The 71,563-nt window shown below is 41.9% G+C and overlaps 2 protein-coding genes and 1 long non-coding RNA gene across 5 annotated transcripts; 1 reads left to right on the top strand and 2 right to left on the bottom strand.

The window, feature by feature from the left end:
- Positions 1-8,004: 8,004 nt before the first annotated feature.
- On the bottom strand, positions 8,005-9,988 carry LOC119807321. Its single transcript, XR_005284305.1, has 3 exons — positions 9,078-9,988; positions 8,767-8,895; positions 8,005-8,640 (listed from the first exon to the last, which is right to left on the bottom strand). It is a non-coding gene; the product is annotated as an uncharacterized LOC119807321 (long non-coding RNA).
- Positions 9,989-23,017: 13,029 nt separating this feature from the next.
- Positions 23,018-37,673, bottom strand: LOC119807267 (zinc finger protein 431-like). Of its 2 annotated transcripts, XM_038319329.1 has the most exons (4): positions 37,549-37,673; positions 26,470-26,596; positions 26,216-26,276; positions 23,018-25,111 (listed from the first exon to the last, which is right to left on the bottom strand). In XM_038319329.1, the coding sequence occupies exons 1-4, from the start codon at positions 37,549-37,551 to the stop codon at positions 23,548-23,550; spliced, it is 1,755 nt and encodes a 584-aa protein (XP_038175257.1). In that variant the 5' UTR covers positions 37,552-37,673; the 3' UTR covers positions 23,018-23,547. The 2 variants fall into 2 exon arrangements, with proteins under 2 accessions (XP_038175257.1, XP_038175263.1); XM_038319335.1 differs by lacking the exons at positions 26,216-26,276; positions 26,470-26,596; positions 37,549-37,673 and adding an exon at positions 26,073-26,206.
- A 6,186-nt stretch (positions 37,674-43,859) lies between these two features.
- On the top strand, positions 43,860-68,054 carry LOC119807292 (zinc finger protein 431-like). Of its 2 annotated transcripts, XM_038319349.1 has the most exons (4): positions 43,860-43,990; positions 65,682-65,808; positions 66,011-66,071; positions 66,611-68,054. In XM_038319349.1, exons 1-4 carry the CDS (start codon positions 43,988-43,990, stop codon positions 67,992-67,994), a joined length of 1,575 nt encoding a protein of 524 aa, XP_038175277.1. In that variant the 5' UTR covers positions 43,860-43,987; the 3' UTR covers positions 67,995-68,054. The 2 variants fall into 2 exon arrangements, with proteins under 2 accessions (XP_038175277.1, XP_038175282.1); XM_038319354.1 differs by lacking the exon at positions 66,611-68,054 and having other exon boundaries at positions 66,011-66,075.
- The last annotated feature ends 3,509 nt before the right edge of the window (positions 68,055-71,563 follow it).

Here is a 71,563-nt window from a genome sequence, read left to right as displayed (position 1 = left end):
TCTGTTCACAGCAACAGAAGCCCATAATAAGACAGGTCCCTAACTGCAACACTATGTCCAGAAATATGTCCTTATAGTGCAGAAGATGAAGGTGCCCCATTACTCCTTATACCTTCTATCATTTGGAAGTAAAGAAAGTCCCTGCTGCTTTGTCACTGATGCATTAAATGGATTTCTAGCGCTCTGTGAACGGCCTTAGCGTATTGCTTCTTATTGTTAACACAGTCCTTTTGATGTGAGTGGATACAGTGAAAGTTTTAGTTGAGTAGAGATGAGTCCAGATGATATTAGAAAATTTTCCATAATGTGCTTTGCTGTTTTTTGAATTTTCGAGACAGGATCTGTCTACATAGCCATGGCTGTTTTGGAACTCACTATGTGGACCAGACAGGTGTCAAGCTCACAGAGATTTGCCTTCCTCTGTCTCCAAAATGCTGGGATTACAACCATGCACCATTACACTCAGCTGAGATGTTTCTTTTCTTTTCTTTCTTTTTTTGGAAATCTATTTATTATGTATACAGTATTCTCAGTATTCTGTCTGCATGTATGCCCGCAGGCCAGAAGAGGGCACCAGATCTCATTACAGATAGTTGTGAGCCACCATATGGTTGCTGGGAACTGAACCTTTGGAAGGGCAGGCTCTTAACCACTGAGCAATCTCTCCAGCCCTAGCTGAGATTTTTTTTTTAAAGTGAACTATATTCGAATCATAGAATCAAAGGATAATGAAAATTTTAAATAGGAACCATCACTGTTTGGCTGAATAGTGATATTTCTTGAAATTCTACAATGTATTAATTTCAGCTACTAACTCTTCTATGTTCTAAATATTTTGGTAAATTCATTTTGTTAACCTCTACTTTTTAAAGTTTTTTTTTTTTCAAGACAGGGTTTCTCCGTAGCTTTGGAGCCTGTCCTGGAGCTAGCTCTTGTAGACCAGGCTGGCCTTGAACACATAGAGATCTGTCCTGAGTGCTGGGATTAAAGGTGTGTGCCACCACCAGCAGCCTGGCAATAGATGGTTGTGAGCCACAATGTGGCTGGTAGGAACTGAACTCGGAACCACTGGAAGAACAGCCAGGGCTCTTAATCTCTGAGCCATCTCTCCAACCCTTTTTTAAAGTTTTGACTGTAGTGTGGAGCAGTGGGCAGGCCTGCTTTTCATCCTGCCCGGCTCCCGGCCACCAGCTAGCTTATGCCCCGAAATAACAACACACAAATTGTATTCTTTTAAACACTGCCTGGCCCATTATTTTCAGCCTCTTACTCACATCTTGACTAACCCATATCTAATAATCTGTGTAACACCACGAGCGGTGTCTTACCGGGAAAGGATTCAGCATGTCTGACCTGTCGGTTGGCTTCATGGCATCTCTCTCCTTGAGGAGAGGCATGACAGTCTGCTCCAGAGAGCAGAGGCATGGCGATTTATTAACTTAGGAGAGGTGTGGCATCTAACTGAGCCATCTACCTCACTTCCTTCTTCCTGTTCTGTCTACTCCACCCACCTAAGGGCTGGCCAAGGCAGTTTATTAGCCAATGAGAATCCTCCATCATTTGACTGTGTGTATGCACCTGCGTCATGGTGATCATTTACCAGCCAGAGGACAGTTTACAGGTGTCTATTCTCTCATTCCTCTATGTGAGTTCTAGAGAACTCACTGATGCAGTCAACTTTGACAGCAAGAGCTCAAAAGGCTTGTACCCAGAGTGGCAGAAAATATACTTATTAAAGGAAGAATAATAAATAAAAGGTTTCAACATTGCATTCACAAAGTTTAAATTTTCATTCCTCATGCATATGTGGTAGTGGGATTAAGGTCTACACCACAACAACCATCTTGACTCTTATAAACTGTCCCTATTACTAAGCTTTGGTAAGTCACAACAAGTATATGAGTACCAGTAGCTTCACTGTGGACGGCATGTTTATAAAAGGTCTTGGACATACAATAAGCATGGCTTTTATGACATTCGAATGATACGAAACTAAGTGGAGGGACAGTTGTACAACATGGCTCACATTGGGCTATGATTAAAATTGTGACCACTGTTAAGGTGTTGTTGTCTTCTCTTGTTCCTAGAGGAATGCCTTGCAAACATGGATCAGCTCCTAACACCGAGGAACATGGTGTTGTAAGAATTTAATAATTACCATAGAGCTGTGCTTATTAACACTGACATTTTCCCTTAAAAGTAAAGGGTGCATTAAAATTTCCACATTTATGTCAGCTAGTTCATAAAAATTACCTTGTATGTCTTTAGAACATTTGCCATGTCCTTTGATTTTGTGGTCTTCCCATTTGGAGTACCAGAAAATGTATGATAGATTATTAGAAATTATGCAAATTCTCAGACTGAGGGCCATTGATCAGTATTCTGTAACTGTGGAAAGTCACTTTTTCTCTTGTTCATGGAGACCCCACTCAATGCATTGAAACAATGCCCAATCTAAAAAGAGGAATCTTACTTGAGGCTTCAAAGGATGTCACAACTGGTCAAGCAAGGCCTTTGACTGAACCTCACATTGATGGAGAACTGGCAAAAGATGGGTGTAGGAGCCTGAGGTCCTTTCAAGCCCACATGACACCTGAGGGTCAGTTGCACAACTGGACTTGACAGTAAAGAAGGAAAATTACTTTTGGTCACCTGCATAGTCTTCAGCACTCAGTAGGAAAGATTAAACACAGACTAAGGGGATTGGTAACAACCCAAGGGACCACACTCCACAGACAGTAAGTGTAAGTCTACAGGAGATGTTACTTAGACAAATACATCTCACCAATATTTACTTCTTCATAAAAAGATGTTTCCTAGATGTAAGACAACATACTTAGGATCACTGAAGCATCTGCCTACAGCTAAGGGAGACTAGCCATTATTGTTTTAACATAAACATGAAATGGTGGTAAATATCTCTTCTCTCCCTATTTAGAAGTCACATGGGAAGGGCATCATGCTGACTTTTAGCTCATGCAAGAACTTTCAAAGGGTGTGAAAGCTGTTGGTGGGTTCATTGCTCTGGAGAATAACCCTAGTAGCTAAAGGAAAACCAGGAGTTTAAGGGAAGGGGCTCTTAGGAGCCTATCAATATAGTCTAATATACTTTGGACATTTTAATCCTTCAAGATACCAGCCAAAGACCTCCTTTCTCTACATCTGACAGATGGGATCTTGTTAAAAATGACCTCTGGTAGCCGGGCGGTGTTGGCGCACGCCTTTAATTCCAGCACTCGGGAGGCAGAGGCAGATGGATCTCTCTGAGTTCGTGGCTAGCCTGGTCTACAAGAGCTAGTTCCAGGACAGGCTCCAAAGCCACAGAGAAACCCTGTCTCGAAAATCTCCCCCCCCCCCCAAGAAAAAGGACCTCTGGTGTAGTGCGCCAATACTGCCACCTGACACGCCAAATACAGATGGGAGAAGCCAGATCAGTTGTTGTTCCAATCCCGGTATGGGTACTTCTAAAGTCTGACCATTGCTAAATGATAAAAGAGATAAGTTCACCACCTTGCCTAGAATAAAAACCAAGTGCAGTTTCTCTCTAGAGGAGGAGAATAAGTTCTAGAACAAAAGTAAAGTGTGCATTGTTCAGGAACTCCAAGTGGAATGGTGGTCTTTTTCTTTGCCACCTTGAACTTATTTCTAACATGCTCAGACACAAAACAATTTTCAAGGATGACCTAACACCTGAATCCTGCCACATAGCCTACTGCACATGAGTTGCAATCTGACTGATCACATGTATTCTGGGAAAAGCTATGTGGCTCAGATACTCAAGATTAGCAGCACAGCAGACAAACCAGACTAGAAGAGAATCCTGGAAAGAACCATGGTGCTGCTCACTGGTGCTCAAAGCACACGGCCTGCTCAGAGACCCTTTTTGGCAAGGGCCACTCAAAAGAAGTAAAAGGGAAGCCATGGCTGCTCCTAGGTCTGTTGGAAAAGGTTTATTGTAGATAAAAGGGATAGCATAGCTAGAGGCAGAGGCCTCTGGGAGAGTCCAGAGTGGGCATGAGACATGCGAGGAGGCGTGGAGAGGAGAGCCAGGAGAGTAGAGGATTGATGAGAAACCAGGTAACCAACATGGCTGAATTACATAGGGAAGGGTAGTTGGGCCAGGGGATGTCAGTCACACTCTGTAACAGGTAGCGACTGAGGGCGCTGGGAGAACCTGGCAGCCAGCTGTACTTTGATATGTTTAATAGGCACCTCAGCCTTTTGTCCTGGGTTTAATACCTAACTTCCCAGCATTTCTGTTGATAATAAATGGTAAGAGTGGTGCGGTCTTTTCTATGACTACTTTCTGCTGGCATTGGGGCATTGTTCTTCTTTCTGCTGGCATTGGGGCATTGTTCTTCTTTCTGCTGGCATTGGGGCATTGTTCTTCTTTCTGCTGGCATTGGGGCATTGTTCTTCTTTCTGCTGGCATTGGGGCATTGTTCTTCTTTCTGCTGGCATTGGGGCATTGTTCTTCTTTCTGCTGGCATTGGGGCATTGTTCTTCGGGACCTACAAAAGCTGGAATGCTGGCCATGTCCAGTAAGAACAGGCTGTTTTACTTACTGTCCAGGTTCTGAGACCATCTGGGGCTAGGCAAGTGCAGTCCCCATTGAAGAAGTCTGTGAGGCTGGACCACCTGGGGCTAGCCACTCTTCAACTATCTGGGATGCTGATTCTGAGGGAACACCTGGGGCTGGCAAGTTGCTGGTGCTGTTTGCAGTTTATTTTAAATATGCTGGGAGAAAAAAAAACAAAAAAAATATGCTGGGAGAGACAGACTAGGGACAGAAGGTAAAGTTAAGGAATTTAGGGGAAAGTTTTCATCCAGAGTATATATTTGAAACTTCCAGGCTCATGGTGCTGGTATTTGGGGGAGGGGAGTCCCAACACTAGGGAAGAGGCAAAGGGAGAGATTCTACCCTCAGGAATAGGGAGGTGATGGAACTAATCTTATCTGGAGTTCATTTGACCTGCCAGAGGTGGATCCAAGTCAACACCCTGAAATTTACAAGAATTTTTTCAGTTTACAAAAAAGATAGAAAAATTTTAGATGTTAGCACTACCACTGTTTGTAATCTGTAACTCAAATCCACATTGTAGAAAAGGCAGCAGACTCATGCCTTTGAGACATAACAAAAGCTTGGGGACCTAAAAATGATTCTAGATTAAAAGCATTAACACTCTGCCCAGAGGGATGGATATATGTATTTGACAGATTTCTTTTAATACAAGTGAAAAGCACTTTTAAGTCTACACACAGGAGACAACCAAAGCAAATTTAACACCTTGAGCTTATGACTGATGAGAGTGCTCTGTGCTTTCCCAGCTTGTCAGAACTCCATTGATGGATGTTGAAATTTTAAACAGTACAAGTTTTAGTATAAGCATAGCATAGAGGGGGAAAGAAATCTGAAACAGTTTGTTGCCTTTGTAACTTGTACACTTGGGCTTTCATAGCCTCAGATCTGTGCATACTGTGGTGATTTGAAAATATAAAGGCTCCAACAGGCTCACAGGGAGTGGCACTATTGGGAAATGTGGCTGTGCTGGAGGAAGTGTGTTACTGAGGGTGGGTTCTGAGGTCTCAGATGGTCACTACTGGCCAGTGTGTCACTATGTCTTCCTGCTGCCTGCTGATCTGGATTTAGAACTCTTAGGTGCCTCTCTGGCACCATGTCTGCCCACATGCCAACCTCCATGATGATAATGGACTAAACCTCTGGACTATAAACTGGCCCCAACTAAATGTTTCCTTTATAAGAGTTGACATGGTCATAGTGCCTCTTCACAGCAATAGGAACCTTAATTAACTAAGACAGAAGTTGGTACTAAGGACTGGGGTATTCCTATAATAAATAGGACAGACCTTGCTTTTGTTTGGATGAGCATAAACATTGGGACTTTGGGTTAAAAAGCAGTTGAATGCTTTAAGTGCTGATTCTAGCAGGAACATGGAAGACAGTGCTGAGGGTGATTTGGACTATGGGTTGCTGGCTCGAGAGGTTTCAGAGGAGACTATTAATATATGACCTAGAGATCATTCTAGAGAACAGCTTGAATGAGACCCATATGATTAGCAGTTCTGCTACCTTATAAGCTTATATGTGTTTTTAATAGGACTACTAATGTAATGATGCCTTATGCAAATGGGAAGAGATTTGAATCCAAAGAATTAAATACAATCCCTTCTTCAGATGGATGAATGAGTCTATTATGGACCCAAGGTTGAATCATAAACACTTTAGTAAAGATAACAGGAGCTGGATCCATTCAACCTACAAGTTGAAGTAGAGGAACGTAAATCCAATACACCTGTTCAGAGGCACTTACCACAGATGCACAGGTCAAAGCAGGTCATATCACCAGGAAAAATTCAGGTGACATAGGGTTCTGTGTATTTCATGGGATAACTACTCCATTTGTGTATAGGGCCTTAACTTGGTCTCTGGTGGGTAGACATGAATACTGATGGTATGCTCAGTGTCTGCTTTGCCCTTTAGATGGAGGTTGGCTATCTTTCTGATGACTTCCACGATCTTCTTACCCTCTACCATTGTCCTTGATGGCTAGGAGCCAGAGAAGCTGAAGAGGAATCTGTAATGATTCAGTGCATAAATTGCTAATGACAGATGCATCCACTTCCCAATTTTCTTCAGCCAACCGAGATTCCACATCTCAAATTGTTTTAACCACACAGGGCAATTTAAAGGCAGTTCAGAATGCTCTGTAGAGAAATGAGCTTTAAGTCTCAAACATATATCACCTGGAGGTGAATTTTAAAAATCAAGAGAGTCAGGTAGTGGTGGCACACTCCTTTAATCCCAGCACTTGGGAGGCAGAGGCAGGTGGGTCTCTGAGTTCAAGGCCAGCCATGCCTACATAGGCTCCAAAGCTACACAGTGAAACCCTGTCTTGAACCCCCCCCGCCCTCTCCCCCCAAAAGAAGAGTAAATAAGTGCAGGAATACCTTTTGGTGCTCCTTTTTACTTTTTACATTTTTTTCAGTTTTTTGAGGTAGGGTTTTTCTATGTAATTCTGTGTGGGAGCCCACAGCCACTCTATTTCCATCTTGATTTAAGGTCAGAGAGTTCAAGTTTGTCAAGGCCAAATAACAGGTTTGACCAAAGGTGTGGCTCATAAATGTCTTGATCCTCAAGACCAAATAGGATGTTTGACTAAGGGTGTGGTTATTAGATGTTTTGAGTATTAAGGAGGTAACTACACTTTTTTCCTTGGATCATGGGAAGCAAGTGTTTTGTCCTCCCCTTTTGCTTTGAGTATAAAAGAATGATGAGAAATAAACTCGAGGCTGCTACAGTATTCACTGAGAGTTCTCCTGACTCTGTCTTCTACTTTCCTTCTCCTATCTCTTTCTTTTCTCAATCCTCACCCCCGTTTTCAGACACATTCAACAGGTCAGCTGGTTCTGACAACTCTGGCTATTTTGGAACATTCTCTGTAGATCAGGCTGGCCTTTGCCTCCCAACTACTAAAAGCCTGCACCATCACTGCCCAGATGTTTTATTTTTCAATAATTGTTTTAATGTTCAAAGCACTCCTTGAGGATTATAAGGAATGCCTGTAATATGATTAACATTCCATTCCTTACTGTATATAGGCTGATCCAATGTTAGATTTTATAAAAGCAGTCACTCCCTCATCAGCAAATGTTTGTATAAGAGAAAAGCAATGCAGAAGCATTCTCTGAGGACTGAGGAACTGCCCAAAGAATTTTGGAATATGTATCACTGTATGCAGGTATGGCATCTGAGGGACAAAAACAAGGTGGATGACATTCATTTGCCTTAATTCATTAGTACTTTTAACTCTGGGAATACCTTCAGCTACATGCAACCACGACAGTGTAGGAAGGCACAAATAGGGCATTCCTGTACAAACCGTCTCACTTGTTTAAGTAGGATGTGGCACTCACTGTACATGAAGTCAATAGTATTAGTATGCAGTGTTGATGCTTGTTATAGAGAAGTGAAAATTGGGCAGGTTCATGTGTAAGCTTGCTTCTTTATTTCTGCAATGAAAACAGGGAGGTTCAAATGTGCATGAGTATGAATAATAAACAAGAGATGTGTGAAGACTTTTAACCTGATGTAGTTCCTGTAGTGATGAGAACGTAGGAGGATGTGAAGACAAAGCTGAAGCAGGTTCTATTGCTGGGAACAACCCAACTACATAAGCAGAATCCGAAATGATATTTAAGGGTTAATAAATTAACCCTAACAGATGAATTGAAACACCAGTTGCACCTGCTGAACTAGGAAAAGGAAGTATTAGGAAACGGATGACCATCTGGACTGTGATCCCTCCAGTATCATTAGATGAGATGTCAATAAAATAAGCATCTGCCTGTGGAATGGGAGGTTGGACAATTTTTATAATCACAAATTCAGTTTGTAGGAGAAAATCTAATTTCTTGTCAGCTGGATAATGATTTCCCACCCTTCCATGGTATTCTACAAATAAAATCTGAAAATCCATAGGAATGTATCATAGTCTTAAACACCGATTGTTAGGGGTAAATATTAAAAAGCAAGAATATTAAGGAAAGCACTTAGCATTTTCTGGCCATTATGGTGTAAATATTTTCATTCCACAGGTTTATCTTCCGGTGCTGTAATACCTGTAGAAGACAAAGTGGTGGGGAAAATAAGTTTAAAGGCAGTGTCTTGGTTAGGGTTTCTATTGCTGCAACTGAAATACCATGACCAAAAAGCAAGTTAGGGAGGAAAGGGTTTATTAGGCTTACATTTCAGTTCATGACAAAAGGAAGTCAGGACATAAACTCAAACAAGGCAGGATCCCAGAAAAAGGAGCTGATGCAGAGAACATGGTGGGTACTGATCCTGGCTTGCTTCCAATGGCTTGCTCAACCCACCTTCTTTTTTTTTTTTTTTTTTTTTTGGTTTTTTGAGACAGGGTTTCTCTGCGGCTTTGGAGCCTGTCCTGGATCTAGCTCTTGTAGACCAGGCTGGTCTCGAACTCACAGAGATCCGCCTGCCTCTGCCTCCCGAGTGCTGGGATTAAAGGCGTGCGCCACCACCGCCCGGCTCAACCCACCTTCTTATAGAAGCCAGGACGACCTGCCCAGAGATGGAAATACAATGGGTTGGGCCATCCCTCAATGATCAGTAAATGAGAAAATACCTTATAGTTGGATCTCACCTAGGAATTTCTTCAACTGAGGCTCCTTCCTCTCTGACTTTTGCTCATGTCAAGTTGGCAGAAAAACAGCCAGTTAGTCAGCAAATGATCCTCACAATACACAAATGCTGCTTCTAGTCTGGACACATACATACACACATACATACATATACACATATATGTAATAATGTCTCACCTTCTAGAGTTTTAAATAGTTTCCTAAAGTAGGATGTATCGAATTAAATACCCCCTATCAATTTCTGAACGTTAACTATTTTAAATTGTCTTGTTTATGGAATTTTTTTTTGGTGTGGTCTAAAATTTGTTCTAGTAACCAGTTGTCCCAAACATTGCACAATATCTAATCTATGTACCTTTCTGGTGTAACGATGAGCCTACTTTTACATAGCATGTCCTGAGTCATGGACTGTAGCTCTTCCTTTTTGGAGGTGACTAACAAGATATCATCCATATTGAATAACAGAAGCCTGAAAGAAGGCCTTTCACCTAGTTCATGTTCTGTTCAATATTATTTTAGACTGTGTCCCATACTTTATCTAAGTTTCTTCTTCTGGAAACCAGGGATTATAATTATAAGTAACTTGCAGGCGGTTGAATAGTTGTGGTTGTAATGTTTGTGCTTTAAATGCTTGAGATGGCTCAGCAGTTAAGAGTACTGATTGCTCTTCCAGAGGACCCAACTTTGATTCCCAACATGGTAGTTCACTACTGTCTGTAACTTAAGTTCTAGGGGACCCAACACCCATGGCAAAACACCAACACACTTTAAAAAAAGTGATTCACATTGCTGGGTAGTGGTGGTGCATGCCTTTAATCCCAGCACTCAGGAGGCAGAGGCAGGTGGGTCTCTGTGAGTTCGAGGCCACCCTGGTTTACAAGAGCTAGTTCCAAGACAGGTCCTAAAAACTAGAGAAATCTTGTCTTGAAAAACCAAAAAAAAAAAAAAAAAGCGATTCACAAGTTAGAGAAAATCAAAGTCTTTCCTGTTTTTTTTTTTTGCCCCATTATTGTCATCTCCTTCTGTGAGGATCCCACTTTCTTCTTTTTTAGCCAACCTAGACGGGATCTGGAAGAATGGAGCCAATAAATGATGCAGACTAAAGTCTCTCACAACAACTTCATTTAGGGACCAATAAACTACACTATGAAACTATCCTACAAAAAAAGACACTAAGGGTTAAGAAAGGCAGTGGTGGCGCACGCCTTTAATCCCAGCACTTAAGAGGCAGAGGCAGCCAGATCACTGTGAGTTTGAGGCCAGCCTGGTCTACAGAGCTAGTTCAGGACAGTTATGGGTTGTTACACAGAGAAACCCTGTCTCAAAAAGCCAAAACAACAAGAACAAAAGCAGTCAATGTATAACTTTCTCATAACTTCAAACTGTATACAATGACAAGAACAAGCCAGATATGGAAACACATTTTTTTCATACAGGCATAGAAAAGATAGTTGAAACATTTAGTTGAATAACAACATCAAGCAATAATGAGTAATCTGAGGTAAACTCACTCTTATTTTCTATACCTGAGAGAAGCATGCACACAAGCAAAAAAAAAAATTTCAAGATTTTGTGTCTTGAAGAAACTGAGGTCACAAGACTCTTGTATTCTTGGGTGTGTTCTTCCAAGCATTTAGAAATCTTACGTTTCCATTCTAGGGACCATGTTCTGACAATATACCTAAATCACATTATTTTTATTTAAATTTATAAAAAACATACACAAAGAAAGCCCTTTCTATAATATGTAGTCTTTCCCTCACACATTTAAACCATATCTATCTGACTCCATATTTTCAAAAGGGGTTTCTTTGAGTTCTTATTTTTATAATTGAGAAATTTATAATATATAAAAATATTTAAAATTTTATCTTTATACCATTTGCATATCTGGTACTCAAGGAAGCCACAAGGATGCATCAGATTTCCTGGAGCTGGAATATAGGTAGTTCTGAGCCACTTGATGACGATGGTAGGAACCAAAAGTGGGTACCCAATAGCAGAAGTGCTGAGCCAACTGATCCATTATCCAAATATGTCATTACATTCTGAAGATGACTCATGACTCCTATCTTCTCTCACTTGGAGGTGACGAAAATCCCTGCTACATGGTCTTTGAATGATTCAATGGATTTCTTTACCTCTGTGAATGGACTTTGCACGTATCTTTTTCAAGACAGGGTTTCTCTTTGTAGCTTTGGAGTCTGTCCTGGAACTTGCTTTGTAGACCAGGCTGGCCTCAAACTCAGAGATCTGCCTGTCTCCTAAGTGCTGGAATTAAAGATGTGAGCCACCACCACTTGGCGCTTATTGCCATTCTTAACATACACATCTTGATGTGAATGAAGATAATGGTTTAGTTGACTCCAGATTAAGTTAGAAAAAAATTCCATAATGTGATATATGCTATAGCTTTTTTAAAAATTTCATTTTACATTTCAACCATAGTTCTCCCTCCCAATCTTCCTCCTGTCCCCCTTGCCTCTTCACCAGCCTAACCATCTACTTCTCCCAAAGGGAGTCAACAAAGCCTGGACCATTAAGTTGAGGCAGGACCAAGCCCCTCTGCCCTGCATTAAGGCTGAGCATGAAATCCCATCATAGGGAATGAGCTCTGCCAGGGGCCCCTCAGATACACCAAGCTACACAACTGTCTCCTATATGCAGAGGGTCTAGTTTGGCCCCTTGGAGGGTGCACAGCTGTTGGTCTAGAGCTCATGAGTTCCCAGCTATCTCTGTAGATTTCGTCTTCATGAACTTGACCTCCCTTCTTGGCTGAGACAGGATCTCTCTACATGACCATTAGTATCCTGGAACTCACTATGTGGACCATGATAGTCTCAAACACAGCAAGATCCATTTGCTTGTCTCCAAACTGCACCACTATGCCCACTTGATATGTTTATAAAATGACCTATCCTTGAATCAGGCAAAAAATAATAAAGGATTTAAACAGAAACTGTCATTATGTTGTTGAACAGTGACATGTCATGGAATGCAACAACGTATCAATTTCAACTGGAAAATCATTTCCTATGTTCTCAATATTTTAATATTTTGGTTGTTAATTTCATTTCTTTAGAAATTTTTAACAGTATGTAAACACCTGTACTATGTTGTGCATGTGACAGGCAGAGGTCAACTTACAGGTGTGCATTCTCTACTTCTTCTATGTCAGTACTAGAGAACAAACTGAGGTAGTTAAGTTTGGGAGCAAGTGCCTTAAACAGGTGAGTGACCTGACTGGCCATTATTTCAGTTACAAAAATATTCATGTATATGAGTGTGTGACGTACATATGCCACAGCCCAACAGTAGTAATTATAGGGCAAAAGGGACAACTGGAGCAGGAAACCAACCAATCACTGAGCACCCTGATTCTGAACCCAGAGCTGGTGAAAGAAACACACCCTGGATCTGAGAACTGGGCCAGGGAAAGAAACATCTTCATCCTTGAACCCAGGACACGTGTCCTGAATCTGAAACTAGTGTCAAAAAACACTTTGTCCCTAGAATCAGAGCCAGTTAAAGAAATATGCCCTGGTCCTAAGATTAGGGTCAAAAAGCTAAAAAGGACCATGAAGTCAGAGCCATTTCTGCCCCTGACCAACAAAACCAACCAATCCCTCTTCTGCCTGGGAAAACTCCACCCTTAATAAGCCGTATATAAGCCTCTTTGCCCTGCCTGTTCAGTTAAAGGCCCTGCAGATGCTGCCACTCTCCTGGACTCCTTCCCAAATAAATCTGTTTCTCAAGAGTCTTGGGTGACGACCTTCATTTGCCAAGTAGAAGAACCTGGCTGGGAAGTCCCTTAGGGGACTGAGCAAGGTGGGTAGAACAGAAGAACCTTACTAGTATGCTCCTTAAGGGGCCTGAGTAAGGCTGAGGAGAAACAACTTTTCACAGGAGCCCGAGTGTGGCGGCCACATCTACACTTCGCCATTACAAGATGGCGCCGAGTGCTGAAGTAAACAAGTATGTGGCGCGAACTTCTCGCGCCACATCTGCCTAGCAACAGGTTTCCACCAATCCTTTTCTGCCTCGTCACCTAATCAGTAGGCACGACCCGTCCTCCTGTATATAAGCCGCCACCCAGCCCGGCTCGGGGCCCCCTGCTTCCAGCTCTCCCTCAACCAAGCAGCGCTTCAATAAAGTGTGATCAGAGAAGAATCCTGTGTCAGTGGTGATCTTTCCCTGCTGGTCAGGGCTCGCTCGCCGCAGCTGGTGCCGAAACCCGGGAACTTCGGCGGACACACACGGGGGGGCCGAAGAGGATTCAGAACTCTACACACGAAGCGGTCGGCGCCGGTAAGTATCCTCAGGTATGCTTCTTGGAGGAATTAGTCCTTTGTGGTTTGCATTAGCAGTGGTTGTTTTTGCTGTAGTGGTTTATGCCTTTTGCATTTTTATCCGTTGTCATAGACCAGGAGAGGAGTGTCGCTGCTGCAACATCTAAAGCGAAAGTAAGTCCGTGGCAGATAATGCGATTTTTCTGCCCTTTTGTAAGCCTCTTGTAGAAAAGTAAGCAAAGATGGGCAACGATCAGTCTGTCTCCGGTGCATGCGATTTTGTAGATCCTATACAGCGGTTACTACAGGAGAGAGGATTGAAAATCTCGAAATCCACCATAAAGGTGATTGTCGGGGATATTGATCGCACGGTGCCGCCGTGGTTTGCGGTGTCTGGGGATCTAAATCTGCATTGCTGGAGAAAGCTAGGCAAAGATTTGGAGGCAGCAAAGGAACAGGGGCAATTAAAGAAGGGAACTTATCCTTTTTGGAGATTAGTACACTCCTGCTTGAAAGACGGAAAAAACGTAGAGGAGTTAAGAGAAGGAAGGAAAATGCTGGCAAGACACCAGGACAGCCTTTCAGAAGCAGGTTCAAAGACAGAGGAGGATACTGAAGAAAAGTGCACGGTAATAAGGAACAAAAAAGGGGAAAAGAAAGATATAAAAGAAAAAGAGGATCCTAAGATAAATAAACCTTCAGCACCTCCCCTGTATCCGGTGCTGGATGAATTCGCAGCCTTGCGGCTGGCTGAAGAGGAGCTGGTAGAGGCAGAGGAGGAGAGCTTAGAGGAGGAAGATGCACATTATGAGGAGGAGAGATATGGGCCAGCTCTAAAAGTGCCCACTAGAGAGCTTCCCCCTCCTTACGTGCGGCCCAGGAGTAGCTGCCATTTCATCGACAGGGGCACTCTTGCGCAGTTAGCTGTGCATTATCCACCTTCAGTGGTGGTATTTCCTGTTTTTGAGGATCAAAATCAACAAAGATATCATGAGCCAGTCCCTTATAAAGAGTTAAAAGATTTAGTGGAAGCGGCAAAGACTTATGGAGCTAATGCGCAGTATACCCGCACATTACTGACTCGGTTGACCACCAGAGCTATGACACCAACAGATTGGTGGGAAATTGCTATAGCATGCCTTTCTACAGGTCAATATCTAGATTATAGATCTATAGTGGTAGAAGCTGCTCACACTCAGGCTCGAGTAAATGCGCAAACGCCAAATCGAGCTCCCTGGAATGCAGACATGTTATTAGGGCAAGGGCAATGGACGGCTAATCAAACAGCCTATCCAGTGGAGGTTTATCAACAAATTAATGAAATTCATACAAGAGCATGGAAAATGATACCAAAAAGAGGTGAAGTAACGGGCAATCTTACGAAGATTATTCAAGGCCCTACTGAACCATTTTCGGAGTTCGTAGCTCGCATGATGGAAGCCGCAGGGAAGGTGTTTGGTGAAGCCGAAGAAGCCATGCCTTTGGTTCAGCAGTTAGTGTTTGAACAGGCTACTAAAGAATGTAAGAGAGCCATCATGCCGTGGAAAAATAAAGGACTGGATGCTTGGCTTAAGGCCTGCCGAGAGATAGGCGGCCCTCTAACTAATGCTGGTCTAGCGGCTGCTATGCTAGCAGTCTCCAGGGGGCAGGGAAGATCAGGTACCTGCTTTAATTGCGGGAAGCCGGGGCATGTACGAAAAAATTGCCCCCAAGGCACACATAAAAAGAGCCAAGGTCAGAGACAGCCGGGCACATGCCTGCGGTGCAAAAAGGGAAAACACTGGGCGAATGAGTGTCGATCCGTAAAGGATATCAATGGACAGCCCATACCCAATGCCACATCAGCCATGTCAAAAAACGGGCAGAAGGGCCCACTACCCCAGGGCCCGAGAATTTATGGGGCAATTCAGGAGCCAAACATGAGACCACCCCAGTCATCAGAAGGGCCACCACAGGCTCTGCAGGGTTGGACCTCCGTGCCACCACCGGATTGGTACTGACTCAGAGTATGGGTGTTCAAGCTATAGACACAGATATGTCAGGACCTCTGGAGGAAGGAACAGTGGGACTAGTCTTAGGAAGATCCTCCAGTACTCTTAGAGGGTTATTAGTGCTACCTGGAGTGATCAACCCTGACTACAAAGGCATTATTAAGGTAATGTGTCATTCTCCGTTTGGCATCATTTCGATTGCACCCGGAGATCGTATCTCACAATTGTTAATTCTTCGATCAGACCATGAAAAATTTCCCGCTTGTGAGAAAGAGAGGGGCGAGCGAGGGTTCGGCTCCTCTGGGGTTGAGCTAGCATGCTTGTCTATAGGACTTGATGATCGCCCCATGTGTACCCTAGAAGTAGAAGGAAAGCTCTTTACGGGCCTGTTGGATACCGGAGTGGATAGAAGTGTGATGCGTAAACAGGATTGGCCGAAGAGGTGGCCGTTATAGACGGCTGCACAAACCTTACAGGGTCTAGGATACCAAAATACTCCAGATATGAGTGCTAAGCACTTGCATTGGAGGATGGAACACAGTCAAGGCATTTTTCAGCCTTTTGTCATAGACCTTCCTTTAAATTTATGGGGAAGGGATGTACAACAACAATTAAAATTGATAATTACCAATGATTATTCTCAAGTGAGTAAAGATGTCATGAAGGCACAAGGCTTTGTACCAGGAAAAGGGCTGGGGGCTCGCCTTCAAGGACGAAGTGACCCCGTGTTGCCCACTCCCAAATCTGATCGGAAGGGCTTGGGTTTTTCCTAGGGGCCACTGATGATGCGTTATGCATCCCCTGGGGCACAGATACACCCGTTTGGGTGCCTCAGTGGCCCCTGTCTATGGAAAAGCTCCAGGCCACACACATATTAGTTAAAGAACAACTTCAGCTTGGTCATATTGAACCTTCTGTGTCTCCTTGGAATTCCCCTATTTTCATCATAAAAAAGAAGTCAGGAAAATGGAGGCTGCTGCATGACCTTAGAGCAGTTAATGCACAGATGCAACTCATGGGATCTGTCCAAAGAGGGTTGCCTCTTTTAAGTGCTTTACCAAGAGATTGGCCTGTTTTTGCCATAGATGTTAAGGATTGCTTCTTTTCTATACCCTTGCATGTTTTAGATAAACATCGTTTTGCATTTACTGTTCCTTCTATAAATCATGAACAGCCTGATGAACGCTATCAATGGAAGGTCTTACCACAGGGTATGGCCAACAGTCCCACCATGTGCCAGCTATACGTGGATCAGGCGTTACAACCAGTGAGACGTAGTTTTCCCAAAGTTAGGCTGATCCATTACATGGATGATATCCTATTGGCAGCAAAACAAGAGCATATGCTAGAACGGGCATTAGTTGCCCTGGAGGCATCCTTAAAACAAAAGGGGCTGATTATTGCCGCCGATAAGATTCAAAAGACAAGTATTATAGAGTTTTTAGGAGCCCGTGTTACCCCAAAACAGATTTTTCCACAGAAAATTTGCATTCGTACATCACATTTACGCACTTTAAATGATTTTCAAAAGTTGCTCGGAGATATAAATTGGCTGAGAGGATATCTCCCCATTACCCGTGAAGCTTTGCAGCCGTTGTTTTCAATATTAGAAGGAAATCCTGATGTTACATCACCTAGAGAACTTACACCCAAGGGCAAAGAGGCATTAAAGATAGTAGAAAAGGCCATAGAACAAGCGCAGGTTCTTCGGTTTGATCCAGAACAACCATTATTGCTTTGCATTCTGCGCACTGTTGGTCATCCTACTGGAGTATTGTGGCAGACAGGCCCGATTTGGTGGATACATGGTCATACACTTGGTTCGCGCACGTTAAGCTATTATCCTGATTTAGTGGCACAACAGGCATTATTGGGAGTGAGGTTCAGCTTGACCTCCTTTGGAAAAATGCCAGAGAAGTTAATATTGCCCTATACCAAAGATCAAATTGAGGTTTTGACAGGGACTACTGATGATTGGGCCGTATTGATTTCCTCATATTCAGGCGTTATTGATAATCATTATCCGTCTGATAAATTGCTGTCCTTTATGGCACAGAATGTTGTATATTTTCCAAAGATTACCAGTGCTTCTCCTTTGAATAATGGCTTGACTATTTTTACTGATGGGTCCAAAACTGGAATTGGAGCCTATATGGTATATGGCTCCCCGCCTGTTACTCTGAAATTTCGCTCTGGAGCACCCCAAGTCGTGGAGTGTCAAGTAGTGTTGGAGGTCTTTAAGGCCTTTCCCCATCAGCCTTTTAATTTGTATTCTGATTCATGCTATGTAGTTAATGCTGTAAAACATCTGGAAGTGGCTGCATATGTTAAACCTAGTAGCATGGTTGCATCTTTGTTATTACAAATTCAGAGTTGTATAGTTCAACGTGCTAAACCATTTTTTATCGGTCATATTAGAGCTCATTCCGGTCTTCCTGGACCTATGACTGAAGCTAATGATATGGTTGATAGGGCTACCAGGGAAATGGCTTTAGTTGCCCTGGATCCTATGCAATCGGCTGAACAATTTCATAGAAAGTTTCATGTGCCTGCAAATACCCTTCGCCTTAAGTTTAATATTACTCGCGACCAAGCGCGTGAGATAGTTAAACAATGTTCCTCCTGTGTGATTTTTCATCATCCGCCTCATATTGGGGTTAATCCACGTGGGTTAAAGCCACTTACCCTTTGGCAGATGGATGTTACTCATGTTTCAGAATTTGGCAAACAAAAATATTTGCATGTTTCTGTGGACACTTGTTCAGGTGTTATACATGCCACCCCGTTATGTGGTGAAAAGGTCCTTAACGTAAAGACCCATTGCCTAGAAGCCTGGGCTGCTTGGGGCAAGCCTTATTCTTTAAAAACTGATAATGGCCCGGCATATGCCTCTAAAAGTTTTCAACAGTTCTGCTCTATTTTTGAAATTAATCATATTACTGGTTTGCCCTATAATCCACAAGGACAAGGCATCGTGGAAAGGGCTAACCGCACCATTAAGGAATTGCTTCAAAAACAAAAAGGGGGAATAGCCGAGGGCGCATCCCCGCGAGATAGAATATCTCTCGCTCTCTTTACATTTAATTTTCAGAATCGGCCAGATCCGGTGTGGATTCCTACCAGACTGACAAGGATCGTGACAACACTGGAACAGCCTGACGAAGAGCAAGGAGATGTTGCTGCTCCTGATCCTGTTGGTGAACCTACCAGTTCCAGTTGAATCTGAAGAATCTTATTTCTGGGCTGTGGCCCGTACATGGCCCATTCCAATTCCTGTTCACAATGAGTCCACAATATTGCCACAATTTTTTGTTGATAGTTGCCAATTGAACTTAGTTTGCAAAAAGGTGGATGCACAGGAACAAAAATTTAATCAAACTGTAGTGCCCCTAGCAGGAACTTCATGTTTTACCACAAATCAGAGCACTTCTATCTCAGACTGCATCTTGCTAGATGCCATGAATCTTACTGTAGCTAGAGATCCATTTTTAGAAGATACCCCCAATTTTTTGAGAAAGGCCATTAGCGTAGCCCTGCCTCAGGTTAGATCTGGAGCTAAATCTGGATCTGGCTCCTATTCCGGTTCCAATGATACTGTTAATGTTACCACTTATGGGATCAGTTGCAACCTTACAACGCCCAATTGGGTACAGGTTAGCAAGGTTAATAATAGTGATTCACAGGTTGGCAATAGTAATCATACTAGTAATAATATTTTTTCTTGGTCTGTCCCTAGATGCTCTGGTAATGATTTGAGCTATCCCCCTGAATTTGTGGATTGCAGAGGACGATATGATAAATTTTACAATAATTCTGGATGGGTTCTTAGGAATCTTAACCATTTTAAGGTTAAAAGAAAACTTATGATAAAGGTTGGATCACCCTTTACTCCGTGGATACTTATGAATTCCAGAGGAGCTATAACTGAGTTGTCTCCATTTGCTACATTTGTTCGCTCTGGAATAATTATGTTAAATAATTATACAGGGATTATGAATCACACTTCTAAAGAAATTAATATAACTAATGTAGAGAAAAAACATAATACTACTCTACGGCAAACCAGAGTTTGCCTGGATCCTCCCTTTGTCTGGCTTTTGTTTAATACTACAGGGAGTTCAAATAATACTGCAGTTGATTGCAAGAAGGATAATTGCTCTCTGTCACAATGTTGGAATTTCTGCCATTCAGGTGCGATTGTTATGCGCATCCCTACCTTTGTGTTTTTGCCTGTAAAAGCCAATCCTAAGAACTTCCCATTAGCCACCCTGGTTCGCCGGAAAAGGGATTTTGGCATTACAGCAACTATTGTGATGGCTATTGCAGTGTCTGCTGCGGCGGCTGTTACTGCAGGAGTAGCTATGGCCAATCAAGTTCAGACAGTTACTATTATCAATTCTGTGGTTCAAAAAACCTCGGACGCTATGTATATACAAGAAAAGATTAACCATCAATTAATGTCAGGTATTTTATTGTTAAATAAGAGAGTTGATTTGGTGGAAAGAAATATGTTAGAAATGTTTGATATAGTTACCTTTGGTTGTGTGGATCGTACTAAGCACTTGTGTGTTACCCCCTATACTGCTACCCTTAATGAATCCCGAGCGATTTCTCAATATCTAAATGGCAATTGGACAAGGGAATTGGAACAATTGCAAGCAAATTTTAGTTTGAAGATTTTGGCTTTGAATCAAACCCAGGCGACTATGGTTTTGCTGGGGGAATTTACAGATTGGCTGGTAGATACCTTTTCATATATTAAGGAATGGGCAGGGGTTGGCGTGCTAGGATTAATATTAACTTCGGGAGTGATATTGGCGTTGTTTCTGATTCTAAGGCTGATTCGGGTAAGGAAACGGGAAAAGGTGGCCATTGCACGTGCCCTCGCAGCCTTGGAGGCCGGCAACTCCCCCCAAGCTTGGATCAGCATCTTACAGGACTCCTGACCCTAATCCCTGCTTTTGCACCCGAAGGCCATTGAGCCATTGCACTCGGAAAGAGGGATCGATGAGGTTCCCCTGAATCTGGGGATGTGTTGTCCTGGACAGGAGGTTTTGCACCTAAGAGTGCACTGAGTAGATCCACTCAGGAGATCATGACCTTATGCATATGGGTAGTCCCGCTTATTTTTCCCATCCCTGAGAAAAACGGGACATGTCTACATTTTCAGGGTAAGGTCCTCTGACCTCAGCCTTGACTGTCTTTTAAATGTCATAAAATTAAAAGGGGGGAACTGTGGCGGCCACATCTACACTTCGCCATTACAAGATGGCGCCAAGTGCTGAAGTAAACAAGTATGTGGCGCGAACTTCTCGCGCCACATCTGCCTAGCAACAGGTTTCCACCAATCCTTTTCTGCCTCGTCACCTAATCAGTAGACACGCCCCGTCCTCCTGTATATAAGCCGCCACCCAGCCCGGCTCGGGGGGCCCCCTACTTCCAGCTCTCCCTCAAAGCAGCGCTTCAATAAAGTGTGATCAGAGAAGGATCCTGTGTCAGTGGTGATCTTTCCCCGCTGGTCGGGGCTCGCTCGCCGCACCCGAGGAGATTGCTGCTACATTTCCCCAGGGGCTTCCACTACAGAAAAAAAAAAAAAAAAAAAAATCTTGGACTGGAGAAGAAGCAGATACCTCTGCTAGGATGTTCCCTTCAGGAAACAAAGAGCAGAGCTCAGCTGTAGTGGTTCTCCAGAAGAGCAGGACTGCTATATCCTGTGGGGAGACCATCCCCCACGGCACCCCAGCCTCAGCTGTCCTACTGAGGCTCTACCTCCTCAGAGCTGTCCTATTGCGGCTCTACCCCTCCAGAGCTGTCCTACTGAGGCTCTACCCCTCCAGAGCTGTCCTACTGAGGCTCTACCCCTCCAGAGCTGTCCTATTGCGGCTCTACCCTCCAGAGCTGTCCTACTGAGGCTCTATCCCCCTCCAGAGTTGTATTGCGGCTTTACCCTCCAGAGCTGAGCTGTCCTATTGCAGTTCCAGGCTCCAGACCTGTACTATTGTGGCTCTAAGCATAGCCTGGCTTCCCAATAAGTCAGGATATCTTCTGCATCTCTACAGCTGTAACACATTCCCTTAGATTAATCAGAAACACTGGCATGAGTGAAGTATATATCCCAGAGACTGAACTCAGGTCATCAGGTTTAGCTGCAACGACTTTACCCACTGAGACAATTTTCTGCTTCATTTACTCACTGAGACAATTCTCTGCCATTTGTGTTTCTGAGAAACTATTAGGAACAAGCCTTTAGTTGAAGATGGACACTAAAAAGAAATCCCACACTAGCTCAGAATTGAGTTAACAAAGGGTTATTTATTTAGGGATAGAGTCACAGATCACAGTCCTCTGCATGAACAGGGAACAGGAACTGAATTCAGCAGCAGGAAGAGCGGGAGAAGGCACACTTTCCATAGGCATTTATGAGAGACCATGCCCAACTGGGCGGGTAACTTAAAGGCTGTAGGATTTCCTACAGCACCTCCCCTTTAGTTTAAATAGGAGAGTTCTAATCCTAATACAAAAAGAACAAATATCAGGTATAAAAATTAGAATTACAATCACTATAAACAATATCAAGCAAGAAACATGGGATGTTTCAATAATTATCCTGTCCTAAGGAATGTCTTATGTTATAAATAACTTGGCCAAGTCATGAGAGGAAAGTAACTACAACTATCTAGTCTTCAACCTCATCCAAGATCCAAGAAGGGAAATAATATTACTTGAGTAAGCAGGAAGTGCAATCAAGCAAATCCCAAAATGTGCAACAAATGACAGAGACAACTGACTACCTGGGCAATCACCCAAAGTCTCATTTGCAACAATGGAGCAACCAATTTTGGCTAAGTCCTAGAGTAACTGACAGACCATTTTCAGAGGCAGGAATTTTTTCAAAACCGTCTTACCCTGTCTTGTCAAGGTTTGACAGTCTTTTTTTTCTTGTATCCTGCTTGTCCTGTTTGGACATTGTGCATGTTGTCAGAGGTCGATGCATGAACAGTTCCTTGCACAAAGGCCAGTTTTGCCAAGAAGAAAACAAGTTCCATGTGGAGTGTCTTTGGTGCTCAACATTCTCTCGGGCAATTATCCAAGGAGTGAGATGTCTTTGTCAATTCTAGAGTTTTGGAAGATGCTTACAATGTATTTCCTATTTACTTAGGTAATATTATATCCTTCTGGAGTCTTTGATGGAGTTGAAAAATATATAATTATAGCTTTCCTTAGTTATGATAAAAGATAAAATAGATATAAACAACTGTAATCCTTGCTTGATAGCTACTTTGTTATACGTCATTTTTCTATGTTAAAGTTAAAACCTTCCTTTTTATTTAAACAGAAAAGAGGAGGTGATGTGGGATTCCCCTCTGTATGCTGTGAATGCCATTGGTTAATAAAGAAGCTGTTTTGGGCCTGTGATAGGGTAGAGCAGAGCTAGACGGGGAAAACTAAACTGAATGCTGGGAGAAAGGAGGTGGAGTCAGAGAGAAGTCATGTAACTCCCGTCTGGCAGAACTTTGCTGGTAAGCACAAATGAATAGAAATGGGTTAAATTAGTATGTAAGAGCTAGCTAATAAGAAGCTGGAGCTAATGGGCCAAGCAGTGATTTAATTAGTACAGTTTCTCTGAGATTATTTTAGGAGTCTGAGTTGCCAGGAAACGAACAAGCAGCCTCCTACATTTAGTGTTTAGAATAAATTAACAGAATTCAAAAGAATGGATGGCAGGATAAATACCATCTTCACTTGCAAATAGGTCTTATTATGCAAATTATTCTGTGCTCCTTTATTCATAGATGACAATTTATTTATAATTTGAAAAAAAACAGTATCTGACTGATGGAATGGTTCTACTAATTTTATCTGAGCACCAGTGAGACTGCTCAGAGGAAACAATGTATGTGGTATGCAAAGCTTTACTGAATTTACTAGATTCATGGTGTTTTTCTTCAGGAGTAATTCTTAATACTGTGAAGAACACTGTAACATATAGAGGCATTATCACATTGACATTTGTAGGATTTCTTTTTACTATTACTTCTTTGATGCGTTTGAAGATTACATTGACCTTCAAAGTTTCAGTGCAGCAATTATATACAGTGTTTTTCTTCAGTATGCCTCCTTTCATGATTTTGAAGATTTTTGTGTCTTGTAAAGGCTTTACCACATTGATTACATTTGTAAGGTTTTACTGCTGCATGAGTTCTTCGGTGTATCTGAAGACTACGGTGACTTATAAAGGCTTCACCACACTGATTACATTCATGGTGCTTCTCTCCAGTATGACTTTTTACATGAATTCGAAGACTATTGGAATGTGCAAAGGCTTTACCACACTGATCACATATATAGGGCTTTTCTCCACTATGAATTCTTTCATGTATTTTAAGATAATTGCGACTTGCAAAGGGCTTATCACATTGACTGCATTTATAGGGTTTCTCTCCAGTGTGGATTTTATAATGATTTTGAAGACGACTGAAATGTGGAAAGGCTTTCCCACATTGATTACATTTATAGGGTTGGTCTCCAGTATGAATCCTTTCATGTGTTTTAAGAGAACCGCAATTTGCAAAGGCTTTACCACACTGACTGCATTCATAGGGTTTCTCTCCAGTATGGTGTCTGAAATGGTTTTGAAGATGAATGAATTGTGCAAAGGCTTTATCACACAGATTACATTCATAAGGTTTCACTCCTGTATGAGTACTTTCATGTATTTGAAGCTTACGGCGACTTATAAAGGCTTTACCACATTGATTACATACATAGGGTTTTTCTCCAGTATGAATTTTTTCATGTGTTTTAAGATCACTGCGACATACAAAGCCTTTACCACATTGATTACATACATGGGGTTTCTCCCCAGTATGAGATTTTTCATGATTTCGGTGACTATTTAAAAACATAAAAGCTTTACCACACAGATTACATACATAGGGTTTCTCTCCAGTATGAATTCTTCCATGTACTTTAAGATATTGGCGACTTCCAAAGGCCTTACCACATTGATGGCATTTATAGGGTTTCTCTCCAGTGTGGTTTCTGAAATGGATCTGAAGAGGACTGAAATGTATAAAGGCTTTACCACATTGATTACATACATAGGGTTTCTCTCCAGTATGAATTTTTTCATGTGTTTTAAGATCACTGCGACATGCAAAGGCTTTACCACATTGATTACATACATGGGGTTTCTCCCCAGTATGAGATTTTTCATGATTTCGGTGACTGCTTAAATATATAAAAGCTTTACCACACAGATTACATACATAGGGTTTCTCTCCAGTATGAATTCTTCCATGTATTTTAAGATAATTGCGACTTCCAAAGGCTTTACCACATTGATGGCATTTATAGGGTTTCTCTCCAGTATGCATTTTGTAATGGTTTTGAAAATGACTGAAATGTAAAAAGGCTTTACCACATTGATTACATTCATGGGGTTTCTCTCCAGTATGAATGTTTTCAAGATATTGAAGACTAGTGAAATATGCAAAGTCTTTTCTACCTTGATTAAGTTTATAGGGTTCTATTTTCACATGAGTTCTTTGGTCTAACTGTAAAGAGGAATCAGATCTAAAGTCTTTATCATGTTGATTATATTCACACAGATCTTCTTCATTATGGGTTCCTTTGTATGTTTGAAGATACCTGTGAAGGTTAAAGACTTTAGTAGATAGTTCATATTTATCACTTCCTTTTACCATATGAGCTTTTTCAGAACAGAACTGGAAGAACAAAGAATTTTACCACACTGGCTGCATGCACAACATTTATCTATACCGTGAGTCATACTACATGTGTGAAGTGAAAGAATTCTCACATTCCTTGTACTCATAAGGTTTTTTTTTTTTTTAACAGTGTGAGTTTGTTGATGTACTCCCAGTGTAGTTGGAAAACGAATGAATTGTAAATTTGTATCATATTCACCAAATCTACTCATAGTGGGGACTACTACATATCTAACTGTTGGTTACACTGCTTTTCATATCTCTTATTTTTAGGTATCTATAGAACAACAAACAAAAGGCTTTCACATTGCATTTACACAATCTAAGTTTTTGTTCCTCATAGAGAGATGTGGTATAGGGATTAAGGTTTTTCCACCATGACAGCCTTCTTGATGCTCATCAACTATTCCTCTCAATAAACTATGGTAAGTAAACTCTGTAATTATATGGGCAACACTAGCTTTACTATGGACTATATGCATATAAAAGGTCTTGGACAGGCTGGAGAGATGGCTCAGAGGTTAAGAGCACTGGCTGCTCTTCCAGAGGTACTGAGTTCAATTCCCAGCAACCACATGTTAGCTCAAACCATCTGTAATGAGATCTGGTGCCTTCTTTTGGCCTGCAGGGAACATTCAGGCAGAACACTGTATACATAGTAAATAAATAAATCTTAATTAAAAAAAGGTCTTGGATAGATACTGATCCCCCTAATTAAGGGATTCCTATATGATATACATGGTATGAAACAAAAAGGATAAACAGTTCTACAAAATGGATCTCACGGGGCTATAATTAATATAATTAAAAGTGTTATGTGTTAACACATTTTTTTCATTGTCTTCTTTCTTAGAGGAATGCCTTGGAAATAGATCACCTACCTGACACTGAGGTACATTGGTTTGTGAGAATTTCATAATCATCACAAAACTGTGCTTATTTAGCGTTGTCTTTTCTTAAAGTTTCAGGGAAAACTGAGATTTCTTCAGAGGTACATATATATCAGTTTGCATATGAAGATTACCTTTCATGTCTTCTAGAACTTTGACAATGTTCTTCAAAATTCTGGTTTTCCCATTTGTAGCCTAAAATACAGTAGCGGAAAATGTATGATATATTATAGCAAACTGCAAAATTTAAGTCACTATTTTTGTTGAACCTGAGAATCATGCCTAATTTATTCATCACATACTTCCTTCAATCCCAGGAAAGCATCAACAATCAAGAAATGCTTGTCCACTTATTGGTAAAAAGTAACAAAAAACCCAACAGTCTTACCTACAGAAGAGAGGTACCAGTAGGTTTCCAGCATCACATCTTTATAGAGACTCTTCTGGGAAGGATCCAGCAAAGCCCACTCTTCATGTGTGAAATTCACATGAACATCCTCATAGGTCAGTGCATCCTAAAGCACCCCAAATATATACATAATAGAAATGGTGAGACTAACTGCATTGAAAATTGAGAATATATTTACACGATTCTGTATGATCCATACACTTATTCCATGTCACAGAATTTCAAATGCAGTCACGAAGATTTTTTAATTAATTAATTAATTAATTAATTAATTTATTATGTATACAATATTCTGTTTGTGTGTCTGCCTGCAGGCCAGAAGAGGGCACCGGACATCATTACCGATGGTTGTGACCCACCATGTGGTTGCTGGGAATTGAACTCAGGACCTTTGGAAGAGCAGGCAATGCTCTTAACCTCTGAGCCATCTCTCCAGCCCCACGAAGATGTTTTAGAAGGAAATATAAAAGGAAGATCATGCCTCTCATTTCTATGCCTGCCGAATAGGTTATAGCATTGCAAGAGAAATGACTATTAATTAGCAGATATACAGAGAGACATGCAAACAGCATGATGAGGAGGAAACAATAGCAAAATTGTATCAAAAATCCTAACTTAAAAAAGAATGAACAAGGTACACATGGTGGTGCAAACCTTTAATTCCAAAACGAAGGAGGCAGAGATAGGTGACTCTCTGAGATTTGAGGCCAGCCTGGTCTATGTAGAGATTTCCAAGACAGACAGAGGTACATAGTGAGACGCTGTCACAAACAAACAAACAAACAAACAAACAAACAAACAAACAAACAAGAATAGAAAGCACTTAGGGGATCAAACAGAATTCCTCCAAAGACTTAAACATTCATTCCAGTTCTATACTTGTCTTCCAGAAAACTGGAGTGGCCCAGTTTAAACTTTAAGACTAATATATTTCTGAATGAAATTTTAATAAGTTACTGACTAGCAGATCAAAAAGTTCTCAAAAGCATTAGCAAAGGAAATGTTGAATAAAAAAATTAGAGTATACATATATGGCTCAACAGTTGAAGAGATAATGTGTTGTTTTTGCAGAGGACCTCAATCAATTCCCAGTACTCACTTAGAGGTTTACAACCATTTGTAACTTCAAATCAAGATAAGACAATATATTTTTCCTGACTTCAGTAACACCAGGCTCACATGTGGCGCGCGCGCACACACACACGCACATACACGCACATACACACACAGGCAAAAGACATAGCATATTTTCAAAAATCTTGCCAGGGGCTCATGGTGCTTGTCTTTAAATCTCAGCTCTCAGGAGACAGAGCCAGGCATATCTTTGTGAGTTTGAGTCCAGCCTGGTCTACAGAGCAAGTTCCAGGACAGTCAAAGCTGTTATATAGTGAGATTCTGTCTAAAAAAAAAAAAACAAAAAACAAAAAAACCAAAAAACAAAAAACAAATCAACAACAGCAAAAATTTAAAAAAGCAATCTAATGTGTGTTGGCTAGTTTTATGCCAACTTGATACAAGTCAAAGTTATCTGAGAGGAGGAAATCAACTGAGGAAATGCCTCAATATGACAGAGCTTTAGGTAAGCCTGTAGGGCATTTTCTACTTTTTTAATGTTTTTTTTATTAGAAATTTTTTTAAAAAAATATCAATCCAAATTCCCACTCCCTCCCCTCCTCCCATTCCCTCCACACACCCTCCCACCCCACCACCCTCTAATCCTAAGAGAGGGCGAGTCATTTTGCTTTGTGGAAAGTTCAAGGCCCTCCCTATTACATCTAGTCTGAGCAAGGTATACATACAAAGAGAATAGGATCCCAAAAAGGCAGTACATGCAGTAGAGATAAATCCTGGTGCCACTGACAGTGGTCCCTCAGTCTGTCCCAGCCATACAACTGTCAGCCACATTCAGAGGGACTAATTTGGTCCTATGCTTGTTTGTTCCCAGTCCAGTGGAGCTGGAGAGTTTCAATTAGCTAAGGTAGACTATTTCAGCTGGTGAACCCTTCATGATCTCGACCTCTTTGCTCATATTCTCATTCCTTCTACTCTTCAACTGGACTTTGGGAGCTCAGTCCAGTGTTCTGATGTGGGTCTCTACCTTTGTTTCCATCTGTTGTTGGACGAAGGTTCTACGGTGATATTTAAGATATTCATCAGTCTGACTGCAAGTCAAGGCCAGTTCGGGCACCCTCTCCTCTATTGCTTAGGGTCTTAGCTGGGGTCATCAGTGTGGATTCCTGGGACTTTTTCTAGAGCCAGGTTTCTTGTTAACCCCATAATGGCTCCCTCAATCAAAGCTATCTCTTTCCTTGCTCTCATATTGTCCTTCTTCCATCTTGACTATCCAATTCCCCCAAGTTCTCCTCAAACCTTCCCTTCTCCCCTCCTCTTTCTCTTCTACTCTTCCTTCTACCCCCTCACACCCATGCTCCCACTTTTGGACACTGACAAGATCTCCTGACAAAAGTGGGAGCATGGGTGTGATGGGTCTATATATGTTTTTCTTCGGGTTCACCTTATTACTTAGCTTCTCTAGGATCATGAACTATAGGCTCAGTGTCCTTTGTATATAAGTGGAAACACTTATGAGTGAGTACATACCGTATTGATTTTTTTGGGTCTAGGTTACCTCACTCAGGATAGTGTTTTCTAATTCCATCCATTTGCATGCAAAATTCAAGATGTCATTGTTTTTTTACCGCTGAGTAGTATTATAATGTGTAAATGTACCATACTTTATTCATTCTTCATTTGAGGGGCATCTAGGTTGTTTTCAGGTTCTGGCTATTACAAATAATGCTGCTATGAACATAGTTTAATAAATGCTTTTGTAGTATAATTGAGCATCTTTTGGGTATATTCCCAAGAGTGGTATTGCTGGATCCTGAGGTAGGTTGATTCCCAATTTTCTGAGAAACTGCCATAATGATTTCCATAATAGCCACAAATAACATAAAATATCTTGGGGTAACACTAACCAAGGAAGTGAAAGACCTATTTGACAAGAACTTTAAGTCTTTGAAGAAAGAAATTAAAAGAGACACCAGAAAATGGAAAGGTCTCCCATGCTCTTGGATAGAAGAACCAACATAGTAAAAATGGCAATCCTACCAAAAGCAAATCTATGTAATCCCCATCAAAATCCCAACACAATTCTTCACAGACCTTGAAAGAACAATAATCAACTTCATATGGAAAAACAAAACAATCCTGTACAATAAAGGAACTGCCAGAGGCATTACCATCCCTGACATCAAGTTCTATTACAGAGCTACAGTAATGAAAACAGCTTGGTATTGGCATAAAAACAGAGACGTTGACCAATGGAATCGAATTGAAGACCCAGATATTAATCCATATACACATAAACACCTGATTTTTGACAAAGAAGCTAAAATTATACAATGGAAGAAAGAAAGCATCTTTAATAAAGGGTGCTGGCATAACTAGATGTCAACCTGTAGAAGAATGAAAATAGGTCCATATGTATCATGCACAAAACTCAAGTCTAAATGGATTAAAGAACTCAATATAACTCAGACCACACTGAACCTGATAGAGGAGAAAGTAGGAAGTAGCCTTCAATGCATGGGCACAGGAGACTACTTCCTAAATATAAACCCCAGTAGCACAGACACTAAAAGCAACAATAAATAAATGGGACCTCCTGAAACTGAGCAGCTTCTGTAAAAAGCAAAGGACACAGTCAATAAGACAAAAAAGCAGCCTACTGAATGGGAAAAGATCTTCACCAACCCCACATCAGACAAATGTCTGACCTCCAAATATATGAAGAACTCAAGAAATTAGACATTAAAATTCTAAATAACTCAATTCAAAAATGGAGTACTGAACTAAACAGAGAATTCTCAACAGAAGAATTTCAAATGGCCTAAAGATACTTCAGGAAAATGCTATCAGGGAAATGCAAATCAAAACAACTATGAGATACCATTTTACACCTGTCAGAATGGCTAAAATCAAAAACACTAATGATAGCTTGTGCTGGAGAGGATGTGGAGTAAGGGGAACACTCATTCATTGCTGGTGGGAATGCAAACTTGTGCAACCACTTTGGAAATCAGTAGGGCATTTTCTTAATTACTGGTTGTCAGAGGGCCCAGTCCACTGTGAATAGTTCCATCCATGGGCTGGTGGTCCTGGGTTCTATAGAAAGCAGGCTGAGCAAGCCATGGGAAGCAAGTCAGTAGCAGTGCCCGTCCATGGGCTCTGCATCAGTTCCTGCCTCCAGGTTCCTGACCTGGTTTCCTTTGATGTACACTGATAATAAAGTGTAAGCCAAATAAACCCCTTCCTCTGCAACTTCCTTTTTAGACATGGTGCTTTATCACAACAATAGAAAACCTAAGTAAGACAAGTTGGTACCAGTATCGTGGGGTATTGCTTACAAATCTGGCAATGTTGTTTCGGGAGGATTGTGAAAGGACTTTGGAACTTTTGGCTAAAAGAGCCATTGAGCGTTGAGAGCTCAAGTGAACAGTTCTGCAGGAGCTTGGAAGATAGAATACTGAGAGCAGTCCAGAAGATGGAGGTCTGGCTTGTGACGTTTCAGAAGAAGTAAAGATTCTACCAGCCCCTTTGTGTGAAGAATCTGTCTCTCCCTCTCTAATCTTTCTCACACCCCTTCTCTCTTTTCCCTCCATAGCTCACTAAATAAACTCTCTACCCAGGCTCTCTCTGCATGGTGTATCTGTCTTTCACTCACTGCGGTCTCCCAAGGGCCAAGGGGACCTGCTGTTGCCTCTCATGGGGCCGGCCTCGGGTTATCCCATTTTATAAATGTTAACACTGTCCGTCTCTCACCTGCCGAGATCTCTCACCTGCCAAGAGACCAGCAGAGGCCTCGAGTCACCTGCGTTTATGAATGATAAGTTTGTGTATCACACTGAGCGAGGCCTGAGTATATATCACAACTCAAAGCCTGCCTCCACAGTGACATACTTACTTCATACCTACACCAACACCGCCACAGCTCCCAATATAGTGCTACTGTCTTTCACACCACCACAGTGGCCAAGGTTGAACTGGCAGGTGAACTTAGGAGTGTAAGAGTCACCCAGGTGGTACTGGTTTTGAAGGCATAAAGGAGTTGTGAAGGGCACCTGAGGCTTGGCACAGTGAGAGGCCATTGGTGAAGATGCAGTCTTAGTAGCAGCTGAAGGCTCAGGATTGAACAGAATTATGCAGGGAAGTTGAGGTTTAGCACCAGGAAGTAAGCCAGGAGAGCCTATTGGTGAAAGTAGAATTGCAGCAAGGAGCCTGAGCACAGTGGAGATACCAGTACCGTGAGATGACACCAAGAACAGCAGCGGTGGAGCAGAGGCAGTCGGAGCCTAGAAGACAGGCTGTGTGCGCTGCAGAGGGCAGAGCCCAGAAGATGTGAATCCCAGATGAATGGACAGTGAGCTATTTACACTGCTGGCATTTGTTTTTGCTTTGTTCAGACTGTAACAATGACCTAGTTCTTCCTGACAAGGGGGCTGACGGTGGCTCCACACCTCTCCTGTTCTCCAGATCCAATTTCCCCAGACCCATGCCCAACTGTGTAGCAGAACACCTGCCTCTGTCTCCCTTTCCTCCCTGACCCCATCCCCAATGGATCACAAAGCTCTCCAACCTTCCTTCCCCCCAATGCATCCCAACACCAGCAGGCATTCACTGTAATACACCTGGGGAAACAGGTGAATTAACCGAAGACCTTCATCTTCCTTCCTATCTTCCTTCCTCTTCTCCAAACCCAATACCCCAGTCTCGTCTCTACCTCTGCAACAGACCACCAGCTGAGGAAATGCTGCCCAGATTTCACCTCTAATATTAACTAGGACTAAGATTAACAAGATTAACAGGACTAACATTAACTTCCTAATCCTCTACAATGGTTAGAATTGGAAGGCTTATGTGAATTTGTATTAGCCCAGAGCCAGACTTGGGAAAGTACACATCCAAGAGAATCAAGAGAATAGATGGCAGGGTGCTAGACAACATGCTGCCAGTGAGAGGCTACGCTGGGCCTTAACACCTCACCTCATGCTCCCAACTCTGTCCTGGAACATCCACATAGTTTTTTTTTCCAAAGACACTTGGGACTTTTCTGGCCCACATTGACTTCCATCTTTGCTTCGCCCTAAGCATGCCCTAGGAACCCATGCTTTTACATAATTTTCTGTTTGCATTGAAATAAACAAGACATGAAAAAAGAATATCCTAATATTGTTTCTTTCTCAGTTATTTTAGATATTTTCTGTGTTCTATAGTCTTTAAATTATGAGTTATTAATCCCACATTGCACATGATAAATTATACTGTGTCTTTTCTAACACAAGCAACTTGACTTATAGAAAGCTATCTCTAAAGGGGAAATTCTGAGTCATGTAATGTTCGACTTCTACTTAGATTGAGAATATGACAGGGATATTTTGAGAAAAATAACAGGGCTTGACAGACTGTAAATTTGGAGAGCAAACAGACCCCATTCAATGAATTAAAAATATTGTCAGGTCTACCAAAAGGGTCAATCCAGGTTTCAAAGGGAACCAGTTTGTCAAGCAAGGCTTTGACTTATCCTCATATTGTACATATCCAAGTAGCACAAAAAAGGTTACAGGAGCCCGAGAGTTCTCTCAAGTCCATGTGACACCAGAGGATCAGCTGCACAACTGGCCTTAACAGGAGAGAAAAAATTACTTTTGGTCACCTGCCTAGTCTTCAGCACTCAGCAGGAAATTTTAACCAAAAACTAAAAGACTTGGTAACAACTCAAGGGATGACACTCCACAGAGTCTACAGGAGATAGTCCTTAGACAAATATATCACACACACACACACACACACACACACACACACACTTGATAAAAAGATGTTTCTCAGATATACGACATCAGACTTTGGCTCACTGAAGCACAGCTAAGGAAGACTAGCCAGTATTTTAATATAAACATGAAATGATGGTAAACATCTTTTCTCTTCCTATTTAGAAGCCATATGAGAAGGGGACCATGCTGACTTTTAGCTCTGCAACAGCTGCTAAAGGAATGAAAGCTGATGGCGGGGTCACTGCTCTGGAGAATAACCTTATCGACACAAGAAAACCAGGAGTCTATGGAAGGGGCTCCTGTGACCGGATCAGGACAGCCTAATGTACTCTGGGCACTTTAATCCCTTCAAAATACCAGTCAAGGACCTACTTTCCTATCTGCATCTGACAGATGGGTCTTATAAATAGGACTTTTGGTGTAGTGCCCTAATACTGCCACCTGACACCCCAAATAGCTGGAAGAAGCCAGATCAGTTGTTGCTCCAATCCTGGTGTGAGTACTTCTTCAGAGAGGCTGAGATACAAAAAAAGAGGTAGAAATTGGCTAGGCCACGTAAGATAAAAAGTCCTCAAACAAAAGAATCAGTTGTGTTCTTGACAAAAACCCAGAGGTGTCACTGAAACTCTTAGCAGTTTTGTCTTTACCAGAGGTCAACAAAGCCAACAGAATCCTAAAGGAGTTCTGGATTTCTGAGCTAAGTGATTCTAGGGGCTTTATGAAGGAGTAAAATTAGAAGTAGTGGTGAAGGCCTGCAAATAGATAAAGCCCCATGATACAGAGAACAGAAACTCTGGCCTGCATAAAGGTCTAGAATTAAATGAAGACAGGCCAATGCCTCTACCTAGAAACCACCCCTTTAGGTGAGACAGGGAGACTCACCTTAAGCTATACCAACAAAATAGATGCAATAATTAATTCTATGTGCTAGGTCCTTGTCTTGGTATTGTTCAATCAAATAATAGCAAACAGGGACAGTGGACTGGTGAGATGGCTCAGCCTTTAAATGCTAGGCTCACAACCAAAAATTAAACTTGTATACTCCCTTCCTATTGCAATTTCTTATTCAAATATAGGACAGAGTGCAAACAATTTAGAGTTTGAAGAAAAGGGTGTTTTAAAAATACATAGGTCAGGGGATTGGAGAGACTGACAGCAGTGGAGAAAATTGGCTGCTCTTCCTGAGGACCCAGGTTCAATTCCCAGCACCCAGAAGGCAGCTCATAGTTATTTGTAACTCTAGTTTCAGGGGTCTGATGCCAATGCATATAAAATAAATTTAAATTAATAAAAATAATAGGTCAAATTCAAATAGGATCACCAAAACAAAAGAAGACTGACTTTGAAGGCAAGGAGGGGTTTTTGGAGGGCTGGGAACAGGAAAGGGAAAGGCCAGATGATGGAAGTATAACTTCACAAAATTATTTTAAAGCTTCTAAACCAGCTCATGGCCCCATGTGCTGAAGGGACAATCTATGTTGGAACACACCAAAGATACCTTAACTGATAAATGTCCTGATAAATGTTTATTGGGGTCCACAGACCAGGACAATCGGGAATTTGGACAGAGAAGTGAATTTCCTTCTAGAAAGCAAATTACCATAGTTACACTAGTTCAACCAGAGCAGAAGAGCTGGACAAGTTTGTGTGGTCCTGCCTAACTGGCCTGTGATTTTTCTGGCTTAACAATCACCTAAAATTGATGACAGAACTACTCACAGTTAATTCACACTGCAGACAAAACCAGAATCCTTTCAACCTCCGTCCTGCCACCTCCATTTTACAGTTGTGACTATACCAGCTTGCAGACTGGCAATAGACTCAGATTCTTACAGGTTCCTCTGCATCAGCCAATCCCTAATAAAAGTCTGGGCGCTATGAGGACACTCATTCCCTTGTCTTTTTTCTTCTCACTGGCCTGCATACCTGTATTCCCAGTACTGGGCGGCAGAGGCAGGTTTAGATGTTCAAGGCAGGTATCTCAAATGGCATAGTATCAGGCAGGCCTGGGCTACATGGCAACTTACTCTTAAAACGAATGAATAACCAATTGAGAAACATCAAATAAAGTTCTTATTTCTTTCTTGTTTTGAAGTTTTCAGAGAGGGGGTTTCTCTGTGTATCCTTGCTGTGTTGCAACTTGCTCTGTAGACCAGGCTGGCCTCAAACTCAGAGATCTGCCTGCCTCTGCCTCCTGAGTGCTGGGATTAAGGCCTGTGGCACCACCACCAGGAATAAAGTTCTTGATAACCGGCAGTCCCTGGAGAACAGAAGTGATACTGTGGTGTTGTGAATGAGAATGGCCTCCACACGCCTTTATGACTGAACACTCAGTCATCAGAGAGTGGCACAGTTTGAGAGGGATTAGGAGGTGTGGCCAATCCCTCCTAATAGGTGCGGGCTTGTTGGAGGAAGTGTCTCACTGCAGGTGGGCCTTGAGGTTTCAAGGGCCCAAGCAAGGCCCAGTGGCCTTCTTGCTGCCTGTGGATCCAATGTAGAACTCTCCAGTACTTTCTCCTGGACCATGTCTGCCTGTCTGCCACCATGTTCCTCACCATGGTGACAATAAACTAAACCTTTGAAACTATAAGCCAGGCCCAATTAAATGTTTTCCTTTGTAACAATTGCCATGGCCAGGGTGTCTCTTCACAGCAACAGAACACTAACACCGGCACCAACAACCGGTGTGTAAGACTTAAATGTTAGCTGTTGAGCGCTGTATGACGACACACAAGCCACAGCCAAATGCTGTGTCTGCACGTACCAACATGAGAGTCGCCCAGTTGGAAACTTCAGAGGCTCAAGGTAAGCTCCCCAATTTGTACACCCACCAATTTGGTTTGCACTCATTGATATGGTGTGAATGAACACACGCTGGGAAAGTACACAGACGTTCACTCACGGTGCCCCATCAGGTTTCTCTTCTAATGGAGGCCCCTGCAGCTCACTGTCTTAGAATTAAACAACTTGGAATCCAGCCATTGCCTAGCCTGTATACCCCTGCAGTGGACAACAAACTGACCATACTATTCTCTTCTCCATGGAGAAGCCATGCTTCAAATACAATTTTCCTGTTACTGAAATGGACAGCCCACTCTGTGAGTCAAATGGGTAGATCTAGCACTGTGTGGTGCTACAAACCCTTAATCCAAGAATTGAGGAGCGGATTCAGGGGGACAGAGCGTTAATGGACTGTGGGGCTGTACACTGGGATCCAGGCAACCTTGGAGCACACTGAGACCTTAATAAAGAAAAATCCCTTCAATAATAAGTCTCCAGCTCTGGCTGACACCCCAAGAAGATGGGTCCAGGAACAGATCTGCTAACTCACATACACCACAGGCTTATGTACCCCACATGTGCTGTCAACCTGGAGAAATGCTGCTGACATCCCTCTGCCATCATGGCCTGCTCAGTTTGCTTCCTCATGCAACTTGGGAGCACCTGCAAGGGAGGCCCCACCCACAGTGGGATGGGCCCTATTGCATCAACTACTAAACACCCTATAGCTTTGCCTACAGGCCAGTCTGACTCTAGCTGACCAAATCTGGCCAGCAAACCTACTGCGTCATCTCCCAAGCCCCAAACACAGATTTTAAAGCAAACCTCAACTCTCTTGACACTGTACTTGTGCACAGGCACATATCAGGTTTTGAAAATAGGCAAGTTTAGGACAGGAGAGATGACTCAGCAGTTACCACCACTTCTTGTTCTTGCAGAAGCCCTGGGTTTGGTTCCCACTACTAGCATAACGGCACACAATCATCCTTATATCCTGCTGCAGGGGATTTAAGTCTGGCCTTACCACGCAGATGTGTTCATGACACAGACTTTACACCCGTCACAGAATTAACTGCAGACGGATCCTACACCTGAATGTTGAGTGCCAAGTGCAGAACTTCTAGAAGACGCTAGAGGAACCAGGGCTCTTCGAGTCAGCGAATCTGCCTCTCCGGGCGACAACGAAAGTGGCGCGTGCACATGCCTTGCATGCTGAAGTCATAACAAGGAACTATTCACACTGCATACCCATCTCCGTGTTCTGCACAGCCGCAGACGGCAGATATTCAGAGTCCACAGGACCCCGGAGCTGCAGGCACAGCGAGGACCTCAGGGGCCTCACGTGACCACACGGGCGCCGAGTCCGCCGCCGATTCCCACAGCCCCGGGACCCCACACCGGCTCCCGCGGCTCCTCCCGCGTGGGGACGGCGGCCCTCGCTCACCATGGCGGGTTCCGAGCTCGCCCCGCTCTCCCCACAGCGCCCGACGGCGAAGAACACAGAACACGAGACTCTGCCTCAGATCAGCTGCTACGGAGCGCGCCGCATGGCAGGCCGGAAGTGCCCGCCCCATTTTCCATTTTGACTGGCAGTCCGCCTGAGAGCCCTGATTGGCTAATGTGATCTGAGCGATAGGAAGAGCTGGCGGGGGCGGGGGAAGAGAGAAAGAGAGAGGGAGAGAGGGAGAGAGGGAGGGAGGGAGAGAGGGAGGGAGGGAGAGAGGGAGAGAGGGACAGAGGGAGAGAGGAAGAAGAGAAGAGAGAGGAGGGAGAGGAGACTGAGGTGCGTATTTAAGGTACTGAAGCAGTTTTATGAGAATGTGTATGAACTCAGGGGTTACCCTGTAGGGCCAGAGTTAAGTGTCTGGTCTGGAAAGGCCAGCTCTATCCTTTGTAGCGCCACAGCAGCCTGCGGAGTGAGGTGCGGGACTCCCACCATCCTTGGTAGACAGAGAAGTGTGGTACCTTGAACCTCTGAAGGGACCAGCCACCTGCCCTCAATTCTGATCCCCTTCTGGGGATTTGAGGACCCATTTTTAGGGCATTAGTGAGGCTTTGCTATGAAAATGAGAAAGGACAAAGGAAACCCGCCTGTTTCTGGGCTAGCCTTACCTCAGGCCAGCTGTGGAAACATGTTATCATTTTCACTTTTGTAAATACAAAGTTTGGTTTAAAAATGCACCAGAAATATGCAGTCTCTTAAACTATTATTTTGTAGAAAAGACAAATCAATGTAAAAACAGGATTTTAGTCAACTGCACCCTATGGGGTCAAAGTTAATTTTTTACTTAATAACTCCATACTTAATATAGAACCTTATAATAGTCTGATGACCAAATTATACATATTTGTTGCCTGCTTTACATATGAGTCTACAGATTTATATTTCTTTCAATTCTGCATTTCTAGTGAAAATTAAGTAAGCCATATTAGAAGAAGAATTTTTACATCATATTCCTAGTGTTTCATTTTCTTCGTCAGGGTCTCACTCTGTAGCCCTGGCTGTACAGGACCTCCCTATGCAGACCAGGCTAGCCTAAAAGTCATAAAGATCAGTTTGCCTCTGCTGCAGAGAGCTTGGATTAAAGGCCTGTGCCACCATGCCCGACTTCTATTAATTCCGCACATATATTAATGAAATAAACAGAAGCCTGGTGTGGCACACAACTGAACTCTGAACTGAGGACATTGTATCAGGGAGAGCACTCTGAGAGTTAGGCAAGCCTGGGTTATAAGTGAGACTCTTTCTCAAAAGACCAAATGGCAAACACATGCGGCCACTCCCACCTCAGCATTTTGAGCCTGGAGTCCTGGAGTCTACATGGGACTATGGCACCCTGGCCTTTGCCCCCAAGTCTACAGACCACTTTTGACATCTCTGTGGAACCCGTGACTGTGCTGAAGCAGCGGCTAACAGCAGTGACAATGGCAAGAAGAGCCCATGTCCAGCTGCTTTCCTGCTGTGCTCCACTGCTGTGGGGGAGGAATTCCATCCCGTGTCCTGCTTGCAGGCCTTCCACTGAGGAGTCCCTAAAGCCACACTTGACTGACGTGTTCAGTCTGTCACATCATATGATTTCTGGCTCAGGTTTGGGAGCCCATGTGTGACTCAGTTTCCATCTGGAGTCAATTCTGACTTAAGTCATTTAAGTTCAAGTTTGCCTGCTCTGCTTTTTCCAGTAACCTTTCAGGGCTGTTTGGCCCAGGTGAAAGAGCACATTTTTCTATTAAGATCTGAACTGGCATAAGCCAGCCAGAGGCACTTCTTGCTAGAGATTAGAAGTTGTTTAGCTGAATGAGATAATACAACTGCTTGAGCTTCTTCCCAAGGACAGTGCAGGGAGGTGGTCAGCTGACTGGACTGTCCTTTCTTCTGCCTTCTGACTTTTTTTTTTTTTTAGTATGGATGCTGGTTGAGAAACAAACTCGGGGCTGATTGGTCTTTACCTTCAGTTTTCTACCTAGGATAGACCTATGTTTCTGTCTTCATTTCTCTTAATCTGCCATTTCCTATAACCTTGCGCCCCCTCCCAGGTATCCCTTGCTGATTCCCGTCTGAGTGGCTCTGACAGCCAGGTAGTCTAGTTTTCCAAGCGTATCTCATCTGTACCTGAACTTGGAGAATGGCAGGTGCAATCACATGCTAGTGCTGATGACAGAAGTGGTTGCACAGCTGATGTGGGAGAGTCTTCTGTTTGAGTTGATTTCATTGGATAATAAAGAAACTGCCTGGCTCATTTGATAGACTGCCCCTTAGGTGGGTGGAGTAGACAGAACAGGAAGAAGGAAGTGAGGTAGATGGCTCAGTCAGATGCCATGCCTCTCCTAAGTTAGTCAGACTGCCGTGCCTCTCCTCAGAGAGATGCCAGACAAGATGAAGCTCCAGCCCAAGATGGACGTACGCTAGAATCTTTCCGGTAAGACACCATTCGTGGTGTTACAAAGATTATTAGATATGGGTTAGTCAAGATGTGAGTAAGAGGCTGGAACTAATGAGCCAGACAGTGTTTAAAAGAATACAATTTGTGTGATGTTATTTCGGGGCATAAGCTAGCCGGCGATCAGGAGCAGGGCGGCAGGAACGCAGCCCGCAGCTCATCACTACACACAGCCATTGACAGCCCCTGGATGGGTCAGAGGTGCATGCGGTATTTTGTCACAGCATGCAAACAATTCTTTAAGGGGCTGGAGAGATGGCTCAACAGTTAAGAGCACTGCCTGCTCTTCCAAAGGTCCTGAGTTCAATTCCCAGCAACCACATGGTGGCTCACAAACATCTGTAATGAGATCTAGTGCCCTCTTCTGACCTGCAGGCATACATGTAGACAGAATATTGAGAATGCTGTATACATAATAAATAAATAAATCTTAAAAAATGCTTGAAAAGATTGGAAAGCAGAGGGTGATGTGTGACTGAAGATGGCTTTTCCTTCCCAGATGATCCTGATGGAGCCAAAAATCTTCACTTTCAACTCACTGAGCAGCTGGCAGCTTTAAAGCATAAGCTTATTCTTGACAGAGGTTTCTGTTCTGCCCAATCCCATAGCCATTCGTCCCCAAAGAAACACACAGAGTTCTACTTTAATTGTAAACTGGTTGGCCTATTAGCTCAGGCTTCTTCTTAACTCTTACAGCCTTCATTCACCCATATTTCTTGTGTGCCTTAGCCACGTGTGGCTTGGCACCTTTTATCAGTGAGGCATTCTTGCTTCCTCTGTGTCTGGGTGAGGCCTGCAGACTGAGTCTTTCCTTTTCCCAGAATTCTCTTGTTCTCATCGCCCCACCTCTGCTTCCAGCATTTTATTAAAACAACATAACTGACAAATCCTTACAGAGTACATGACTATTCATTGTCCCACAGCACCCCCCCCCCCCCCGTTTTTTTCAAAACAAGACCTCTGTGTGTTTCTTTGGACTGAATGGCTGCAGGATTGGGCAGGACAGTAACCTCTGTCTACAAGTAGCACCAATGTGAACAACTACATCTACATAAAACCCGAGAAACTGGGGAAATAATTCTAGATACAAAAGAACAGAGTTAAACATGGCTTCTTGGTAGCAGCATTTTCTCAGGTGGGCTCTATTTGCTACAGGCAAGTGTGTCTCACTTAAGAGAGGCTAACACAGACAAGAATTATGGGCTAAGGTAAGATGTAAGAGTTAATAAGAAGCCTGAGCTAATAAGCCAAACAGTTTATGATTAATATAGACCTCTATGTGTTTCTTTGGGACTGAATGGCTGCGGGACTAGGCAGGACAGAAACATCTGTCAACAGCTCATGTTTTTTTACATTATCTTACTTGTGAACACGAAGACAGCCATGATGACCAAGACCAGGAATTCTATAGTGACTCTTGTCCTTTTTAAGGGTGCATTGAGTAAGTGTGCTTTGGCTGCCATGTTTTCAACATTAGAAAAGTAAAGTTAAATGGGCGGTGGTGGCGCACGCCTTTAATCCCAGCACTCGGGAGGCAGAGGTAGGTGGATCTCTGTGAGTTCGAGGCCAGCCTGGTCTACAAAGCTAGTTCCAGGACAGCCAGATGATCCCACAGAGAAACCCTGTCTCAAAAAGCCAAAAAAAGGGACAAGTAAAGATAAGTTAAAGCGTCTTTTCATGGCACTGGCTCAGCTTCAGAAACCTGCAGTGCCTGCAGAGACAGCTCAGCTGTCAAGACTGTGTGCTGCTCTTGCAGAGGACCTGAGCCTGGCTCCCAACATTCAGTCTGGTTTGCTCACATGCCTATCACTCCAACAGACCTGAGCCTTTTCTGGTCACAGAGGTGGAAGCAAGCGTATACATTCATGCAGGAATGTACAAACAAACATAAAATAAAATAAAATATAAAGCTCAATAAAGAAATTGAAAAAACCTATGAAGGAATGTTGAGACAATATTAAAAAGAAGCATGTTATGAATGAGATACATTTACTTGAGGTCTAGAAGACATTGTGTTCTATTTACCTATCAGCTTGTGATATTTAGTGTAGATGCTATATAAAGTTTATAAATATGGCCTGGTAATGGTGACTTATGATTTATTCCAACCCTTGTGGGGCAGAGGCGAATGAATCTGTGACTGTGAGTCCAGAGAGGACCGCACAGTGAGACCTGGTCTTAAAAATAAATATGTAAGGAATGTAGGTGAAAAATAGGAATTCCTTGTCATAGGGAATTTACTCTTTTGAATGTAGTTCTTAAACATCACCTGCATATCATGTGAATTTATTTGTCTCGTATAAATGATCCTCATAATTATTTGAACGCTTTTATGATGATAAAAGAATCAATTTTTAAATGTCTGCAAAGGTAAACTTGTTGATTTAAAACTGCAGAGGTTTAATACTTGTAATTTTGGCTGGAGAGGTGGCTCAGCTGTTAGGAGCACACACTGCTGTTACAGAGAACCCAAGATGCAGTTAGTGCTTGTGTTGGGCAGACATGGAGAGATCTTGAATCAAAAAAAATTTAAAGTAAGCATATCTATTAATTTAAGTTTTTTTTCCAGACAGGGCCTTTTTTTTTTTTTTTTTCGTGTGTAGCCTTGGCTGATGTTGCACCTGCTTTGTAGACCAGGCTGGCCTTGAACTAACAGAGATCAAACTCCTTTGCCTATTAAATGCTGGGTTTAAAGGCTAGAGCCACTACCTCCCAGGTTCTTTAAGGGTTTTACTTGTTATTGTTTCTTTTTTTGAGACAGGCTTTCACTGTGGAGCCCCAGCCGGCCTGAAGCTCACTGTGTAGGTCAGGTTGGCCTCAGACTCACAGATGTGTCCCTCCCTGAAACTGTGGACAAGCGAATACCAATGGAAACTACGGTCGACCATGAGCAGACATGGAGGTGCTGTTAGCCAGCTTCATTGGCTCCCGTGTTCCCGAGTGTGAAGACAAACACGGCCAAGCCACAAGGCCTGAGAAGTCATCCCTGCAGAGGAGAGGGATAGCCTGGAACTCACTCCCAAAGCTATGCTTTTCCTCATCAAAGGAGTCATGGACACATTCATGTGGAGGTCTGCCTATACTTAAGGATGCTCAGAGAGCAGGTCCACCTCTGGACATGGCCACATTGTAAAAGCCAGACACTTTCTGTCTTCTGAAGACTGCAGCTATTTGATTTATCTCCTCCATTGAGGAGGCGCCTCTCTGTGATTAACTTTCCTGCTTCTCTTATATTTCCCTGTGAGTACAAGACCCTCGTGCCCTCTCCGACAGATGTACTGTGGAAAGTTTTTATCTACAGTCTGACCTCACTGTGGGTGGGCTACAGCTTATATGACAGCACTGCTTCTTCTGTTTATCTTCGTATTCTAGCTGACATTCATATATTTGTGTATGTGGGTGCTCATGTGCCTCAGCACTTATGTCTCAAATCAGGATAGCTTGCAGGAGTTATAGGTGGTCGAGCGGGGTATATGCATGTGCACACCTGCTGTGTAATCAGGGGACAGCTCACAGGACAGACTTTGTGTTTTGATTTTACAAGACGCCACATTCAAGGGACTGCCTTGATTTTCCGAAGAATCTTTAGACACTGTAACAGCGTTGGGACTGTTACATATTACGAAGATCTTATAAGTTCTGCTGCAACGCCAGTGTCTGCAGGTCTGGGACGGTTCTGTGCCAGGGGTGGAAGCCAGGCAGGGAAACACTGTGCTGAGCCTCTTCACAGTACTAGGTTCCTAAGGGAGCTGCTCCTGTCACTCAGATCACACTAGCCAATCAGGGCTCCCAGGCGGACTGCCAGTCAGATGGGGTGGGCACTTCCGGTCCGCCATGCTGTAGGCTCGCGACTCCCGGACTGAGGGAGATTCCTGTGTTCTTTGTGCCGTGCTGTGACCCGCGGTCGGGAGCTGTGGGGAGAGCGGGGCGAGCTCGGAACCCGCCATGGTGAGCGAGGGCTGCCGCCCCCACGCGGGAGGAGCGCGGGAGCCGGTGTGGGGCCCCCGGGCTGTGGGAAGCTGCGGCGGACTCGGCGCCCGTGTGGTCACGTGAGGCCCCTGGGGTCCCCGCTGTGCCCGCTGCTCCGGGGTCCTGTGGACTCTGAATTTCTGCCGTCAGGGGCTGCGTCTGCACAGAACAGGGGACAGGTGGATTGTGTGATGATTTGTTCTTATTGCTGACGTCACCATGCTGTGCACGCGTCTGAGCATCTGTCATCTTTGCTGTGCAGTGGCAGATTCGGTAACTCGCAGAGCCCAGAAGTTCTGCACTTGGCACTGAACATTCCGGTTTTGGATCCGTCTGCAGTTCATCTGTGCTGAGTGTAAAGTCTGTGTCATTAACGTAATTGCATATGGATGCCAGGGTGGTTCTGTCACGTGTGTTAATAAGGCCAGACTCGCTGGCCTCATGTGTCAAAGTTGATTATATTAATTGTGTTTTTATTTCTAAGTTTTCTCTTAGGTTTTCTTGATCTCTTTATTCTTTCCAAACAGTTGTTAGAATGTTCTAAAACAGCTAGTGTTGCATTGTCAGAGTCAATCTCAAAAATCCTTAAAGATAGGTATGTCTGTGTACTTTTTTATTTTTATTTTTGAGACAAGTTCTCTCTGCCTGATATAGGTTATGAAACTAAAATTGAATTCCCTGCAAAAGCAGTATGTGCCCTTAACATCTGAGCCATTTTTCCAGCCAGAGATCCAAGCATTAAATCTCTGTAAATTTAAAACAACAGGTTTACTTTTTCAAACGTTTAAACGTTGATCCTCTTATCAATATCAAAACATTTAAATAAGTATGTGGATTATCTTTATGAGAAAAATAAATGCACATGATACACTTGTAATCTTAAAAAATTATGTTCAAAAGAGTAGTTTCCCTAAAACAAACCTTTTCTGTTTGCCACCATTCTTTATATATAATTTTTTTTTTTTTTTTTTTTTTTTTTGGTTTTTCGAGACAGGGTTTCTCTGTGGCTTTGGAGCCTGTCCTGGAACTAGCTCTTGTAGACCAGGCTGGTCTCGAACTCACAGAGATCCGCCTGCCTCTGCCTCCCGAGTGCTGGGATTAAAGGCGTGCGCCACTACCACCCGGCATATATATAATTTTTTGAGACTAGGTCTCGCTGTGTAGTCCTAGCTGGTCTTGAAGTTACAGATTTATATGCCTCTGCCTCCCAAGGGTTAGGATTAAATCATAAGCCACTATACCTGTCCACATTTATAATCTCTATTTACATTTACATAAAATATAATGGGTTAATAAGAAAAAGTTGCCATCTAGATATCAAGTAAATACTCTGTCTTAATATCATGCTTCTTTTTAACACTGACCAGTACTTTGACTATAGGTTTTATTTCGATTTCTGTGGAGCTTTATCTGTTTGTTTTGTTATTGTTTGTGCATGCCTGCATGAATGCATATGCTTGCCTTCTTTTTCTATGAGGTAGTTATAGGCATGTGAGCCAACTGACCTTTCTTTGTGTTGGGAGCCAGGCTCGGGTCCTCTGCAAGAGCAGCACACTGTTCTTGACAGCTGAGCTGTCTCTGCAGGCTCTGCAGGTTTCTGAAGCTGGTGAGCCAGTGCCATTGGAAGATGCTTTTACTTTTCTAATAATGAAAACTTGGCAACCAGAGCACACCCACTCAGTGCAAGCGCCCTCAAAAAAGAGCAGGAGTCACTGTAGAATTCCTGGTCATGGTTGTCGTGGCTGTCTTCATATTCCCATGTAAGATGGTGTAAATAAAAAGCATACGCTTTGAAATGGCCAGATATTTGATGCGCTGGAATGTGAGGATACTTGACTCCAGCAGAGTCATGAGGGAAGGGAAAGCCGTCTTCATGCACTTACCCATCACCTTCTGCTTTCTGGTGTTTTTATCAGTTGTTTACGCGTTGTGACAATAGTACCACATGCACCTTGGGTCCAGCCGTGAGCTGTCAGTAACTGTCCAAACATTATGTAATCACTAGTATCATGTGTCTCCCCCTTCTATTTTGCAAGTACGTGCAGAAATACATGTAGTACATATGTCTTAGTCTGGATTAAATAGCTGTCGTTCTTTTCTTCCTCTGAAGATAATGTGCAAGGACTGTTCAATGTCGTCTCTCCTTCTAGAGTGTTAAACGGATTGGCTAGTGCATAGTTAGGTAGTAGACATTTTGGTTTAGCTGAAGTACCACTGGAAATACCGAGCTCATGAGTCTGGGAAAGAACTGGTAAGTGAATTCCCTTTCCTGCTAGAATCCTAGCTTGTGTGTGTTCTGAAGTTAGCATTTTCTCTTTTTTGTTTTTCTTTATCGATTTTTATTGAGCTCTACATTTTTCTCTGCCCCCCTCCTCCCTTTTCCCCTCCCCCAAGGTCCCCATGCTCCCAATTTACTCAGGAGATGTTCTCTTTTTCTACTTCCCATGTAGATTAGATCTATGTAAGTCTCTCTTAGTGTTCTCATTGTTGTCTAAGTTCTCTGGGATTTTTCTTTTTCTTTTTGCTTTATGTTTAAAAACCACCAATGAGTGAGTACATGTGATAATTGTCTTTCTGTGTCTGGGTTACCTCACTCAAAATAATGTTTTCTAGTTTCATCCATTTTCCTGCAAAATTCAAGATAACATTTTTTTTCTATTGTGTAGTACTCCATTGTGTAAGTGTACTACATTTTCCTTATCCATTCTTTGGTCGAGGGGCTCTTAGGTTGTTTCCAGGTTCTGGTTATGACAAACAAAGCTGCTATGAACATAGTTGAGCACATGCTCTTGTGGCACGATTGAGCATCCTTTGGATATATACCCAAAAGTGGTATTGTTGGATCTTGAGAAAGGTTGTTTCCTAATTTTCTGAGAAATCACCACACTGACATGCAAAGAGGCTGCACCAGCTTGCATTCCCACCAACAATGCAAAAGTGTTCCCTTTTCCCCACAACCTCTCCAGCATAAGTTGTCATCAGTGTTTTTGATCTTGGCCATTCTTACAGGTATAAGATGGAATCTCACTTGTTTTGATTTGCATTTCTCTGATGACTAAGGATGTTGACTATTTCCTTAAGTGTCTTTCAGCCGTTTTAGATTCCTCTGTTGAGAGTTCTCTGTTTAGGTCTGTACTCCACTTTTTTTTATTGGATTATTTGTTTTTTTTGATGACCAATTTCTTGAGTTCTTTGTATATTTTGGAGAACAGACCTCTGTCTGATGTGGGGTTAGTGAAGATCTTTCCCCATTCTGTAGGCTGTTGTTTTGTCTTGTTGACCGTGTCCTTTGCTTTACAGAAGCTTTTCAGTTTCAGGAGGTCCCATTTAGTAATTGTTTCTCTCAGTGTCTGTGCTACTGTGGTTCTATTTAGGAAGTGTTCTCCTGTGCCAATGTGTTCAAGTGTACTTCTTACTTTCTTTTCTATAAGGTTCAGTGTGGCTGGCTTTATGTTGAGGTCTTTGATCCATTTGGACTTGAGTTTTGTGCATGGTGATAGATATGGGTCTATTTTCATTCTTCTACATGTTGATATCCAGTTATGCCAGCACCATTTGTTAAATATGCTTTCTTTTTTCCATTTGATATTTTTTGCTTCTTTGTCAAAAACCAGGTGTTCGAAGATGTGTGGATTAATATTCGGGTCTTCTATTTGGTTCCATTGGTCCTCCTGTCTGTTCTTATGCTAATACTAGGCTGTTTTCAGCACTGTAGCTCTGTATTAGAGTTTGAAGTCAGGAATTGTGATGCCTCCAGAAATTCTTTTATTGTACAGGATTGTTTTGGCTATCGTGGGTTTTTTTGCTTTTCCATATGAAGTTGAGTACCGTTCTTTTGAGGTCTGTGAAGAATTTTGCTGGGCATTGCATTGAATCTGTAGATTGCTTTTGGTAAGTGCCATTTTTACTATGCTAATTCTGCCTACCCAAGAGCATGGAGATCTTTCCTGAAGTCTGGTGTCTTCAATTTTTTTTCTTTAAAGATTTCAAGTTTTTGTCATACAAGTCATCCACTTGTTTGGTTAGAGTTACTCCGAGATTTTTTATGCTATTTGTGGCTAATGTGAAGGGTGTTGATTCTCTGATTTCTTCCCCAGCCCTTTTATCATCTGTGTAACAGGAAGGCTGCTGTTTTTTTGAGTTAATCTTATATCCTGCTACATTGCTGAAAGTGTTTATGAGTTGTAGAAGTTCCTTGGTAGAATTTTTGAAATCACTAATGTAAACTATCATATCATCAGCAAACAGTGAGAGTTTGACTTCTTTTCCGATTTGTATCTCCTTGATCTTTTTTTTTTTTTTTTTTGGTGTCTTATTGTTCTAGCTAGGACTTAAAGAACTATATTGAATAGATATGGAGAGAGTGGACAACCTTGTTTTGTTCCTGATTTCAGTGGGATTGCTGGGAGTTTTTCTCCATTTAGTTTGATGTTGGCTGTTGGCTTGCTGTATATTGCCTTTATTATGTTTAGGTATGTTCCTTGTATCCCTGCTCTCTCCAAGACCTTTATCATGAAGGGATGTTATATTTTGTCAGAACCTTTTTTGGCATCTAATGAGATGATCATGTGGTTTTATTTTTCCGTTTGTTTATATGGTGGATTACCTTGACAGATTTTTGTATGTTGAACTATCCCTGCATCTCTGGGATGAAGCTGACTTGAAGGTGGATGATGGTTCTGATGTGTTCTTGGATTCGATTTGCCAGTATTTTATTTAGTATTTTACATCAATGTTCATGAGTGAGATTGGTCTGTAATTCACTTTCTTACCAATGTCTTTCTGTGGTTTGGGTATCAGAGTAATTGTAGCCTCATAAAAAGAGTTTGACACTGTTCCTTCTGTTTGTATTGTGTGGAACAATTTGAGGACTATTGGTATTAGTTCTTCTTTGAAAATCTTGTAGAATTCTGAGCTGAAACCATCTGGTCCTGAGCTTTTTTGGTTGGGAGACTTTTTGTGACTGTTTCTATTTCTTCAGCAGTTATAGGTCTGTTTAATTTGCTTATCTGGTCTTCATTTAATTTTGGTAAGTGATATTTATCCAGAAAGTTGTCCATTTCCTTTAAGTTTTCCAATTTTGTGAAGTACAGGTTTTCAAAATATGACCTGATGATTCTCTGTATTTCCTCCGTGTCTGTTGTTATATCCCCTTTTTCATTTCTGACTTTGCTAATTTGGATATTCTCTCACTGCCTTTTGATTTCTTTGGATAAGGTTTGTCTATTTTGTTGATTTTCTCAAAGAACCAACTCTTTGTTTCATTGATTCCTTGTATTGTTTTCTTTGTTTCTATTTTGTTGATTTCAGCTCTCAATTTGATTATTTCCTGCCATCTAGTTCCCTTAGGTGAGTTGCTTCTTTTTGTTCTAAAGTTTTCAAATGTTCTGTTAATTCACTAGTGTGGGATTTTTCCAGCTTCTTTATGTAGGCGTTCAGTGCTATGAACTTTCCTCTTAACACTGCTTTCATTGTGTCCCATAAATTTGGGTATGTCGTGTGGTCATTTTCATTGAATTTTAGGAAGTTTTTAATTTTTCATTTTATTTCTTCCTTGACCCATGGATGATTCAGGTGAGCATTGTTTAATTTCCATGTGTTTGTGGGCTTTTTGGAATTAGTATTACTGTTGACTTCTAGTTTTAAAGCATGGTGATCTGATAAGGTACAGTGGTTTATTCCATTTTTTTTTGCATTTGTTGAAGTTTGTTTTGTTACCGAGTATGTAGTCAATTTTTAAGAAGGTTCCATGAGGTTCTGAGAAGGTATATATATTCTTTTCTGTTAGGATGGAATATTCTATAGATGTCTGTTAAGTTCATTTGAATCATAACATCTGTTAGTTCTCTTATTCTCTTTTTATTTTTTGTCTGACTGACCTGTCCAGTGGTGAGAGGGGAGTGTTGAAGTCTTCCACTATTAGTGTGTGTGGTTTAATGTATGATTTAAGCTTTAGAAGTATTTCTTTTACATATGATGGTACCCTTGTATTTGGGGCATAGATGTTCAGTATTGAGATTTCCCCTTTATGGATTTTTCCTGTGATTAATATGAAATGTTCTTCTTTGTCTCTTTTGACTGATTTTAGCTTGAAGTCTATTTTGTTAGATATTAGGATAGCTACACCTGTTTATTTCTTAGGTCTATTTGATTGGTATATTTTTTCATAACCCTTTACTCTGAGATGAGTTTGTCTTTGAGGTTGAGATGTGCTTCTTGTCTGCAGAAGAGGGATGGATTCTGTTTTCGTATCCAATCTGTTATCCTGTGTCTTTTTATAGGTGAGTTGATTTCATTTACATTAAGGATATTATTGACCAGTGATTACTGTCTCCTGTTAATTTAGTTTTCATTGTTGGTAATGCTAATTTGTGCATTTTCCCCTTCTTTGGGATTTACTGTTATGAGACTGTCGATTGTCTGTGTTTTTTTTTTTTTTTTTTTGGTGTATCCAACTTCCTTGGGTTGGAGTTTTCCTTCTATTACTTTGTTTGTGGCTAGGTATTGGTGAAATCTAGTTTTTGTCATGGAATATCTTGTTTTGTCCTTCTATGGTGATTGAATGTTTTGTTGGGCATAGTAGTCTGGACTGACATCCGTGGTCTCATAATGTCTGCATATTGCTTGACCATGACCTTCTGGCTTTCAGTGTTTCTAGTGCGAAGTCAGGTGTAATTCTGATAGGTCTACCTTTATATGCTACTTGGCCTTTTTCCTTTGCAGTTCTTAATATTCTTTCTTTATTCTGTATGTTTAGTGTTTTGATTATTATGTAGCAAGAGGACTTTTTTTTTGGATCCTGTCTATTTGGTGTTCTGTAAGCTTCTTTTATCTTCATAGGCATATCATTCTTTAGGTTGGGAAAGTTTTCTTCTATGATTTTGTTGAATATATTTTTTGTGCTTTTGAGTTGAACTTCTCCTTCTTCTATACCGATTATTCTTAGATTTGGCCTTTCATGGTGTCCCACATTTCCTCAATATTTTTGGTTAAGCTTTTGTTAGAATTAATGTTTTCTTTAACTGATGAGTCTATTTCCTTTATTGTATCTGCAGTGTTTGAGATTCTCTCTTCCATCTCTTGTATTCTGTTGTTCATGCTTGCGTTTGTGGTTCCTGATAATTTTCTCATGATTTCTGTTTCTATAATTCCCTCGGTTTGTGTTTTCTTTATTGTCTCTATTTCTTTTTTTTTTTTTTGGTTTATTTTTTTATATTTAAAAATTTCCATCTCCTCCCCTTCTCCTCCCCCTTCCCTCGCCTCCCCTCCACCCATACCCCCCCCTCCCTCTCCAGGCCAAGGAGCCATTGGGGTTCCCTACTCTATGTTAAGTATCAAGGTCCTCCCAATTCCCCCCAGGTCCAGGAAGGTGATCAACCAAGCTGAGAAGGCTCCCACAGAGCCCGTCCATGCAGAAGAATCAAAGCCCAGCGCCTTTGTCCTTGGCTTCTCAGTCAGCCTCCACCGTCGGCCACATTCAGAGAGTCCGGTTTGGTCTCATGTTCCATCAGTCCCATTCCAACTGGAGTTGGTGATCTCCCGTTAGTTCTGTCCCACCGTCTTCATGAGTAAACGCACCCCTCACGGTCCTGACTTTCTTTCTCATGTTCTCTCTCCTTCTGCTCCTCATCAGGACCTTGGGAGCTCAGTCCGGTGCTCCAATGTGGGGCTCAGTCGTTTTCTTCATCTATCTCCAGGTGGAGGTTCTATGGTGATAAGCAAGAAATTCATCAGTATGGCTACAGGAACTGGCCTTTTCAGGCTCCCTCTCCTCAGCTGCCCAAGGAACTAGCTGGGGGCGTCTCCCAGAAACCCGGGAACCCCTCTAGAGTCAAGTCTCTTGACAACCCTCAGATGGCTCCCTAAATTAAGATACATGCTTCCCTGCTCCCATATCCACCCTTCCTGTATCCCAAGCATCCCATTCCTCCGAGCTCCCCCCATTCTCCCCTTCATGCTTTTCTCTCCCCATGTTCCCTTGGCTGCGTCTCGCCCCACCCTCAAGTTCCCAATTTTTGCCCGGCGATCGTGTCTACTTCCAATATCCAGGAGGATTACTATATGTTTTTCTTTGGGTTCACCTTCTTATTATCTTCTCAAGGATCCCGAATTATAGGCTTGATGTCCTTTAATTATGGCTAGAAACTGATTATGAGTGAGTACATCCCATGTTCATCTTTTTGGGTCTGGGTTACCTCACTCAGAATAGTGTTTTCTATTTCCATTCATTTGCATGCAAAATTCAAGATGTCATTGTTTTTTACTGCTGAGTAGTACTCTAATATGTATATATTCCACAGTTTCTTCATCCATTCTTCTACTGAAGGACATCTAGGTTGTTTCCAGGATCTGACTATTACAAATAATGCTGCTATGAACATAGTTGAACAAATGCTTTTGTAATATGATTGGGCATCTCTTGGGTAGATTCCCAAGAGTGGAATTGCTGGGTCCTGGGGTAGGTTGATCCCGAATTTCCTGAGAAACCGCCACACTGCTTTCCAAAGTGGTTGCACAAGTGTGCATTCCCACCAGCAATGGATGAGTGTATCCCTTACCCTACAACCTCTCCAGCAAAGGTTATTATTGGTGTTTTTGATTTTAGCCAATCTGATAGGTGTAAGATGATATCTCAAAGTTGTTTTGATTTGCATTTCCCTGATAGCTAAGGAGGTTGAGCATGACCTTAAGTGTCTTTTGGCCATTTGAACTTCTTCTGTTGAGAATTCTCTGTTCAGTTCAGCGCCCCATTTTTTAATTGGGTTAATTAGCATTTTAAAGTCTAGTCTCTTGAGTTCCTTATATATTTTAGAGATCAGACCTTTGTCAGTTGCAGGGTTGGTGAAGATCTTTTCCCAGTCAGTAGGCTGCCTTTGTGTCTTAGTGATAGTGTCCTTTGCTTTACAGAAGCTGCTCAGCTTCAGGAGGTCCCATTTATTCAATGTTTCCCTTAATGTCTGTGCAGCTGGGGTTATATGTAGGAAACAGTCTCCTGTGCCCATTTGTTGTAGAGTACTTTCCACTTTCTCCTCTATCAAGCTCAGTGTGTTCAGATTAATATTGAGGTCTTTAATCCATTTGGACTTGAGTTTTGTACATGGTGATAGATATGGATCTACTTTCATTCTTCTACAGGTTGACATCCAGTTATGCCAGCACCATTTGTTGAAGATGCCCTCTTTCTTCCATTGTGTACTTTTGGCTCCTTTATCAAAAATCAGGTGTTCATAGGTTTGTGGTTTAAGATCCGGGTCTTCTATACGATTCCATTGGTCGACTTCTCTGTTTTTATGCCAATACCAAGCTGTTTTCAATACTGTAGCTCTGTAATAGAGTTTGAAGTCAGGGATGGTAATGCCTCCAGAAGTACCTTTATTGTATAAGATTGTTTTGGCTATCCTGGGTTTCTTGTTTTTCCATATAAAGTTGATTATTGTCCTCTCAATATCTGTGAAGAATTTTGATGGGACCTTGATGGGGATTGCATTGAATCTATAGATTGCTTTTGGTAGAATTGCCATTTTTACTATGTTGATCCTCCCAATCCACGAGCAAGGGAGATCCTTCCATTTTCTGGTATCCTCTTCAATTTCTTTCTTCAAAGACTTAAAGTTCTTGTCAAATAAATCCTTCACTTCCTTGGTTAGAGTTACTCTATCTTATGCTATTTGTGGCTATTGTGAAAGGTGATACTTCTCTGATTTCCCTCTCTGCTTCCTTATCCTTTGTGTATAGGAGGGTGACTGATTTTTTGGAGTTGATCTTGTAACCTGCCACGTTACTGAAGGAGTTTATCAGCTGTAGGAGTTCTTTGGTGGAGTTTTTGGGGTCGCTTATGTACACTATCATATCATCTGCAAATAATGAAAGTTTAACTTCTTCCTTTCCAAATCGAATCCCCTTGATTCCCTTATGTTGTCTTATTGCTATTGCTAGAACTTCAAGCACTATATTAAAGAGATAAGGAGAGAGTGGACAGCCTTGTCGTGTTCCTGAATTTAGTGGGATGGCCTTGAGTTTCTCTCCGTTTAATTTGATGTTAGCTGTCGGCTTGCTGTAAATAGCCTTTATTATATTTAGGAATGACCCATGTATCCCTAATCTCTCCAAGACCTTTATCATAAAGGGGTGCTGAATTTTGTCAAATGCTTTTTCAGCATCTAATGAGATGACCATATGGGTTTTTTCCTTCAGTTTATTTATATGATGGATTACATTGATAGATTTTCGTATGTTGAACCAGCCCTGCATCTCTGGCATGAAGCCTACTTGATCGTAGTGGAATATTTTTCTAATGTGTTCTTGGATTCGGTTTGCCAGTATTTTATTGAGAATTTTTGCGTCAATGTTCATGAGTGAGATTGGCCTGTAATTCTCTTTCTTGGTTGAGTCTTTGTGTGGTTTAGGTATCAGGGTAACTGTAGCTTCATAGAAGGAATTTGGCAGTGACTCTTGTGTTTCTATATTATGAAATACCTTAAGGAGTATAGGTATTAGGTCTTCTTGGAAGTTCTGGTAGAATTCCGCATTGAAACCATCTGGTCCTGGGCTCTTTTTGGTAGGGAGGTTTCTGATAACAGTTTCTAATTCTTCGCGACTAATAGGACTATTTAGAGCATTTACCTGGTCCTGGTTTAACTTTGGTATATGGTATTTATCTAAAAAACTGTCCATTTCTTTTACATTTTCCAATTTTGTGGCATACAGGCTTTTGTAGTAAGATCTAATGATTCTCTGAATTTCCTCTGTGTCTGTGGTTATGTCCCCCTTTTCATTTCTTATCTTATTAATTTGCGTGTTCTCCCTCTGCCGTTTGATTAGTTTGGCTAAGAGTTTGTTAATCTTGTTGATTTTCTCCCAAGAACCAGCTTTTTGTTTCATTGATTCTTTGGATTGTTTTCTGTGTTTCTATTTTGTTGATTTCTGCCCTCAGTTTGATTATTTCCAGTCTTCTACTTCTCCTAGGTGAGTCTGCTTCTTTTTTTTCCAAAGCTTTCAGGTGTGCTGTTAAGTCACCAATGAGTGCTTTCTTCGTTTTCTTTAAGTGGGCACTTAGTGCTATGAACTTTCCTCTTAGCACTGCTTTCATTGTGTCCCATAGGTTTGAGTATGTGTGTCTTTGTTTTCATTAAATTCAAGAAAGACTTTAATTTCTTTCTTTATTTCTTCTTTGACCCAGGTGTGGTTCAGTAGTTGACTGTTCAGTTTCCATGAGTTTGTGGGCTTTCTGGGGGTAGCATTGTTGTTGATTTCTAATGTTAATCCATGGTGATCCGATAAGACACAGGTGGTTACTAATATTTTTTGTAACTGTGGAAGTTTGCTTTGTTACCAAGTATATGGTCACTTTTCGAAAAGGTTCCATGAGCCGCAGAGAAGAAGGTATATTCTTTCCTATTTGGGTGGAATGTTCTATAGATGTCTGTTAAGTCCATTTGGTTTATTACCCCCATTAAGTCTTTCAATTCTCTGTTAGGTTTCTGTCTGATTGACCTGTCCCTTTGTGAGAGAGGAGTGTTGAAGTCTCCAACTATTAGTGTGTGTGGTTTGATGGCTGCCTTGAGTTCTAGAAGTGTTTCTTTTACGTAAGTGGGAGCTTTTATATTAGGGGCATAGATATTCAGGATTGAGACTTCCTTCTGAAGGATTTTTCCTGTTATGAGTATAAAGTGTCCCTTTCCATCTCTTCTGATTGATTTTAGTTTGAAGTCAACTTTGTTGGAAATTAGTGTGGCCACACCGGCTTGTTTCTTAGGTCCATTTGCTTGATAAACCTTTTCCCAACCCTTTACTCTGAGTAGGTGTCTGTCTTTGTGGTTGAGGTGTGTTTCTTGTAAACAGCAGAATGTTGGATCCTGTTTTCGTATCCAATCTCTTAGGCTGTGCCTTTTTATAGGTGAATTGAGTCCGTTGATATTAAGTGATATTAATGGCCAGTGGTTGTTAACTTCGGTCATTTTTTTTGTAGTAGAGTTTGTGTGTTTCCCTTCTTCTAGTTGTGCTGGTGAAGGGTCGCTAGATGCCTGAGTTATTGTGGGTGTTGTTGTTCTCCTTGGTTTGTGATTTTCCTTCTATTACTTTCTGCAAGGCTGGATTTGTGGCTACGTATTGTTTAAATCTGTTTTTGTCCTGGAATATCTTGTTTTCTCCATCAATGGTGAATGCAAGCTTTGCTGGGTATAGTAGTCTAGGCTTGCATCCATGTTCCCTTAGTGTCTGTAGCACATCTATCCAAGCTCTTCTGGCTTTCATGGTTTCCATTGAGAAATCAGGTGTAATTCTGATAGGTTTCCCTTTATATGTTACTTGACCTTTTTCCTTTGCAGCTCTTAATATATGTTCTTTATTCTGTATGTTTTGTGTTTTGATTATTATCTGGTGTGGGGATGCTTTCTTTTGATCCAGTCTATTTGGTGTTCTGTATGCTTCTTTTTTTTTTTTTTTTTTTTTTTTTTTCGAGACAGGGTTTCCCTGTAGTTTCTAGAGCCTGTCCTGGAATCTGTATGCTTCTTGTACCTTCATAGGAACATCCTTCTTTAGGTTGGGGAAGTTTACTTCTATAATTTTGTTGAATATAATTTCTGGGCCTTTGAGTTGTAATTCTTCTCCTTCTTCTACCCCAATTATTCTTAGGTTCGGTCTTTTCATGGTGTCCCAGATTTCCTGGATGTTCTGTGTTAAGAATTTGTTAGATTTGTTTTGTTCTTTAATCTGTGAATTTATTTCCTCTATAGTATCTTCAGAGTCCGAGATTCTTTCTTCCATCTCTTGTATTCGGTTGGAAATACTTGTCTCTGAAGTTTCTGTTCGTTTACTCAGAGTTTCCATTTCCAGTCTTCCCTCAGATTGTGTTTTCTTCATTACCTCCATTTCATTTATCAGGTCTTGTACTGTTTCCCTTACCTGTTTGATTGCTTTTCTTGTTTTTCTTGGGTATCTTTGAGAGATTTATTTATTTCGTCTACCTTTTTGTTTGTCATCTCCATTTCTTTCTGGCAGTTTTTTACCTCCTGTTTAAGGTCCTCTATTATTTTCATAAAGTACTGTTTAAGGTCGGTTTCTTCTATATCTTCTGGAGTAGGGTGTTCAATTCTTGTTGTTTCGGGATGTCTGGATTCTGGTGATGTCAAGTTGCCTTTCATGTTGTTGGAGGAGTCCTTGCATTGGCGCCTGCCCATCTCTTCCTTTGAATGGAGCCGTGAGGTGCTTGGTGTCTTAGACCAATCTTTGCTGTGACTGAATCTGGTTGGATCTCCTCAGTGCCAGAGCAGGAGCTGTTCCTTGCGGCACAATCTGAAGAAGACCTCACTCCCTTGCAGGAATCCTCAGACCTGCCTGGAGGCCAGAGTCTGACCCCTTTGGGTGGATGGCCTTAGTAAGGGAGCAGGACACCTGAAAACACTAGGGAAGGCTTGGGAGAGGCAGGGACATGAGAAACAAAGACAAGCCTGCAGAGGGAGCTGGGGGAGGGGGTCTGTGCTCTCTTCCAGGGCAGGTTGCCCCAGGGTCGTACTCACTCACCAGTCCAGATGGAACTCCACTGCACAGGATCAGGGATTCCAGGCAGCCCAGGGAAGCCGCCAGGACTAAAGGGGTATTGTCTCTATTTCTGTTTTTAAGTCTTGAATAATTTTTTTCATTGTTTGATTTCTTTTTCTTGGTTGTCTTTAAGGGATTTGTTGATGTCTTCCAATTTTTTTTGTCTTTTCCTCCATTTCTTTGAGGAAAGTTTTCATTTCCTTTTTAAGAGTTTCAAACATTCTCTTGAAGTTATTGTTTAGGTCACTTTCTTCTGCTTCATCTATATTTGGTTGTTCAGGTCTTGCTGTTGTAGGGTCTTTAGGTTTTACTGGTATTGTGATGCTCTTTGTGGTGTTGCGTGTGTTCTTACCATTTCTACTCATCTTTTCCTCTAATAGGTGTGGTTGGGGCTGTCTGAGATTCTGTTGATTAATCTCCTAGGTGCCAGTGAATCCAAAGGTCAGATGGTTGTTCCTCATGGTATAGTCAATGTCACAGTTATAGTTACCCTGTTGGTTACTCCTGTTCATGTAGATAGCTCCGTGTTACTGTGCTTTGCTCTGCTCCGTTGGAGTTTGCTGTCTCAGTCCTGCTTTGGCCTAAGTTAGCGGCTATGACCTGTTTCTGTAAATCCTGGTCTGGATCCCCTCCTGCAGAAGTCCCTGGCTTGGAGTTGGTCCTGGAAAGGTTTCTGGCTCCGGTCTACTACCTCAGAGTTCCCAGGCTTGGGTGTGCCCAGACGCAGTGAACCTGGCTCATGCTTACACTCTCAGAGGTCCCAGACTCACACTCGGACCCGTAGAGTTTCCAGGTTTCTGCCTATTCCCTTTGATGTCCCAGACCCACAGAGGTCCTGGCTCAGGCCTACTCCCTCTGAAGTCCCAGATTCATGCCTGGCCCAGCAGAGATCTCTGGTTCCTGCCTACTCCTTCGGAGGTCCCAGATTTACTCCCAGACTGGCTCCGGCCTAGTTCCTGGGAGATCCTAGACTCTCGCCCAGACCCACAGGGGTCCTGGCTTAGGTCTACTCCTTGAAGGTCCCAGATTCATGTCCAGACCCTCAGCAGACTCTGGCTCTGGCTCACTCACTCAGCAGTTACTCTCCTGTATCTTTTCTGGTGGAGATTGCTGACTCTGGATCAGGTTGCTGGCTCAGTCTTGGTCGGCCAGTGTCCTGGGACTGGATTGGCTCCTGGCTTCTGGTCCTGTGGAGCTTGCTTCCTCAGGTCCACTCTGTCCTAGGTGGCCGGTTCAGTCCCAGTCCTGTGGAATTTGTCGAAGTTAGCATTTTCATGTGTTTCATAGTCCTCATCAGGAAGTGGAAGGATCTTAAGGTTAGACAGATTATTGAGTTCCTTACCCCATGCTTCAGGGTCATTTTCAGGCAAGGGAGGACATGTATTTGAAGGCAGTCCCAGTAAGGGAGCTGAGGGAACTGTCACCAGCTTAGTTGTCAGTGGCACTGGTTTTCCTTGACCTTTGCTGTTCTCTCTTTAGTTGTAATAATATTGGTTGTTATACCCTGTCCATTGATCATGTGGCTCTGCTTTCAGGAAAGCAAAATGCAGGCATGTCCTGGGGATCAACCTACCTGGCACACTGCACTTTTAAGTAACAAGCGTGACCCACCATGTTCCTGAATACTCCCAGAAGTCAGAACATTGAGTTATAAAGTAGCGCAGGCAGTCAGTAGCCAGCCTGCTGATGTGTCTACACTCTCCACATCTCCTTTTCCTTTCCCTCCTCTCCTCCCACCCAGTCTCTGTTCCCACTTGCCAACCCACTCCTCTGTTTCTGTTTAGGACAGGCAGGTCTCCCATTAGTGTCAACAAAACATGGCATATCAAGTTGCAGTAAGACCAAGCACCTCCACATGCATTAAGGCTGGGCAAGGCTACCTAGAATGAGGAGTTGGATCCCCCAAACCTGTAAAATAGTTGGAGATAGCTCCTGTTCCTGCTTTTAGGAGTCCCAGAAGAGGACCAAGCTACACAACTGTAATATATTTGCAGAGTGCCTAGGTCAGTCCCATGCAGGCTCCCTGGTAGTTGGTTCACTCTTGTGAGCCTCTGTGAGTCTAGGTTAGTTGATTCTGTGAGTTTTCTTGTGATGTCCTTGACTCCTCTGGTTCCTACAATTCTTCCTCTCCCTCTTCTTCCAGGTTCCCCAAACCCACCTAATGCTTGTCTCTGGGTCTGCATCTATTTCCATCAGTTGCTGGATGATGCCTCTCTGAAAGTTGGCTTAGGCACCATTCTGGTCACAGGAGATGACTAGTTCAGTTTAAGTATCCACTATTACAAGGTGTCTTAGCTGGGATCATCCTTGTAGATTCCTGGGAGGTTCCCTTGCACCAGGTTTTTATCTGACTCCAAAATGATCCCCCTTTCTAGTAGTCTCTTTCAGTATTCTTCCCCACTGTCCCTGCCTAACTTGGTATGTGCTTTTCAACCCAAGGTGATGTGCTAAGCCATTCTTGTGGATAGACTTCCACTATGTATGTCACTGTGCTGACTATTAAAATGTCACTACGGGGAGAATGTACCTTTGTATGGAAAAAATGCAAGACTAATAACGTCTGCTGTTTACTGAACTTGAGGCCAACCTGAACTACTTGAGACAGTGTCCTCTCCAAACAAAAGCTGCTGTGTGTGGTGGTGCATGGTGTAATTGCAGGACTCAGGACAGAGGCAGAAGGAAGGAAGCAAATTTAAATTAGTGTTTGTATAGTGTTCCAGATGAGTCAGGTCTACATAGAGAAACCTTGCCCCTCAGCAGAACAGCAATAGATGTCCTAACCCATGAAAATAGAATGCCTACAATTGGTTCAGGTGCTTGCTTCTGAACCTGTTGACTTGAGTTCAATCCCCAGGGTTCACATGATGGAAAAAATGACTCTCACATGTTGTTCTCTGACTTCCGCATGTGTGCAACACTTAAGTCGGCATGCATGGAAAACAGGGTGCTGTGGCTGTAGATCACTGATAGAACATCTGACCAAATACATCCTGGCATCTCAGAAGAACATCTTACTTGACACAGAATTTCTCTTTGCTGTCTCTGATCTCCTGAACCTTCGTGTGCAGCCCGTGCTAGTTTGGATGCTGGGATTACAGGCATGTGCTACATAGTCAGCTTCATATATTATTTAAAAGTCTCCTGAAGAGTTGGGATAAAGACTTCCTAAACACACACAAGTTCTAAGAGCAGAATGCATTTACACTCCTCTAGCCCTAGGCATTAAATCCAGCAGGACATAGGCTCTGGCAGCTCCTTTCTGTTCTCTCCACTTCACAGGTCACTCATCCAGGTTTCTGTTTAGTCCCATTAAGGTGAATGAATCATCAGTGTCTGGATAGTATTATGTTCACATGGCACAACTAGATTCTTCTGAGAAGGAAGTGTCAATGAAGACAGTGCATCCATAGGATCTGGCTCTAGTCAAGCCTGTATAGACATTTTCTTAATTAGTGATTGATGGGGGAAGTGCCCAGTCCATTGTAGATGGTGCCATCATTAGGCTGGTGGATCCGGGTTCTATAAGAAAGCAGGGGAGAAAGCCAGGGGGAGCAAACCAGTAAGAAGCACCTTGCATGGCCTCTGCATCAGCTTCTGCTTCCAGGTTCCTGATGTGCTTGAGTTCCTGTCAAGCCTTCCTTCCTGACCAAGGGGAGCAGGAGCCCTTGTGTGGAAACATGCTCTTTGTTGACCTCGCCGTGCAGTGAGCACACCTCAGCTGTTTTTGCTGTTACAGTGGAAGGCAGATTTGCTAACTAGCGAGCCCTAGTTTCTCCAGAATCTCACAGTTCTGGACTTGTCATCTAACATGCAGGTATAAGATCCCTCTGGAGTTAATTTTGTACAGATCTTAAAATCCGTTAGTATACATTTGCATATAAATGCCACTATGTTCTAGTCACGTGTGTTAGGGAGCCCATACTTACTGGGTTTTCTAGTCTGGTTGATCAACACCGAGTATGTTTTAGTTGTGTTCTTATGTCTATTTGCTCTAATGTTCTGTTGACCCCTTTATTCTTCCCCAGATGGTACAATCTTTATGGTAGTTGTGTGTGAAGTTTTGAAGTTGGATGATGTCACTGGTGTGGTAAATATTCAATCTTATGTTGATCATTATTTCATTCAGGATGACCTTTTGCCATCAGTTTTCTGTTGTTGATACCATAAATTATTAGAGTTTTTATTGAACTCAAATTCTGAATTTTTGTAGTATACTATTGACATAATAGCCAAGATAGCAGCAAACCACAAGGTTGGTTCAGCTCACTGCTAAGATTAGCCCATCTCCATCAGACACAAGTCCCAGTGGGACCCACAGTTCTCAAAGCTTAAATGTGCACTGTTACACCAGTTCTTTAAAAGGGCATTTTAATTAGGTTATCATGAATATAGGTGGAGATGGTACCTATGGCTTAGGCATGTAGGCTCCACACAGCAAAGAAATAGAGGAAAGAATTCTGTGGCCTCAAGCAGAGACAGTTGAGTCCATCCATGTGTCTTATCAACAGATTATAACTGGAAGCTAAGTATTATCGTCCCGGTGGTTCATTTCTCTTCAGTCCCCAGACACAACATGTTGTTTGGCTGCATTTTATCCCAGTAGAGTGTGGTCTGGACCGTGCTCAGACAGATCTGTGACTCTCCATGTTGGCTGGAATTTGAGACTTTGGAATCCAACTTGCTATAACAGCGAAACTGAATATAAAACCTTAGTAGCCTTTTGAGGCACTTCTACTCAGTTAGAAATACACTGTCCAGATGACATCATCTACAAAAGTCACATTGAAAACGCCAAGGAATTGCCTTCATTGCTACTACCTGACTTAATCTAAGGTTTCCCAGGTTCTCTGAGAGAACTGGGTAGGGAGTGAAACAAAGGATAATGCTATGCACTCAGAGAAAAGATAGGGATTTACATTGTAGTTTGGATGTCTTATACTGTTTAATCTCTTCTTAGGTGAGCTAGGGAAGGTTATTTTGATGAAGTCTGCAATCCAGCAAGAAGTACTGACTCCCCCTATGTGGGGTGAATAGTTTCTTCCTTCTCTCTCTCTCTCTCTCTCTCTCTCTCTCTCTCTCTCTCTCTCTCTCTCTCTCTGCCTCTCATTTGTTCTCACTCTGTTTTCCCTCAGTTTCTTTTACCTTTCCTTTAGAGCTCTTTCTACTTTATTTTTATTTATTTTATTTTATTTACTTTCTAAATAAAATAATAATAAAATAAATAATTTAAAATTTTTATTTACTTTTTACTATATTTCTTTCATTGTTTATATTTGCTCAAGACCATCAAGCTCCTGTTTTTGAATGCTAGGTTCCCAAATAGTGGAACTAATTGTGTAAAATTAGGAGTTATGCCCAAGTGGGGATAGGTGTGTCTTGTTTGTTAAGGTGTCACTGTAGATGGGCTTTGAGATTTAAAAAACCCAAGCCGAGACACCTGTTTCTTTCTCTTTGCCTGCTGTGTATGAGGTTGTTAGTCTCAGCCCCATACATGCCTACCTTGATGCTACCATTCATGATGACAGTGAAGTAATCCTCTGTATTCAAGCCACAAATTAAAAGCCTTGCATTATAACAGTCACCTTGGTTATAATGTTTCTTTACAGCAGTAGGGTAGTAATTAAGATAGATGCTTGTGTAATATTTTGCATATGTTTTGTATGTATTCATCCCGTGTCCTGTGAAAATGTCTTGGCAAAACATTTAGTCTGTGGCTTGGTTATTACTAATGACTCATGCTGATCCATAGAGGAAAAGAGCAACAATAGGGGCAGATATTAATGAAACCTGTGTGGTTTGGCAAGAAAAACAGCGTTAGGTAGTTTCAGAGGGCAGTCATGAGCTGAAACAGACAGTAATTATTAGGGCGATTAGGGTCATTAAAGAGAAGGCACCTACCTGCTCCTCTTTGGAACCAGCCAAGCATTTAAATAGTGAAGGAAAAGGCAACAAGATTCCTAGTCTCAGAAAGCAACTTCATACAGAAGTCGTTGCTGGTGTGCTCCAGTGGGGCAGAGCCAATACAAATCTAGAGCCCCATGTGAACGCATCATTGATGTGTCACATTTTCTTGAAAGAAGAAAGATGCACAATTTAAAGGTCATGGGTTCTTCCTCTGTGCTTCAGTTAAGCCCTGTTGTAGGCACCTGTTTGGCAGAGCACAGCAACAGGGAGGAGACTGATAGATCACTGTATGAAAGTGTGGAAATGAAGACCTGGTTGTACTTTGAGTATACTGGATGCTGAGATACCCAAGCTTTGAGACACCTGCCGTCAATAGCTGCATGTAGGGAGTGGAAGCCGCCAAGGAGAGAGATGCGTGAAAAGTTCCAGAGGGAAAGAGCCACCTCAACCCTTTGAAACTGAAGCCCCAAGTGCCTGACACAGAGCTGCAGGGCTTGGTGTTTGCCCAGCAGGGTTCAGGCTTGCCTTGGTGCAGTCATTCGTCTTTGAAAAGGAAATATGTATTCTGTACCTTCATGTGTTGTGTAGATGTATTTTTTTTTTTTAATTTCACAAGATATCACTGTTAAGAGACTGCCTTCAGTGTGAGAAGAAACTTTGTACGTTTTAACGTTGTTGGTACTGTACAGAATATGGAGATCTTTGTGGTTAGAGTAATTGCATTTTGCATCATGGGTTGAGTGTGAGCCTATCATGACCCGTGTCAGAATGTGGTGGGTTGAATGAAACATTTTCCAAGTACAAAGATGTGTTTGAGACTCTGTCTCAGGTTTGTGGTTTTCTTCTGGGTACATGTGGTACTACTAGTATGAGAGGCCTTTCTGGACCACGTTAGCCCGTGGGGATGGGCTTTGAGTGTTTATTCCCTGACCACACCTGCCTTTTTCTGTGGTTGAAACCGAGCAGCCCCCTTCATTCTCATGCAGCCACACCTTTCGTACCATAACAGACTCCATTCCTAAACAGCATAAGGTAAAACAGAAACAATTGCTTTTCCTTGCTATGCCATTTTTTTTCTGCCCTGGTATTTTTCATATCTTTTTGCCGAGAAGAATTAGGTTTTTGTACATGTGAAGCGTTTGCTCTTGTGCTGAGCTATGCCCACTTTTTAACTTTTAAACTTTGGTAGAAAGTATCATTTCTTCCACCAGGATGGCATACATTTATGAAATTAATTCTGATCTCCTGAGTCATCACGTTGCAAGTATGTAACTTTCTACATATCTATATGTATGTTTTAATATATTTTTTTAATTTTTGAAATGTGCATGAGAATGTTTTGCCTATACCCATGCATGTATACCATGTACGTGCCTGGTGTTCACTGAAGTCAGAAGAGAGCACTGGATTCTCTTGAACTAGTATTACAAATTGTTGGGAGCTCCAAGTGAGTGTTGGGCATTGATGCAGCTTCTCTGGAAAAGCAACAGATGATTTTAACTCTTGACCTGTTAAGAGTTACTCTATTGGGTTTTTGTTTGTTTGTTTTATTTTTTAGCATAAGCCTTTAGTCATTTATGGTTTTGATAATCCTTTAATCTATCAGGCAATAACTTATTAAAATGCATTACTTCTTAAGAATATCATATTAGCCTTATAGTTTGAGGCACTCCAGTTTTCTGAAAGACAATTACATATGTTGAGTGGATTTTTAACTCATTGATGGAATTTAGAGTGAGCCCCTGAGTGCTCTCTCCCTTTTTATCCTGTTTGAGACGGTTTCTGTATATACCTTTGGCTGTCCCGGAAATCAATACACAGAAGACTAGGCTGGCCTGCAAATCATAGAGCTTTACTTGTCTCTGCCTCCTGAGTTTTGGGATTAAAGGTGTTTACTATTATGCCCATCCTCTCCTTCCTTTTTTGATGTCAGTAATTTTGATAAACTTTTACTGATGTTTGTTCAATACTGTTGCTCAGTTTGCATGTCTCTCTCATGTGTAAGTCAGCAGCATTTCTCTTGCAATGCCATGTACTTTTCAGATGGCCAGAAATGAGAGTCATAATTCTCCTTTTCTGTTTCTTTCTAAAATGACTTGGTGATTGCATTTGAAATTCTGTGATGTTATTTGTGGAACACACAGAATTATAAATATGTTCACAATGAAGTGTACATTTTTAGTGCAGTCTCAACATTTCTGTTATGTATTCATATGGGATATTGTAGGATGCACTGACCTATGAGGATGTGCATGTGAACTTCACCCATGAAGAGTGGGCTTTGCTGGATCCTTCCCAGAAGAGTCTCTACAAAGATGTGATGCTGGAAACCTACTGGAACCTCACTGCTGTAGGTAAGAATGTGAGTTTCCTTCACTTTGAAACTTAAGGGGACGAGCCTTTAATGGAGATTGGTGATCCACTGTTACTTCTACTGCAAACTAGAAAAACATGGTGAATAAGTAAGGCCTGGTTCTAAGGTTCACTGAAGATAATAGCTCAAGTTTTGCATAATTTCTAATAATATATCATACATTTTCTGATAATTTATTTTAGGTTACAAATGGGAAGACCAGAATATTGAAGAACATCGTCAAAGTTCTAGAAGACATGGAAGGTAATTAATTTTCTTGTGCAAGGTGATAGATTTGTATTTCTGAAGAAATTTTAATGTGCCCTGATATTTAATGAAAAGCAACAGTGTAAATACTTATAGCTTTGTGATGATTATTACATTTTTACAGTATCAACTACCTTAATTTCAGGTACCTGATCAGTGTTTGCAAGGTGGTCCTCTAAGAAACAAGACAAAGAAGCAATGCCTTAGTGGATGTCACCATATTAATTACAGTCCTCCGAGATCCATATTGTAGACCTATCCATTAATTTTTATTCCATTCAAGTACTGTAAAGGCATTCACATTCATTAGGGGATTAGGGTGTGTCCAAGACCTTTTTAAAGCAAAGTTACCTTTAGGCAAGCTAATGTTACTCTTGAAGTGACCCACCATAGTTTAGTGAGAGGGGCAGTTTATGACAGTCAAGAAGGGTGTTGTGGTAGAGAGACCTTAATCCCTGTACCCCATCTCTATGAAGAACAAATGTTCAGCTGTGTGAATGGAATGTGAAATCCTTTTGTTCTTGTTCCCTAAATAGGTATATGATGTGTCTCTCTGGATCCAACTCATGTGATCCCAAGGGATATGGAAAGAAGCAATGTGCCTCTCTCTCTCCCCCACAAAATAGGAGCTATGTAGTGGTTCCTGCTATGAGAAGATGTAGTGATTGTGATACAAGTGTTCAATCAATTGGATTTCCAAGTTCACTGGGAACACTTCCACAAACACACGATGGAAAAGAACCTTGTGAGTACAAGGAATATGGAAATTCTTCTGCCTGCACTGGTTCATGTTGCACATGTAATGTGACTGACACTGCTTGCAGTCAGTGTCCCCAAACTCTGAATCCTTCTAGTTCTCTTCCAAGTGGTGAAAAGACTCATTTGGGAAAAGGATGCTGTAAATGTGAGCCTTGTACAAAAGACTTGACCCATCACAGGTGTCTTCACACACACAGAAGGTTCCATATCAAAGATGAACCCTGTGAGGGTAAACAATGTGACACAACATTTAGATCTGATTCTTCTTTACATTTGAAAATGGAACCTTACGAGTATAATCAAGGTGATCAAGACTTTGCATGTCACAGTCATCTTCAAGTGCCCAGAATTCATACTGGAAAGAAACCATATGAATGCCATCAATGTGGAAAAGCCTTTGCACGTCCCAGTGAACGTAAAATACACGAAAGAAGTCACACTGGAGAAAAACCCTATGAATGTAGTCAGTGTGGTAAAACCTTTGCATATCCCAGTAGCCTTCAAAGGCATGAAAGAAATCATACTGTTGAGAAGCCCTTTGAATGTCATCAGTGTGGTAAGGCCTTTACACATAACAATCATCTTCAAAGGCATGAAAGAAGTCATTCTGGAGGGAAACGCTATGAATGTCACCAGTGTGGTAAAGTCTTTGCACATAACAGTCATCTTCAAAGGCATGAAAGAAGTCACACTGGAGAGAGACCCTTTGAATGTAATCAGTGTGGTATAGCATTTTCATCTCGCAGTAATCTTCTTAGTCATGAAAGAAGTCATGCTGGAGTGAAACCCTATGAATGTAATCACTGTGGTAAAGCCTTTGCACGTAAGAGTCATCTTCAATATCATGAAAAAATACATACTAGAGAAAAATCCTATGTACCTCGCAGAAGAGGTAAAGCTTTGCACAGACGCCTTCGTGTTGGAGGTGCCAGTCCCATGGGGTGTCCATCCAGACCATCAGCAGTGGTGACGTGGAACCAGTCAGAGCCTAGAAGAGAAGTTTGTACTGCGGATGGCAGAGCCAGTGAAGGGACCCAGGCTCTTTGGAGAAACCCTGAAGCTTGTGAGTGGGTCCCAGCCATTAGTAGTGGAGTTATTTATGCTGTCGGAGTTTCTTTTTCCTTCTTTCAGAATGTGACTGCTCTGATTCTTCCCTCTTGAAGGGGAAGGTATTTAATTTAAGTTTGATTTTTAATAAAGCCATAATTGAAAGACTTTGAACTTTTGAAAGAGATCTTGGATTTTTAGTGAGATTGGATATTTTTAAAGAAAAATTTTAATGCATTTGAATTTGTAAAGATTATGGGACTTTTATTAAAGTTATTTATGTTTTTAATATGAGATTTTGGGAATGAATAGGAAAGGAATGGTTGCGGCTCAATAGTGATGTGTTTGCATGTGAAGCTGAGAACTGATGCACTGACTGGTCTTATGTCAATTTCACGCACAAACTGGACTTACCTGACAGGAGGGAAACTCAATTGAGAAAATGCCTCTGTAAGATATGGCTATAAGGCATTTTTTAAAATGATTCATGGGGAAGGATCCTGGGATCTATAAGAAAGCAGGCTGAATAAGCCATAGGGAGCAAATCACTAAGCAGCATCTCCTGCATGGCCTTTGCATAAACTCCTGCATCTAGGTTCCTGTCCCAATTAGGTTTCTGTCCTGACATCTTTTAAGATGAACAGCAATATTGAAGAGTAGGCTAAATAATCCTTCCCATATTGCTTTTTCATCATGGTGTTTTATTGCCAAAATTCTTACTAAGAAATCCTGTCTCAAAAATCAAAAAAACAGGGTTGTGGTCAGACAGGGCAGCAATTAAACACACTGGCCGTTCATCCAGATGACAAAGTTTCAATTCCCAACACCCAGATGGAAGTTTACAACTTTCTGTAAGTCCTGTTCCACGATATCCAACACACTCATAGAGACATACATACAAACAAAACACCTATGCATGTAAAATACAAACTATTCTTTTTTTTAAAAATTTTTTTTTATTAAAAATTTCCATCTCCTCCCCTCCTCCTCTCCCTTCCCTCCCCTCCCTTCCACCTATACCTCCACTCCGCCCCTCTCCAAGCCAGAGAACCATCAGGGTTCCCTTCACTATGTTAAGTCCAAGGTCCTCCCAGCTCCCCCCAAGTCCAGGAAGGTGAGCAACCAAACTGACAAGGCTCACAGTGAGCCCGTCCATGCTGTAGAGTTCATGCTCATCGCCGTTGTCCTTGGTTTCTCAGTACCCCTCCACCATCAGCCACATTCAGAGTCCGGTTTGGTCCCCTGTTCCATCAATCCCATTCCAACTGGACTTGGTGGTCTCCCGTTAGATCTGTCCCACCGTCTCAATGGGTAAAAGCACTCCTCGCGGTCCTGGCTTCCTTGCTCATGATCTCCCTCCTTTTGCTCCTCATCAGGACCTTGGGAGCTCAATGCGGTGCTTCTATGTGGGGCTCTGTCATTTTCTCCATCCAATGCCAGGTGAAGGTTCTATGGTGATATGCAAGATATTCATGAGTATGGCAATAGGATCTGGACATTTCTGGCACCCTTTCCTCAGCTGCCCAAGGAACTAGCTGGGGGTGTCTTCCTAGACACCTGGGAACCCCTCTAGAGTCAAGTCTCTGCCAACCCTAGAATGGCTCCCTTAATTAAGATATAAGAAGAATATATCACATTGTGGAAGTTTCTCTAACATAATCTGGACTCATCTCTACTCAAGTAAATTTTTTGTTGTCTTCTTTTACATCAGGAGAATGGTATTTACTACTATAATTTGAAGCAATGTCCAGAGTCCATTTATAGAGGGATAGAAATCATTTAACCCTTCAATGCCCAAATAGGGAATTTCATCACTATGAAGTGAGAGAAAGCAGGAGTACTTGCACATCTTCATCTTCTACACTATAATGACGTATTTGGGAGTCAGGAATTTGCCTCAGTAGTAAAGCTGCCGTTGGGTACCCACGTTTGAATACTAGCACCCACATCAGATGGCTTAGAACTACTTCTAAAGCCTTGTCCTGGAGATCTGTTGCACTCTTCTGGCTTCCTTGGGCACCAGGTATGCAAATGGTACAAAGATAGATATGTATTTGTGTATGTGTATTTTCCATAGTTTTAAAAAAACTTCATTTATGTGTTTTGCTTTTTCCTAAAATTAAAATAAATTTAGATGTATTTTTGGAACATGGTTCTGGAAAGGGGTCTTTTGAAGAGAATTACACATGCTTATGTTAACAATTCAAGAAAAGACAAGAGTCTTGAGACCTTAGTTTCTTCAAAACATGAAATTGATCTTGGCATGTGTTTTTGTGTTCCTCCCAGGTGTAGTAGGTAGGAGTGAGTTGACTTCAGATTATACATTATTGCTTGCTGTTGTTACTCATTAAATGCTTAAACTATCATTGATATGCCTGTATGGAAAGACATGTTTTGGCCCAGGTGGCTTGTTTTTATCATTTTATACAGCTTGAACTCATGAAACCTTTCTTCCTCATGTGACTTTTCTTAACCTGCCAAATATAAATTGTCTTGGGCTCTGAATAAAGTTGGCTATTGTATGAGACTTTAGTCTTCCACATTTATTGGCTTCATTCTCCCAGGTCCCACCATCCATCTCTAGAGTGGTGAAAAGCTGTGCTTGCAGAGGAAACAGATGTTGGCTACGAGATAAGAGAGTGAAGACCCTCAAAAAGGATGTGAATGAGAACAAGGTAGCAGAAACCAGGGAAGGCGTTGCCTTATATCTAACCAGTCTATCAGTTTTTAGAGTAAGGAAGAGCACAAGTGTTAAAACTGCAACTATTAAATCGCTTGCAAATGTTTATGATTGTTATTCCTGTTTACACAAGAAGGAATTTTAGATGAAGCAAAATAGGACAGAGTCCAAAAGTTCATTGAAAAGGCATATTAATAAGTGGGAAAGATCACTGTGTAATTTTTAGTCGCTTGATTATTAACTGGGGCTGATATCAAAATGATTAAGGAAGAATGGGAGAATATTGTACATGAAGGAGTGATGGTGAATTTCTTGAATGAATATAATCTTTATGATCAAATCTTAAAAGTGGTAAAAGAAGCAAAAAGCTGTCTTTACATCCATGTTGGTCATTTTCTGAAAATGACCCTGTAGCATGGGGTGTGTTATTTGTTCATTAACCAAATTTTGAATTCTCCATCTTGATGAGGACTTAGGAGCACATGTGGGAAAGCTTAACTTCCTTTGCCAATTCCTTCCTGGCCTCATGAGTTTTAATTGGCATGTCCAGTGCAACTTCAGCAAATTCTAAAAGTTACAACTATTAAATTCAGACCAAAAAGGCATTATGTAACATATGGCTCCTTTGTTGACTTTAAACATACTCATTTCTCCACTAAATTGTCATCTACAGATATTATAGCATACGACAAACCTGTGAAATGGATTTATTTACATCATAAAGGCTATAAAGCTCTAACTGGCCAATAGGAGATTTACAGCCAGGTTTCCTCATGTCCATAGGTATTCCTAAATATTGGCCTTCAATAGTTTTGGATTTAAAAAATTGCTTTTATGCTATATGTATTCATCCTAATGATAACATGCATTTTGCCTTTTCCCTTCACTCAATTGTAAAGAACCAGTGCTTCAATGTCAATGGACTCTATTACCTCAAGGCATGACAAATTCCCTTACTATGAATGAATACTATATAGGAAAGGTGTTGGAGCCTGTGAGGGAG

This window comes from Arvicola amphibius, chromosome 1 (assembly GCF_903992535.2).
Source record: "Arvicola amphibius chromosome 1, mArvAmp1.2, whole genome shotgun sequence".
Taxonomy (NCBI): domain Eukaryota; kingdom Metazoa; phylum Chordata; class Mammalia; order Rodentia; family Cricetidae; genus Arvicola; species Arvicola amphibius.
The sequence above is the reverse complement of the archived record's forward strand: the minus strand, read 5'-3'. Positions and strand labels throughout refer to the sequence as shown.

Bases quoted from the DNA above. Each gene is read 5' to 3' on its own strand.
- LOC119807267 (XM_038319329.1), bottom strand. The intron at 26,277-26,469 runs GTAAGACTGTTG...ACTGTATTTTAG, and splicing joins CTGGTACCTCTCTTCTGTAG to GCTACAAATGGGAAAACCAG. The intron at 25,112-26,215 runs GTAATCTTCATA...TAACCTTCACAG, and splicing joins AGTTCTAGAAGACATGAAAG to GTATCTTCAAACATACAAAG.
- LOC119807292 (XM_038319349.1), top strand. The intron at 65,809-66,010 runs GTAAGAATGTGA...AATTTATTTTAG, and splicing joins CTGGAACCTCACTGCTGTAG to GTTACAAATGGGAAGACCAG. The intron at 66,072-66,610 runs GTAATTAATTTT...TTCCCTAAATAG, and splicing joins AGTTCTAGAAGACATGGAAG to GTATATGATGTGTCTCTCTG.